The sequence below is a fragment of the Anomalospiza imberbis genome, chromosome 17 (genome assembly GCF_031753505.1).
Source record: "Anomalospiza imberbis isolate Cuckoo-Finch-1a 21T00152 chromosome 17, ASM3175350v1, whole genome shotgun sequence".
NCBI classification, from domain to species: domain Eukaryota; kingdom Metazoa; phylum Chordata; class Aves; order Passeriformes; family Viduidae; genus Anomalospiza; species Anomalospiza imberbis.
The window spans coordinates 16288856-16354200 of NC_089697.1; the positions used below are offsets into that span (position 1 = coordinate 16288856).

The 65345-nt window shown below is 54.1% G+C and overlaps 2 protein-coding genes and 1 long non-coding RNA gene across 3 annotated transcripts; all 3 read right to left on the reverse strand.

The window, feature by feature from the left end:
- Nucleotides 1–810: 810 nt before the first annotated feature.
- LOC137484434 (centrosome-associated protein CEP250-like) lies at nt 811–31617 on the reverse strand. The gene is made up of 6 exons (XM_068208302.1): nt 31435–31617; nt 30556–30859; nt 29775–29929; nt 28490–28831; nt 2288–2478; nt 811–982 (listed from the first exon to the last, which is right to left on the reverse strand). Exons 1-6 carry the CDS (start codon nt 31615–31617, stop codon nt 811–813), a joined length of 1347 nt encoding a protein of 448 aa, XP_068064403.1.
- A 3493-nt stretch (nt 31618–35110) lies between these two features.
- LOC137484435 (centrosome-associated protein CEP250-like) lies at nt 35111–40436 on the reverse strand. The gene is made up of 7 exons (XM_068208303.1): nt 40422–40436; nt 39427–39474; nt 39049–39277; nt 38450–38640; nt 36945–37135; nt 35512–35639; nt 35111–35334 (listed from the first exon to the last, which is right to left on the reverse strand). Exons 1-7 carry the CDS (start codon nt 40434–40436, stop codon nt 35111–35113), a joined length of 1026 nt encoding a protein of 341 aa, XP_068064404.1.
- Nucleotides 40437–62616: 22180 nt separating this feature from the next.
- On the reverse strand, nt 62617–65279 carry LOC137484470 (uncharacterized). Its single transcript, XR_011004888.1, has 3 exons — nt 65226–65279; nt 64444–64598; nt 62617–62742 (listed from the first exon to the last, which is right to left on the reverse strand). It is a non-coding gene; the product is annotated as an uncharacterized lncRNA (long non-coding RNA).
- Between the last annotated feature and the right edge of the window lie 66 nt (nt 65280–65345).

Below are 65345 nucleotides of genomic sequence, written 5' to 3' on the forward strand. Positions count from 1 at the left end.
GTGTCACCTTCCCTTCCCTGACACCCCAGTCACAAGGACTGAAGGACCAGGGACAAGGGGCCTGTTCCCTTTGCTTCCAGCCCAAAGCTAATCCCTCTGTCCACCATGGAAGCACAGCAAGAAAGGAACCGAGTTCCCACGCCTGCAGCCAGCAGCACTGTTGGCATCTGCTCCATGCCGGCAAGTGCTCCACGCTGGCATCTGCTCCGTGGCAGGTGGGACTCAGGGACAATCCTGCCCTGGGCTGCCACGCTTTGGGTGGGCACTGCCCAACCTGCTCTGGAACTCCTCTTACGCCCTCACTGAAGCTGTGGCTGCATTTACTGTCCCAGCACCATCCTGGGGGCTCTCAGGCACCTCCAAGTCCAAGCTGCTGCCTCTGCTGCCCGGCCCAGCAGCGGGAGGCCTTGGCAGAGGATTGCTGCCCTTTCACACCCTCAGGCTCTGCTTGTGCTAAACCAACCCACAGGGCTGGCTTGGACACTCCAGAAGTGTACTGTCCCCTACCAGGTCTTGCAGGAGCTTCTTTATTTCCAGTTGCTGAGCAGTTCCCTGAAGCCTGAGGCTTTTGTGATGCTGCTGCTCTGCCTGCAGGAGCTGTTGAGCTGTGTCTTCCCGTTCCTGCCTCCTGAGAGATCTCTCTGCTTCCAGCTCATCTTGGAGGCACTTCACTTCTCCTACAAACACGACCAACAGCAAGAGTCAGAGTCTTTACTGACTTTACTGACCTCAGGCCCTTTCAGTGCCACCAGCCCCACCACTTCTCAGAAGCTCTGTGGACAGAGGCAGCTTTACAGGGTGCTTAGTTCTCTAGGCAGGGGCAGCACCACAAACAAAGCACACGAGGTTCTCACCTTCTATCACCTCCTTGGCCTGTGTGACTGTGAGCACTTGAGCCTCCAGATGGTTCCTGGTGGTCTCCAGCTGAGATATCTGCTGCTGAGCAGCACTCAGCCTGGATTCCAGGCTCTCCTTTGCTGACCTATGAGTTGCACATACGGAGAGACATGAGTTGTTTGCTCCAGACACCCACAGCCGGTTATTCCAGGATGACGTGGCTCAAGATCCCCACACCTGAGTATGGGAAATGGGCCACGTGGAAACTCGCCCAGGCAAGGCACATTTGTGCCATCTCAACAGCAGAGCAGGGCCCTCTGAGGGACTGCCCAGGCCTTCCCTATGGCCTGGCAGAGCACAGACAGCCCAGCCCAACTTGGCCTCAACAGCCAAACCTTCAGTTGCTGATCCTGACCTATGACACTGGCTAGCTGTGTCCAAACAGGCTGGGGCGACGAGCAAAAGCCCAGCCTCTGCTCACAGCCCTTCTCTCATCAGCACTTCCAAGCTTCTCTGCAGGGGGACACAACAGACTCTTGTCCTTGCTGACTGCTGACTTTTTAATGCTCTTGATAATGGACATAAAGGTCCATCATCTTCCAGACACCCTGTATTTATGTGGCTTCAGAACTACTTTGCGTGACACAGTAAAATCTCATGGTCATCTCATAGCAGCACTTGTAAAAAATCAGGCCACCCTTTTGTCTGAACAACAACTACCTGAATGCAGAGACTGCAGTTTAAACTCTTGCAAGGTCATGGAGTAGACTTGCCACCTTTATTTTAGTGTTGCGGGCCAAGCAGGCAGTAGCCCGAGGCACTTGTCCTTCTTTACAGAGTGAGAGGGACCATCCAAAGGGAGGTTGGCAGGTTTTGCAGCCGGGTGCCCATCAACAATCAGCAAGAATCCCCAGAGGCTGTTGAGAATTCCAAAGAGCTTTCCCTGCTGCTCTCCAGCCAGCTCTAGGGCCTGTCCCACACTTCTCAAGAGTGTGCTTGGAAGCAGAAAGCCCTCAAGATTTTCAGCAGGAGCCTCTGGCTTCCCCCTGAATGGCAGTGTGCTACCCCCAACGTGCCAAGGTCGGAGCCTGGAATGCTGAAGACGAAGCTTCAGTTCTGAAGATCAGGATCATGTCAAGCTACTTGCTAAGGAATGAGGGACGTTCAATGCCCAGAAGAAGAAACCAAAGCCAAGAGAAACCTGAGGTTTCACTCAGCATCTGCATGGTTTATCTACTACTCAGTTCAGGGCTGGGTGGATTGCTTTGGACTTCCCACAGGAGTGTGCTCGGCAACACAAACAGGAGCCCAGGGCTCACGAGAGCTTTGCTGGCTTTAGGTGTCAGAAAAAGAACCTTCACATTGGGGCATATTTTTGTTCTTGGGACTCTTCCATATTCTGTCCATGGAATGTAAATAGATCTGAAAAGGTTCTGCTCCCTGCCTTTACCTGGTCTCCTCCAGCTGCCTGGAAAGGTCTTGTTGGAGCCACTCCATGGCTGCCAGTCGGCCCTCAAGGTCAGCCTTCTGGCCCAGCAGCTCCTGCTCTCGGCACACCTGGGCCAGTGCGTGCCCTTGGCCAGAGGATTCCGGGCCCAGCTGCTCCAGAGAGCAGCTCGATGAATCTTGCTCCTGGGAAACCTGGAAGTGGGACAAGGTACAGCTCGAGCCCTTCCTCGGGAGGCCTGTGCAGAGCCAGCCAGTGGCACCTCGCAGGCAGCCAGAGGACAAGGAGCACCTGTGCTCTGGGCTCAAAGTTTCACAGCATCTGCCCAATGCAGCTCTGATAGCCGGGGCTGCCAAAAGCCTCTGGCACTGTTACCTTGGAAGTGCTGTGTCAGGCCCTGCTGGCTTGCCTGGGACCAGACAGCTCCTTCCCAACAAACATCCCCACTCCAAACTCCGTGTTGTCACCCAAAAATACTGCATCTTCTGCAACTGCCACTTGGGAAACACAATTATTATCTGGATATATTTCATTGCTGGACATTTTCAGGAAGATTTGTGAAAACAAATTTGCTTGCTGAATCAAGGGGAAATATACAGGATTTCCCCCTGCCACATCAAAACTCTCGTCTAAGTTTCTCCTCCTCACATATTCTACGCAGCTCTCTGCAAGGAGAGGATGCCTCGCCGGGAAATGGCTCTTGTGCTGAGCAGACATTTTGTGACTTGTGGACGCCTGCCTGATGTGGCCAAATCAGAACGTCTGCTGTGCATTTGCCCAACCTATCACATTCCCCAGAACTGAGACTGTCTGACAGAGACCATCAGAAACAAAGCCTTCTCTTGCAGCTATCCTGTAACACCCAATCTAAACCTCCTCTGGCACAGCTTGGGGCTGTTTCCTCTTGTCCTGTCCCTTGTTCCCTGGGAGCAGAGCCTGACCCTCACCTGGCTGCAGCTTCCTGTCACAGAGAGCTGTAGAAGGCAAGAAGGTGCCCCCTGAGCCTCCTTTTCTCCAGGCTGAGCCCCCCCAGCTCCCTCAGCTGCTCCTGGTCACACCTGTGCTCCAGACCCTTCCCCAGCTCCGATCCCCATTTTAGAGGCTCTGTGGCTGCCCAAAGCAACACATTTTGCAGAAGCATGCAACACTTTGCTGATGAACACGCATATCCCTGGCTCATAAACGCATGTGCCGTCTTGAGCCAGGTGTGCACAGCAGTGTGCCCGTCTTCTCCTGCCAGCAACAGCATCTGGGCTGATCTGGCTGCCACAACTCCCCCTCCCACAGGTGCTGCCGAGCAATAAGGTGTTCAGAGCCGTGCTAACATCATCCCTCTCCTGCTGCAGCAGATCCCTCTGAAGCTGCAATTCCTCCAATGACTGCCTCTTGACTTCCAGCTCGCTCTGCAACAATGGGTCTTCTCCCTCGAGTGCAGCCAAGTCCTCCAGTGTAGAAGAAGGGGCAAGACGAGTTTTCAAGGGAAAACCAGTCTCATTTCCAAAACCAACCTCCATCCTGTCCTGCTGCTCTGCCTGTTCGGCCTGGGCTGATGCTTCCTTCCGCTGCTTGGTGTTCTTCAGATGCAGACACAAGGCTCCTGTCTCCGGGATTCCAGTGCATTGCAGCAGCATTTCCCTGGACTTCTCAAGGTTTGCACAGTCACTGCAGAGACAAGGCTCAGTCAGAAGAATCAAGAGGCCTGAAGAGTCAGCAATGCCATTTTCAGCTCTCCAGGATGGAGCTGGGGGCAGTGGGCTAAGGAAGACCTTGCTCTTTCCCTCCCAGGAAAATCCTCCAGAGGCTGCCTTCTTTCAGTGAGAAGCTATGGCTGGGCAGGGGCACTTAAAGAACAGAATTCAGGGAAGCAGCACGGCGAGGAGAAGGAATCTCCTATTCCAACATGGCTCTGCAGCTCCCAGACAGCCTTGGGAGTCACAGAAGAGCATGGAAAAACCAGACAGGACGATGCTCGAGGGCCACACTGAGGACTACACATGGTAGGCAGGTGACTTCTTCACCAGGGACTCCTCTGAACTCCCCGGCCTGGAAGCAGATTGTTTCTGGAATGCAGGAGGAGGAGGAGGAGGAGGAGGAGGAGGAAAGACTCACCTACTGATTTCTTCTAGCAGAGAGTCTATCAGCTGGCAGCGGCTTCTGATCCTCTGAGTTCTCTCCTCCATTTGATCAAAATGCCGCTGCATGCGCCCCCAGTTCTCTGTAGCTTCCCGAACCCATTCAAAAGGATGCTGTTCATCAGTGGATGTCAGAGTTGAGAGGATGTTCCCAGGATTGTCGGTGCAGATGATGGAATTGGCCATGCTGTCACTGTCGTCTACCGGCGCCTGAAAGCCCACATCCAGCTGTTAGTCAGGTGTTCTGTTCCCATTCCAAAGCAGCACTGAGATACCTCTTTTCTGATCCCACAAGAACCAGCGTCCATTCATGGAGAACCAGTTTCAAAATGCCAGCCAGCTCAGCACACTTTACTCACCTCAGGGGCTCCGGAGGAACGTCCCTGCTGAGAAAGCCCTCGAGCTCCCTGCAAGAGCACGGGGAAGAGCACACTCAGACTGCATGGCTGCCCCTGAGGCAGTCGCCTCTGAGTGCCTCCCAGCCTGTCCCAGAGCACAGCAATTCCAGCTGAGCTCTTCCTCCCCTCCTTGGGAATATTTTCAGCCCAGTAGTTTGACAGCAGCAGAAATGAACATGCTGGAAGGTGTTTCATCACTTCTAAGAGCACCAGAAGGGGAGTTGCCCAGAGCCCCAGCCAGTCTGGCCTTGAACACTCCCAGGGATCCAGGGGCAGCCACAGCTTCTCTGGGAAACCTCAAGCCTGGGTGCCAGGGCCTCAGCACCCTCAGAGGGCAGAACTCCCTCCCAATATCCCATCCATCCCTGCCCTGTCTTGGTGGGAAGCTTTTGTCATTTGTCCTGTCCCTGCAGGCCTCTGGCTTAAGTCCATCTCCAGCTCTCATGCAGCCCTTTCATGCATTGGAAGGGGCTCTAAGGTCACCCTGGAACCTTCTCCAGGCTGGACAACCCCAACTCTTGCATCCTTTTCCCTTGCCACTGGTGCTCCAGCCCTTGGAGCATCTTCCTATCATGCTTGTGACCTCCTCTGGGCCACTAGGGATCATTTCAGAGATGTCTGGGAGAAACTCATTCTGGACTCTGGGAAGCACTGAGGCTGTGCTGTAATTTGGGTGAGGGGAAGGCAATGAAAAGCTGCTCCCTTGTTTGTGCCCACAGCCTCCAGTGGGACAAGGATGGAGGAGGAGATGTGGCTGTGCTCTGGGATGGCTAGGAGCCACCCATTCCCTCCCACACCTGTCCCCACAGCGAGCACCAAAGCTGCTGCCAGCTCCGGAACAGCCAACTGTTAATCCCTTGCTATTGCCAAAGGGAACTGTTCCCCGAGGCCCAGCCCAGGCCCTCCCAGGTCCCTGCTGGGCTTGGCACAAGGAGAGCAGTGGCTTTCTCACTCACCCGCCGGGTCTCCATCCTCCCCTTGGCACGAGCAGAGAGTAAACAGCAATGCCCAAAGGCCCTTGGCCCTAGCAGGGTGTAAACCCCAATATCCAAAGGCCCTTGGCCTTAGCAGGGTCTAAACCCCAATATGCAAAGGCTCTTGGCCTTTGCAGGCTCTAAACCCCAATATCCAAAGGTTCTTGGCCTTTGCAGGGTCAATAGCACACAATCCACGTGCCCTTGGCCTTTGCAAAGTCCAAGCCCCAAAGCTCATGAGCTGTTGACAGCTCCAGGGTCCAAACCCCAATAGCCAGGAGCTGTTGGTTGTCGCCAGGGTCTAAGCCCCAACATTCCATGGCCTTTGTGACAGTTCTCGGGCTCCAACCCCCAACATTCCATGGCCTTTGTGACAGTTGTCAGGCTCCAACTCCCAACATTCCATGGCCTTTGTGACAGTTGTCAGGCTCCAACTCCCAACTTTCCACAGCTTTTGCGATGGTTACCAGGGTCCATAGCCCAGCATTCCAGGGGCTCTTGGAGAGGCCCTCCCTGGCTCTCCCCCCATCCCAGCTTCCTGCCGGTCCTGGTGTTAAAAGCAGGCGAACTGGAGCCAAGACATTTTAAAAGGCCTGGGCCTGTTTATTAAAAACAAAGACAACTGAAGACGAGGCCCCAGGATAAGCCCAGGGCCTCAGGGGCAAGTCAGAGATCCAAGTAACTCTGTGCTACACAGGGAGTTTCTGTGGATACTGATTCTGCAGAAAGACCCGGGTGCTCGGCACCCAGGGGTTTTTAAAGTCTCTGAAAGGTGCAAGACTGGTGCACTTTTGATCCACTTGTTGATTGGTCCACCTCCTGGTAGCTGGTTGCTCCATAAGACAGCGCATTCCTGGCCAATCATCCTGGAATTCTGAGGCACTATTGGCTGGTTAGTCCCCCAGTCATAGGTTGAGTTGCTGACATCGCTCCATGATGTAACCCGTCTAGAAGATTCTTGCCTTGACACCTTTTCCGACCCCTCTTTTCCGTGATTGACAGCTATGCACGCACACTTGACCGACAATACCTTTAACTTTGTAACTTACTACATCAATTCCAACAATTAATTATATTAATTAGCAATTCATTACAACTCATTAAAACGATGAACTATTATTAAGCCGGCCTATTAAAACAAATTTATTTATACCACTGGCACGGGCCCTGCCTCCCCCGTGTCCCCAGAGCCCTGTTGGGCAGCTGGGCAGGGACCTGGCTCATAACATGAGTTCAAAGTTGCTGGTGCAGACAGTGTCAGTTTTAAGGCTCAGCGTTCTCAAGACCTGCAGGCTCTTTAGGGATGCGCTTGGTTCCTGAGTTACAGGAATTCTTCTGTCTTTCCTGACAAAGGAGAGATGGAAGAAAAAGCCTGCAAAGGTTCTTGCTGCTGACAAATATTCATGAAAGTAAAGCTTTGCCTTTAGAACAGCCGCATGAGGAGGAAGAATGGTGTTTCAGGGGCTTTTCAAATTCCTACAGAGAAATGCCAAGAGCTGCAGTGTTTAAGGCTCATAAAAGTGATTAAGAATGCTGAGACAACCACAAGTGCATTTTTTTTCTCTGCTCTCTGTTTGGCAATATATCACTAGGTTTTCTAGGCAGAAGAAAAGTCTTGCTGCTTACATCAGAGATTCCTCTCTAGGAACAGACCTTCAAGAACTAAATGAGCCTGCTTGTAAAAGCTTTGGCAGGTATTTTTTGCCCTCATCTTCGATAGCGTTCATCTGTGACCTAGGGAGGAATTTTGTTCCCCAGTTGACAGGAATTGGCTTCTGAGCAGGGCACAAATCCTGCGTGGAAGAGAAGAGCTGCACCTGCCTTCTGCAGGGCCTGTCTCTCCAGAGACGGACAGCCCCTGGATGTCACTGCCAAGTTAAGGTTCAGAGACCGATGCAGCTTCAAGTGTCTGCTTCCACAAGAGCAGCTTTGGGCTCCTTGAGCAGAGCTGCAAAGGAGCAGGACAGCTCCTGCTGAAGGTCTGACAGCTCCTGCCTGGTCCTTGCACAGCTCTCAGTGTAGTTCTGCCGGTGGTCCTGTCGGTCTTGGGCCAGCTGTGACTGCAGCAGGGACACCTGAAAGAGGCACAAGGCCCGGCTCAGACAAGCCCACGCTGGCAGGAGCACCTGCAGCCCCACGGTACCGGCTCTCGGGGCAGACACAGCCTCCAACTCCAGCCCTCACCAACTCTCTGCCCTGGGGCAAGGGGAAGGGAACAGGCTCCCACACAGAGCAGAGCTCAGATGATCAACAGGTCCAGTTCAAGGCTGGCAAAGCCTTCCCACGGACATCCCTCAGCCACCACAGGTCTGTTAGAGAGAGTTCCGAGGGGATTTAGGAACCCAACTCTGATTTCCAAAGCACACATTTGGGCCACCGAGCCCTTTTTCCACAGGCTGTGCCTCAGCACGAGGGCTGCTGCTCCCTTCAGTTCCTGGAGGACTCTTCTACTTGAGCTGCTCAACAGCCAGCCCAAGCATGAGGGGAATGTGGTGCTTGGGGTTTCCTGGTACTTTCTTGAGGCATTTGAGCACCCCAAGCCCCATATTACACGTCCCCCTTTTATACTGATATGTTAATTATGGCTTTAACCGATTTATATTTATTGATATTTATTATGCCTCTACTCAATTTTACTTAATTTTCAGGGATTCTTAAAGGGCCTTTGGGGTTTTTCTTGGTCTTGCCATGTTTCAGTGCACAGTCTGCCTTTCCCACACTCCATTGTCTAAATGGAACTAAAATATAGCCTGAAATATTTCCTACTTATTCAAATTTATTCCATTTTGGTCAGTTTTGTGTAAATTTCGAGGAGGTTTTGAGGCTTTTTGGGGTCATTTTGCGTACCCTCCCAGCCAATCCCTGAGGGCACTTTTCCCCGTTGTCACTCACTGAGGGGGGTCGGGCTGAGGCCGGAACTCCTCCCCGCCCTCCCCTTGCCCATCACTGCCGCCGCTCCCCTGCCTCGCTGCCAGTGGCCCCTTGTGACTCTGAACTTTGCCCAGCTGCCCCAGTCTGGACTGGTTTATGCTGGTTTATTCTCCCCCCTGCCCAGGTAGTGGAGTTCCAGCACCCCCCACCGCCCAGAGCGTCAAATTCACGTGGCTCGAGGGTCGTGTCCACAAAGGAGACAGAGGAGTCCTGTAAAAGTCCCTTGGCTGGAACAAAGGGAGGGAGTCCATCAGGGTCTCTCTCAATTAGCTGGAGCAAGCAGCCTTCTTTTCTCCTTTCCCGGCTGCATTTTCTCCTCAGTCCCTTTCCCCTTTGGCTGAGCTACTTGGGAGGTACTCGGGACTTCCTGATCCGCCTATCCGTGTCCCCCTTAGTATGTGCCCTCTGTAAGACACACAAGCCATGATCATTGCAATCAGCTGAATCCATTAATTTATTTTAGAAAGCTTTACTAATTGCCATGGACTTCTTCTCAGGGAAGAAGAATAAAGACTTAATAGGGTTTTGAATATTAACTTTGTGAGAAATTATGCTCACTTTTAAAATTCCAAAGGTTCATTAAACCTGAACAAAATTGCAGCAAAAGTCTGTGTAAAATGACTACATAATATTGGCTTTCACCTTTATGTATTAGCTTTTGCATGTGGTCAGTGATTATAAGTATTTAGAAATAGTACCAACTGTAACTCTTTTTAGCTGCTTGTGAATATAATAGAATCTATCAGCTTAAGTGTGCACTGTATTGCTCATAGAAATAGTGTAATGAATATAATATCTGTGTAGCAGTTATGGAAATAAGAGTGTGATGAACGTATTGTAGAATAGAAAAGGCTTTTGTGTAACTAAGAAGAACAATGTAAGGCCGTCCACTGACCGACCCGTCCAAGTGATAAGATAACCGTCACACAAACCAGAGCACCGGAGGACAATTAGAGAATGCCATGTTCCATTTAAGGAGGACACACTAAATCCTTAACAGAGGATGTAAAACAGCAGGATGGAGACACAAGAAGAAATAAAATATATTGACCTGATACCCAGGATGTTATGCAGACAAGCCGGAGTGTGAAGAAATCAAACAAAGGAGTTCCCGAAACCTCAGAAAGTTCAAAAGAATGTTTGACTAATGTACAAAACACACGAATATGCATGTATCTCGGTGATGTAACTGTATAAAGGTGATGAAGGTGATGTCACCTTCTCCAGACCCCCAAAACCTCCCCAGAGACCCCCCAACCCTTGCTGCACTGGTGGATGAATGGCTCTATGTGTTTGGAGGTGGGGAGGGGGCTCGGGGGTCCTGGGTGAATCCTAGGGGGATTTGGGGCAGCTACAAGACAAGGGGGCCTGGGGAGTTTGGGGGAGTCAGGGAAAATTCAGAATGGGGGCAAGGTGGTGGCGTCTGGGGGGCTGGGGTTGGCAGCTCTACATGACTGGAGGTCAGGAGGAGCCCTGAGGGGCATTCTAGGGGGGTTTAGGGAAGGTTTTGGGGTTCTACAGGATGGAGGGGGGGCTGGAGGGGTTGGAGGTGCTGGAGGAATTTGGGGACGGGTGGTTGGGGGCTTTTGAAGGGCTGGGAGACAACTGGGTCTCCTTGTTTGGAGATGGGGAGGAGCTTCAGGGAGTCTGAGGGGAGCTCTGGGGAACTTTGGGCAGGGCTAAATGGGCTGGGAGAGCTTCAGGGGATCTGGGGGGGCTGGAGGACATTTGGAATAGGGGAGATATGGGAGGGCTGGGGTGGCTGGTGGGCGACTTGCTCTATATCTTCGGAGGTGTGGAGGGGGCTGGGGAGGCTGATTTTGGGGCCCCTCCTGATTTTTGGGCGGGGACCACACAGCTCAGGCCATTTTCTCCTCTCATCTGGGTGGGGGCTTTAGGGGTCCCAACTTCTTAGGGTCCAGGGTCCCTTCCTGATTTTGGGGGTCCCCTCCCCAGGCTGCACATCTGAGGATGTTTTCTCCTCAGAGCTGTTCCAGTTCCCGCTGTGAGGGGGGGCCCTTGGGAGTGGTTGGGGCTTGGGGGAAGGGGAAGCCCTCCACCTGCCCACCACCAGCTACTCCATGGTCTTCCACCCCCCTCCCACACCCTCATCCTCGGTGGGTGGCACTCCACTGCCGGGGGGGATCTGGGGAGGATCCTGGGGGCTCTGTGGGGGAAGATATGGGGGACACTGGCTCTCCACCATCAGGTACAAGCCATCCTGGGGCAGTCCTAGGGCAGGGCTCGGGGGATCTCTGGCTATCTGGAGGGGGCTGAGAGGGTCCTTCAGGGGTCTGGTAGGGGAAACAGGGGGAGATATGGGGGGAATATGAGGGAATACAGGAAGCTATGGGGTCCCGAGTGGGGATATGGCTGGAGAAATGGGGGGGGATACAGGGGGTACAGGGTCCTGGGGGCCTCATGGAAGGGAGACATAGGAGAGATATGAGAGGCACAGGGAGCTGAGGACTCCTTGAGGGGATTCAGGCAGTCCTGGATGGGCTGGGAAGAGATATATGGGAGGCAGATGGGTAGTACAGAGTCCTGGGTGGGAGATATAGGAGGGGAGATGGTCGGGTCCTGGGTGGCTCTGGGGAGGTCCTGGGAGATCCTGGGGGCTTCTGGGCAGGTTGTGGGAGCAGACTGCGGGGGAGAGATGGGGGAACAGGGAAAATGCGTGGATGCAGTTTGGCCTGGTTTGGAGGAAGCACAAGCAAGGCCTTATGGATAAACTCTTTATTGATGGAACAAGGGTGTGAAGTTTGCTGTCTAGAGGCCCTTCAGCTCTCCTGCCACACGCCTTGCTCGCCTCAGACGAGCTTTGAGTGCACTGATCTGTGCCGTGCTCTGTCCTGGGCAGGGGGCGTTGGACCCTCCGGAGGGATGGGCTGTGGGGAAAACTGTGGGTCCAAGGAGGGGAGAGTGTCCTCAGCAGCACAGCTCTCCTCTCTGCCTTGGCACGTGGCTGGGTTTGGGACAGGCCATTGGAAATTCTGCCTGCAGGTTGGTGCAGGCCTATGCCGAACAACCCACCCTAATACAGACTGAACGATCCAATTTGCCATGGTCCTTATGTCCCAAGTGTTGCCTGAGATTGCTGGATTCCTTTCTCTCACCAAGTCCCCCTTCACCATTGCTGGATACTCGGGCTCCATGGTTTTGGCATAGCCTGTCCCTTTTGCATGGAGCTGTGTTCCTAAGGCAGGCAGCTTTACTCCCGTGCTTTCTTCCTGGCTCTGTTTTTCAGATGCTCCAGGGAATCCTGGTGGCATCTGTCCTCTGGAGACCTTACCCTTGGGAAGCTTCAGGATTTTGGTGTAGTCACAGCTGGAGTCTCCTCCAAACTGAGAAGCTACCATGGATTTCTAGAGGCAGGGAATATTCTTGACAACTTGGATGGTGAGATAGTCAAGGCAAGCGTGTAAACGTCCTCTGTCTGTTTCAGCTTCCTTGGGTGTGTCTGCTTGGGTGGCTCCTCCATCAACAAGCTGCTCCTTCTGCCTGGCTGCCCTCCCTGACTCAGAAGCTTTGGACTCCAGATGGTCCCCCAAGATCTCCAACACCATCGCTGGAAGCTCCTTGGCCACCAGTTCTATTTCCTGTTGGCGGTCTAGTGGTGGCTCTGCAGGCTCTGTTCTCACAGAGCTGCCAAAAACTCTTCCTCTGATCCCCTGAGCAGTGTTTCTTAAGACACTGACACGCTGGTCCCAAGGAACCTTCCGCCTCGCAAACACTTTGTACACAATGGTCTCAACCAGCTCTTGGAGCTTCTGGCCTTCTGCTGTGGTCAGCTGCTCAAAGACAGCTTTAAAGAGGCCATCGGCAGTGTTGTCCGGCTTCCTCTGGGAGCCAGCGGCTCTGCTGGCATCTTTCTGAGCCAGCTCAGCTGTGGAGTGGGTTTGGCCCTTGTCTAAAGGTGCTTTCACTCTTCTGAATCTCCCTGATTTCAGGGGGGTCTCTTTGCTCTTCTGTGGAGGTGGGCAGGAAGGTTTCTGAGGCTGCAGCTGCCGCTGTGCCCTGCAGGAAGTGTCAGTGGTTCCTGACAGTTTGGGACCATCCTTTAATTTGGCCAAAAGTGGCAGAAGCCCTTCCAGAAAGGTGACACCAGGTTGTGGGTCATGGCGCCTGGACAAGCACTCAGCCCCTGCGTGCTGAGGATTCCTGCGGGCCCAGGCCGGCACTCTGCTTCAGCCAGGCCACGAGGGCAGGAGAGAAGGGCTTCCCTCAGCACGGGGTGTGCCTGCACATGGCCCTGCTGCCCGTGCCCAGCTCAGCGCCCTGCGCTGGCTCAGCTCCCAGCCGTGGAGTCCTTTCCACACCACAGCACCCAGCCCAGCAGCACAGCCCTGCACAGTCCCATGGCCCTGAACACAACGCTTTGCCTACCTCTTGCCGCCCCAAGATCTGCTCCGACTGCAGCTTGGTCCTGGTCAGGCACTGCCTGCACTCGTTGAACTCCTTCACAGTGCAAATCACCTGTGGAGGGACGAGGACAGAATCCCCCAGAAACTGTCAAGCCATGCTGTCAGCCTTCCCCAAAACAGCCTGACCTCAGTGGGAGAGGAGCTGCCCCCAAGCCCTCCCCCCATACCCTGGTGTTGGGGCCACTGATGTCCCCCCAGCCAGGGCTGAAGAGGCAGCGTGGGGCAGGCTGAGAAGGGCAGGACTGGGGCTTGCCAGGGCGATGTTGGCGCTGCTTCTGCTCCCAGAGACACCAGCGCACGGCTCTGTCCTCTGGCAGCAGCAGGCGGCTGCAGCAGGGGCTGTGGGAGCCCTGCTTGAAGAGGGCTGTTCTTGATCAGCCTGATGTCCAAACCTACCTTGTTGTCACTGGTGCTGCAGCCCTGTTTCTTCAGCATCCGCAGGATGTCCTTGCGCTTGTGGTAGTCCTGAAGGTGGGGGTCATGCAGGCAGTTGTATTGCAGGTTCAGGTGGTGCATGTAGGGGTCGTCCAGACTGAAAGAAGGACATTGCCAGTGAAGCTGTAAGAGACATTTCCCAGAGTATGAAGGAGGCCGGAGAGCTGTAAAGAGGTGCCATGCGGTACCTGTGGAAAGAGCAAGGTACTTTGAAGACCAACACTTTGAAGACCATCCTTCTGAAGACACAGAGACCCTCACAGAAAGACTGCGGGGCCGTGCTGGGCCAGGCTGGGCTGTGATGGGATGGGCTGAGGGAGAGAAAACAAACCCCAGCAGCAAATAGACACCTTAGGCCACCAGGAAGAACTGCTGACCCACCCACAAATGAACCTTCCAGCTGAAAAGGTCAGGCCCAGTGCTTCAAATGCAGACAGTGGAGAGGGGATGAAACCAGTCTCCTCGGGTTAGGCAGGCTCAAGGGCTGTGTCAGCCTGGAGCTTCCCTCTGCTGCCCAGCCCTGCCTGACTGTAGGGCTGCAGCTCCTGCTGTAGAGGAGGTGGCCACAAGAACTTCTGTGCATGATGAGGACCCCATGAAAGAGGAGAGCTTTTCTGCGCTCTTTTATTTCCTTACCTTTTCCCCCAGCTTTCCCTTGCAGAAGACAGAGTTGGACTTGGGCTTCACCTAGATCTTGACTCCGAGTGGGAGGTCCAGCAGGTCAGAATCCATCAGCCCGGTGGCTCAGTCTCCCAGGTGTGGCGTTCCGGGGCCAATCTGTGAAGACACAGACACTTGGGCAGTAGCTCAAGAAGCCTCCTGCACAGCAGGTGCAGGAGAAGGAGCTGAGGCTCTTGAGGGTCCTTAGGCCTAGAGCAGACCCGCATGCCCCAGGCTCAGCGGCTGAGCTCTCTCTATCAGCCCACTGCTTTCCTCCCCGTCATTCCCAGTGCACTCAGCAGTGCCTCTGCCTTTTGGCAGGACACCAGCAGTGAGATGGAGCTCCACAGCTCCTTCCAAGAGCTCTTGTGGTGCTCCTGTCCACAGGCCCCTTCCCCCCTCCCCTGTTGTGTCATTCTGTCAGGCAAAGCTTCCTCACCAACAGGAAGGAATGGGAGGAATTGCCACGCCAAAGATGCCCAGTTTGGGGGCTGCTTTTCCTCCTTTCCCTTTTTAGGGCTTCTTCCCTGTCATGGCCAAGCAGCAACGGCTGGGGAAATTGCAGAAAACTGGATATTTGGCCCATCCCTGGCAACGTGAGATTCCTTGGTCATGTTTTGAGAAAGAGAAGAGAAGCACGGGCTGAGGGAAAGCCTTCTCCTCCCCTTTCCTCAGGATCCCCTTCAGCCCAGACACCTCTCTGCCACCTTCCCAGTCTCCCCTGCTCTGGCTTCTGCTGTTCCTGTCTGCTCTTGTGATGAATGCTTTGATCAAATAATCAGATCATATAAAAGGGTTACTATGATTATAAGTAGACAGTTGTGAAGTATAAGGTATAGAAATGTCAGGAGCGCTGTGTTTGGAATGTAACTGGTGAAACCTCCCCAGGAAGTTACTGGACCCTTCTGTTGCAGTCACGCTCACCAGTAACACTGCTTGGAAACCCACTATCCTTCCCATCTTGATTTTAAGATTAAGGATTCCAGTCAGTAGACCTCAGGAGAGATGAGCAATGATTGGTTTAGAATATTGGCGAAGTTATTAACTCTTAGAACCAATCAATGTAAAGGTTAAATTTAAGAGTGGGCATAGTATGCGCAGTATGTAAAAGAAGGCACATAATGATGATTCAGCAGAAAAAGTAAATAAAATGGATGGGTTTTGTTTGTTAAGTGGAACACACTTCCAGAGGAGTTATCCCTGTGTTCCCAGCACCTGAATAAAGAAGTGTCTGCTTATTCACATCAAATTGGTATTGGATAAGTTCCCTTTTTCCTGTTTGGTGACACTCTCTGTTCCTACCCCTTCTTGGCTGGATGTGGCGAGGTCTCTGGCGCCCGTTCCTCCAGCCTGTCTGGTTCCTTGGGGCAGCTTTCACCCTACAGAGCCCTGCCAGCCTCGCTCTTTGCACAAAGGCAAGAGACAGGCAGAGCAATCTGTTGGAGGTGCAGTGATTGATCACCACGGGGCTCTTGGGAAACAGCGAGGGGCGCAGCCCAGGGACGCTGTTCCTCTGCTCCCAAAGCAGTTCCTGGCACACGCTCCAGCTGCAGCTCTTCTCCAGCTTGGCCAGGGGAGGAGCAGCATTGGCTGTGCCCCAGCTTCCCTGGGCCACGTGGACTGCTCAGCCACGAGGGCCGTGAGCCCCGCAGTGCGTTCACGCACACCCGCAGCTGGGGCAGTGCTCAGGCAGCTCCAGCAGCTCCAGCGTGCGGTCCCGGAGGCCGAGTGGGCGGTCCTGTGTGCAGTTCCTCGGCAGCTGCAAAGCACAGGTGCTGAGGAATACACCTGGTGCAGGTAGCTCGGGGTGCAGCTGCAGTGCCAGCTCCAGGCTGAGCTCTGGCTGGCAGGAGCCCAAGGGAAGAGCCCGTGACCTGCTGACCCTTGGCATGACAAAGAGCCCAAGGACCTGTGGCACAGCCAGAGACAGTGGCCGCTCAGAGACAGGGCAGATGCCAAGCCTCGGGAGGAAGAGCTGAGACTTTGATGTGCTCTGACCGTGAAGGCGTAACAGCCCAGGGGTTCGAGGTCCCTCCCTGGAGGCACCGGCTCGGGCTATTTCTGTGTTCCTGTGCTGCAAATAAATTGTTTTTTGGAATGAGACACGTGAGACTCTGCTGTGGGAAACCTGGCCTGACTGTGTGAGAGTGGGGGGAGTGCAGAGAGTCAATGGGGGCACCCTTTGGCTCACCTGAGCCACCCACTGCAAAGGGGATTTGGTCCCTGCAGGAACAGTCTGGTGATGGGAGTGTGAATGCCAGAGTGCCTCGGGGATGCTCAGACAGGGAAGTTTCCTTAACAACAGGGCTGCCTGAGAGCTGGAGCAGAGCCCAGGCCGTGCATCCGCTGGGCTCTGCCCGTAAGAAACCGGGCAAGGTGCAGCAGGGTTCCCTGGTGTGGCAGGGCATCTCCCCTGCCACGAGAGCTTATCTATTGCTTGTTCTTGCCAATTGGTGGGATAAGTCTCTCAAGACCCCTTGGCTCGTCTTAAGTAGTCCATTGTGCTGTTTCTCTTTCTGTCCTAGGGTGATGTTATGATGCTTGTATCCCCAGTCGTCTGTTCTGTTTATGCTGGATATTGTATTCAGTGCCTTCAAGACTGGTTCTGAGAGCAAAGGAGGGGAGAAGACGAAGCACGGAGTTTGTTACCAGATCGCACTCCTCCACATTCTGCTTGACTGTGTTGTCTGGGCACAAATGGAGCAGAACAGAGCGCTCCTTTGCTTTTTAGTTAGTTTAGCTAGCTGAGGCAGTGAAGTTTTCCCTGGACTGTCTTTCTTTCTTTCCCTTTTCCTGGAACCATTCGAACCTGCTCTGGACCAGGACCCGGGGAGCACCGAGAGCTCGCACTTTGTGGCCTACTCTGGGCAGCAGCCTTTCCCAGTGCCGGAGGGACTGATAACAGAGCGAGCAGCCACAGGAGAGACTTTCTGAATTTGTCATCTCTTCAGAGCAGCAAATGAGTTTTGTCATCTGGTATTGTTCATTTTTTTGCACGGGACAGTGCTTTGCCTGTTAAATAAACAGGTTTTCTCCACTTCTCTCTGAGGAAATTTTTCCCAAACCGGTTGCGGGAAGGGGGCTGTGGGGGTTTTCTTTCTGGGGGGGGGGGGGGGGGCAGAGGGGGGGAGGCTTTTGGCCAACCCCCTCCCAGTTTCTGTACTGGGCAGGAGGTTCTGTGGTCCAGAATATCCCTCTGGCCAGTTGGGGTCAGGTCTCCTGGCCATGCTGCCCCTTGCTGGCAGAGCGTGGGACACTGAAAAGTCCTTGACTGGGCTGCAACTCAAACATCAGTGTGCAACCAACACTGTTCTCATGCTAAATCCTGAATGTAGCCCTGGACACACTTCTGGGAAGAAAATTAACTCTATCCCAGCCAAAACCAGTGCACTGGAGCATCCCAGGAAGAGATAGGCGTTTGGGGAAGTGTATTCCTGAATGGATGCCACCTTGCTTTGTGAAGGAGCTTGACCTCCCAGAGGCCACACCACTCATCCAGGAGGTATTGGGTCAGCTGGAGTGGACCACAGAGGGAGAAAGGTGGCTCGAGGGGCTGTGGACCTTCTTTGACAGGATGGTCCCCTCCAGGACTTCAGATGTGGACATGAAGTCGTTCATGAATCATCTCCAGAATACGGCAGTGCTGCCTATTCAGGGGAGTAAGACAGACTCAAAGCACCTACTGCCACTATCCTCCCTCTCCAAGGTTCTTTTTGAGTGTCATTCTAAAGTAGAAAAGGTGCTGCACAAACTGGGCATCCCTGTGCTCCAGCAGTCCCTGCTGCCCTGGAGTTTTGCCTACTGTTGCCTGAAGCCAAGGGCACTGCAGGTCACAGATGCCAGGGCTGTAGTGGCCCATCTGGCAGACACAAGAGCTGATCTCTGCTGGGGGGATTTAGGGGAGCAGGACGTGTCAGCCCTGCTAAGGTTTGTCCAGGAGGGAAAGCTGGATTCACGTGCACTGGAGCAGCTCCTCCATGGAGAAGCATGCTGCTTCTCACACTAAGCCAGGACCCCAAATGGCTGGCCAAGCGTTTGAAGGGGGAGTTCACCGATGACCAAGAGCTCTTCATGACTGTGGTACTTCCCCGGCTGTCCCAGCTCACACAGCAAGACCTCATGGAAGCTGTACGCTCGTTCTTTGTCCTGCGACCCATCTGTTCCACTCAGAGCGTGGATGCCATTGTGGCAGCATTTCGGAAGGCGGCCTTTATACCAGATGCCCACAGAACACTGCGCCTGGCCTCCTACTTCTACCATGACATGCGGCTCCAAAACCGCTTTGCGCCTAAATCTTTCTTTAAGAAGCTACCTTCGAACTGCATAGTAATTGTGGATTTCTTCCTTAAGGCAGGTGTCCGCACCAGCCTCTCTGTAGAGGACTTTGTGGCGCTGGCTGAGGAGATAGAGCGTGAAGCCACTCAGGCTACATGCCATGCTGCAGAACTGCTGGAGCGACAGCAGGAGATGCTCAAGCAACTTGCAATCCTGTTGGAAAATCCTGAGGAAAATTTCCTGAGAAAAATTGCCTCAATCCAATTCCTGCCTCCACTGGATATCCCCCCAAACTTGATGAACCTCCACCCTCCTTTTACAGACTGCACTAAGGCCGTGGCTCTGAAAGGCAGCGTTTCCTACTGCAAAAATGTGGCTGAGCTCCTGTGGACATCAGCCACCATCCTGCCAGAATCCCTTGAACTTGAGGAGCGGTCCCTGGAGGCCATGGAAGTCTTTGCAGAGATACCCACTGCCCTGGTGGTGGCCAACCTGGAGCATGTGTGCAGGGCAGCCTGCTCGACAGAACTGCAGGTAAGCACACGGGCCAGGGTGCTCCATAGCATGTACAGCTTCCTGCAGACCCGTCTGAAGGAGGTGGACGCAGAGCACCTCTCTGAGCTGCCCGTGGTGCAGGCCAAGTCATGGGACATGGCCAGGCCACGGCAGGTGGTGACATCACTCCCGGACGAGGCTGACTTTTACCCCTACCTCCTCACGCCTCACCCCCACGTGGCTGCCTTTGGAGATCTCCTGCAACACCTTGGTGTCGTCCTGGTCCCCACACTGACTCACTACAGCCGTGTCCTGGCCCAAATCTACCAGGAGAGCCATGGCAGTGGAACCCTTTCCAGTAGCCAGGAGAAGACAGTCCTGCTGGCCACACGGCATTTCTTCCAGCTGCTGCGGGAGGAACCGGAGCCCCCCGATTGCTCTGCTGTGGCTGAGCTGTACCTGCTGAGCACTGCTGACTGCCTGGAGCCATCCCACAGACTGTGCTTCAATGACTGTGTGCCCTCAGAGACCGCTGGGGCCCTAGAGAAGACCTTTGTGCTCATGGCTGCGCTGCCAGTGTCTGGGTGTAATGTCAGGTGGCTGCTGCAAAGGCTGCCACCGCACCTGCGGCCGCGGGCACTCTCAGAGGTGACAGAGAAGCAGCTGGAGGAGGGTGGTCCGCAGCCATGTCATTACGGCTCTCAGTGCGCTGCGCAGAGGCGTCTCCAGACCCTGCTGGTATCCCCGTGGTTTAGGCTGGGGCTGGAGTCCCTGCTGCAGTGGCAGACCCCCAAGGCTACGATGGGAATGGAGGGGGATGGTGGCTTTGCAGTGGAGCAGGTGAAAGTGCAGTGCTGCAAGGACATCTGCACTGTGCTGGTGCACAGTGGGGCAAAGGTGGAGGGCAGCTCCCAGTCACAAGTTATCTATGTGCGCCCGTCTGGTGGTGCCCAGCGGCTCCTCTACATCCGGCATGCAGAGATGGTGCTGAACTGGCAGCAGCTGAGGGTCGTGGAGACACTGGCACAGGAGATCAATAACATCCTGGGTGGGCAGCTGGAGGCACAGGCTTTGTCCGTGCTGCGTGAAATGCTGGTCTGCCAGGAGCCACAGGACGTGGCCTTGGTTCTGGAGGCGAACAACGTGGACCTGGTGGGTGCTGCACCAGAGCCAGAGAAAAGGCTGCAGGAGGAGGCTGAAGCTGATCCATGGAAGGATCCCAGCCTGCCAGCCTTGAGGCCTCTGCATGGTGTCAGGGGGCCAAAGGTGTGGGTCCAATACAAACCTGTGAGTGCTGCCCAGCACCACAGACAGGGAGGCTGTGGCTCCTGGCTGAGCAGTGAGGAGCTCATGGCCCTGACTCCATCCGTCCCCGAGGCCCTGCGTTGGCTGTGTCAGGCCACGAGTGACCTGCAGGCAGCCCGCAATGACATCCGGCACTGCTGCCCCAACTGGGTGCTCTTCAAAGTGCACCAGGCCCTGGAGAAGGCACTGGTGGCGGCCGTGCTTTGCCGTGGTGAAGCTTTTGCGGGCCACAGGGGGCCGATGGGTACGGCCCAAAGGCTGGAGGCGGAGGAGCCGGAGCTGAGGGGCCTTGTCCTGGACGTGCAGTGGTTGTGTGACCGTGGCACGGACGGCAAGGCCACACAGTACCCGAGTTACCATCCCTTTCCCATGACCCCCAGTGAGGCCTTCCCCAGCGTGGATGAGGAGGAGGTCCTGAAGCGGGCACAAAAAGTGCTGGTAACACTGAAGGACCACGTGGGCAGAAAGTGACAGCTCCCCACCAAGGCGCACGGCACCTGGGCCAAAGGACCATCAGGCGCCCATCAGAGACCCACCATGGACCTGTTGTGGACTTGCCGTGGGCGTGCCACAGACCTGCCACAGCCAATTCCAGACTGTCCAGCCCTGGCAGGGGAGTTCTGGTGGCAGACGCGGGCCCAGAGCACTGGACATCACAGAGTTGCCTGTGCCATTGGCATGTCTGGAGTGTGCAGTAAATAAAGTGCAAAATAAATGCTGCAATGCTGGAAGACCCTTCACTGACAGTGGAGTCAGGGACATGAAGAAGTCATGGGCAATGGGTGTTGAAGGTGGAGGTGGTGATGAAGGAGTTTGGAGAACTGTGGTTGGTCAATTTTGGCTAGCCAGGTGCTCACTGAGCCACTCCATTACTTCCCCTCTTTGACTGAAAAGGAGAAGAAAATGTGATAAAAATCCCACGGGTCAGGGAGATCACTCACCAATTACTGCCACAGTCAAAGCAGACTCACCTCGGGGAAATTAATTTATTTTATAACCACTTAAACAGAGTAGGAAAATGAGAACTAAGAATAAACCTAAAACCACCTCCCCCTACCCTCCCTTCTTCCCAGACTCAGCTTTACTCCCAACTCTTTTACCTCCTCCCCTTGAGCAGTGCGCAAGATGGGGAACGTGGATTGCTGTCAGCTCATAACACTTGTCTCTGCTGCTCCTTTCTCCTCATAGATTCCCCTCTCCATGGGAGACAGTCCTGCACCAACTTTCCCAATGTGGGTCCTTCCCACGGGCTGCAGTTCTCTAAGAACTGCTCCAGCAAGGTGCCTTTCCCTGGGGTCCAGTCCTTCAGGAACAGCCTGCTCCAGTGTTCTGCCAGCTCCTGCATGGACTCCTCTCCACAGAGCATAGCCCCTGCCAGGAGCCCGCTTGTGGCAAGCACATTTCTCTCTCTCTCAGGATTTTTCTTAGAGGTGCACAGAGAGAGAGAAGGAGAAAACAGTTTCTATTTCTGCTCCTTGTTTTTCCTTGTGGAATGTGTTTGGAGAGTTGTTTACCTGGGGTGATTGCTGGATTGGATTCTGGTCAGAATTGTTTGGGCCTGATGCCAATCGGATCCACCTGTGTCTGGACTCTGGAGAACAGGGTCACAAGCTGTTGGTTAGTTAGATTTAGTAGTGTTAGAGAAAGTAGCATGTAGTTTTAGTATCCTCCTTTATATAGTCAATTAATGTATTATAGCATAGTTATAATAAAGAAATCGTTCAGCCTTCTGAACTGAGTCAGACATCATCATTCTTCCCACTGGGTTCGCCTGCCTTTACAATACCTGCTGGAGCGTGGGCTCCTTCCAGGCTGCAGATCCCTTCAGGGCATCCCCACCCGCTGTGCTGTGGGCTCCTCACATGGGCTGCACTGGGGATCTGTTCCTCTGCTCACCTACACGGGCTATGGGTCAAAATCCACTGTTGCTCTCCCATCTTCTTCCTCCCTGCCAGCTGCTGTTGCACAGCAGTGTTTAGCCCTTTTTTAGTACCTAATCCCAGAGGCCCTCCCAGCATCACTGGTTGGCTCAGCCTTAGCCAGTGGCAGGTCCCTCCTGGAGCCCTCTGGAGCCGGCTCTGCCCAACACGGGAGCAGCTTCTGGTGTCTTCTCATAGAGGGTCACCCTGCGGGCCCCTGCTACCCGGATGTGACCACGCAAACCTGCGACAAGGATGATGAGGCAGTACCAAAGGGAGCATGGGGTTCTCAAGAAAAGCATGAGGTAGGGGAAGCAGCAAGAGGAGCTTAAAAGTTTCAAGGAGCTGGAGTCATTGCCATAGGCCCAGAGACCATCACCAAAGTCCCAGTGTGACTCTGCTGGTATGAGGCCAAGGACATGGCCTGCCCCTGGGCCAGGGCAATCCCAAGCACAGACTCAGGCTGGGCAGGGCAGGGGTTGAGAGCAGCTCTGAGCAGAAGGACTGGGGCATGTTGGTGGACAGAAGTCCCAGTGTGCCCCAACCCCTTGCGCTGTCACCCAGAAAGCCCCATGTCCTGGGCTGGCCCCACAGAGTGGGCAGCAGGGGACAAGGGGGATTCTGCACCTCTGCCCTGCTCAGGTGAGACCCCACCTGCAGAGCTGCCTCCAGCCCTCGGGTCCAGCATCAGAAGGATGTGGAGCTGCTGGAGTGAGTCCAGAGAGGCCAAAGAGATGCTCCAAGGTCTGGAGCCCCTCTGCTCTGAGCCGAGCTGGGAGAGCTGGGAGTGTTCAGCCTGGAGAAGAGAAGGCTTCAGGGAGACCTTAGAGACATTTCCAATGCCTAAAGGGACTCTAAGAGAGCTGAGGGCTGACCTTGGACAAGGGCTTGGAACGCCAGGACAAGGGGAATGGCTTTCCACTGGCAGAGGGCAGGGTTAGAAGAAACTCTTCCCTGTGGGGATGGTAAGACACTGGCACAGGTTGCCCAGAGCAGCTGTGGCTGTCCCGTCCCTGCACGTGTCCGAGGCCAGGTTGGAGGCGGCTTGGAGCAACCTGGTCTGGTGGCAGGTGTCCCTGCCCATGGCGGGGGGTGGAATAGGATGAGCTTTGAGGTCTCTCCAGCCCAAGCCAGTCGGGGATTCTATGCTGAGGTGAAACATCACCATAGTTGATGCCAAATCCAGGGGTTGCCAAGCTGCCATGGCATCATGTCCATTGAGTGGTCCCTGGCAAGGTCAAAGGGCAGCTCCTGAGGAGACAGGGTCATCTGACTGGGCCAAAGCTGCAGAAGTGGGATGCCATCACTCAGTGCTGAAGGCTCACTGTCAGGTGCCCTGACCCTTGACCGGTAGAAGCTGGAGGCTCTTGTGCCTTCAAGGCGGGGCAGCCTGAGCACATGGCTTCTGCCTCTCCTGCCTGTGGTTCTCCCCTGTCTGGGCAAGGGATGCGAGCTGAGCTGAGGCTGGACATGACATCAGTGCGTGGCATGTCTGTCAGCCGCAGGGACCACAGAAATGGGGGTGGCTCCAGCCAGGAAGACGCATTGCTGCCACTCACCGTGACAGAAAACGTGGAAAACAGAAAGTGTTGGTTGCAAAATACAGCTTAAAGACTAACTAGCAAATGAGATAAAAGAATGTAAAAGTAGACAGACGGGATGTTGAACAGAGCTGGAAGCAGTGGAAAAACAGATTATAAGGCACCCAAGTGGGTTTTGTGGCAAAGTTATGTAACAAGAAACAACAGTGCATGCCCTAAGAGAAGTTCAAGGCAAGGGCACTTCCAGTTTTGAGGGCTCACTGTGAATATGACCACCAGAGACCTCTTTAGATGACCCTCCAAGACCATAAAGGGACTTCCAGCAAGAGGCAGAGGTGGGTAAAATAGTTCTATGAAAAGTAATGTTTATGTATGAGCTAGGAACTACCTTGTGATATGTATGATCATGGTGGAATAAACCCCCTGTTGTAAAGTTTCTTCGATTAGAGGAGACATTCTCTGCATATAAATATTAGTCATTAATCAACAGTAATGCTGGCTCCAGGGATGATCTGGAGTGGGTGGTGTCACCACAGCCTGGCCACTTCATACATCTGATCCAGCAGCACTGAGCCCGCTGGTTTGGGCGGTTTTCCCTTGGCCATTCACTCAGTCCATATCTCACCAGTCGGGCTGTAAGGGGACTGCGTGGCTGCTGAATGTTTTGCAATGTCGGGCAACACCATGCCTGGTCTCCCGTAATTTGCAGAGTTGCTCAGGTTGGCCAGGCACCATGTCCCTGTGCTAAATCTGTGCTGGCTGTTCCCAATGCCCTTCTCTCTCAGTTGCTTGAAAGGGTGTCCAGGAGGATTTGCTCCATCACTTTCCCAGGGATTCCAAAGCAGCTGATTAGCCTGTAGGTCTTCAGACCCTCCTTTGTGCCCATCTTTAAGACTGCTGTAGTTCTCAGGAAGTTCTCAGGAACCACCTGCACTGGCCAGGCTCTTCTGAAGACAATGGACAGCTGACGTAGCTTCCTCCAGTCCTTAGACCTGGTGTATGCCTGGCTTAAGATTCTAACTATTCTCCCTAACTATTCTCCCCCTTCCCTACTGCTGTGGCATATGAATGTGAGAGACACAAGCTAGAAGCAAGTGAATTGGGTTTATTGCAAAGTTAAGACATTATTTATACATTTTATTGTGAGAAACTGTGCTCAGCAGTTTGCTCAAAAGCGGTTGCAGGCCTGTAATAAATCCGTCCTTTTGACGGCTTGTTCTTCTTCTCACAAGGTTTACAGGCTTGACAATCAGGACGCCTTTCCAGTTTTCAGATCGTGTGTAATCAGCTTTCTTCCCCATTTCTCAGCATTCTTGCTCACATGATGCAGGGCAGGCTTCCTCTTAACTCCATAACTGCTTCCACAGCAATGTCTGTACACGCCCCCTGGATAACTTGATTCTTCTTCCACATCGCTCCTTTCTGAGATGAGGTTGGTCAGAAGTTTCCGGTTCACTTGATCTCCTATCACCCAGGGTTGTGATTCTGCTTTTCACTTTGCTAAGTTATTTTAAATTATGCCCTCAACCCTTGACCTTGTATGTCACACCAGTCTGGCACAGTTCCTCTGCAGGTGACATCCACTGTCACCAACAACAGGACCTCTTTTCCTTTAGCCACTGCCAGTGAGAGGGAGCATGGATCATTACATTTTTTCCCACTTAAGATATGGAGCAGAAATCCCTGTTGTAAATCCTGCCAATTCTTTCTGAATTTGTACATACAAGCAAAGACGCCTTGCACAGAATCTACCTTCTTGGAACCCTGGAGGTCAGTGGCACAAAGTCTAGCGGTGGAGCCTGGAGGACAATGCTGAGTCCAGTCCTTGCTGACACCTTTGTCAGTAAACTGGGTGATGGGGCCAGGGGGTGCCCTCCCACAAACCGGGAGCGGTGGCTGCTCTGCCAGAGAGAAGTGCTGCCATCCCGAGGGACAGTTCAACAAGGGTGACAGTTCTATGACAGGTGCTGAGTCCTGTCCTTGGGAAGGAACAACCACAGGCACCGGTATCTGCTGGGGGCCACCCGGTTGAAAAACTAAAGTTTGGCAGGGTCCTGCTGGACACCAGGATGCCCACGGGCCAGCAATGTGCTCCTGCAGCAATGCAGAACAGCGTCCTGGGCTGCACCGGGAGCTGCGACACAGCTGCTGGAGGGAGGGGATCCTTTCCCTCTGCTCCACAACAGTGAGGCCAGCCCTGGAGTGCTGGGCCCAGAGCTGGGCTGCCCAGTACAGGAGACAGGGACAGACTGGACAGAGTCCAGCACAGGGCCATGAAGGTGACGGAGGGACTGGAGCATCTCTGCCGTGAGGAGAGGCTGAGAGAGCTGGCACTGCCCAGCCTGGAGCAGAGCAGGCTCAGAGCATCTCATCCCTGGGGATAAATACCCGGGGGGAGGCTGCAGAGGGGACAGAGCCAGGGACATTCCAGGGGCCTCGGGCACCAAGTGACACACAGGAGGGGCTCTCTGAGCTCAGGAGGCACTTCTGCACTGGGAGGGTGGCCGAGCACTGGTGCAGGTGCCCAGGGAGGTGGTGGAGTCTCCATCCCTGGAGAGACTCAAAAGCCACCTGGACACATCCTGGGCAGCTGGCTCTGGGTGGCCCTGATGGAGCAGGGGCTGGGCAAGGTGACCTGCAGAGGTGCTTCCAGCCTCCCCTGGCCTGAGATTCTGGGACTCTGAGAATAATCAGGCTGCAGTTTCCTAAGGACAAATGACAAAGCTCCACACATGGCAGGTTTCTCCTGCTCTCACCAAAGTGGTTCATGTCACATGTCTCCCTTCTGCAGATTCCACCCTGGAGTGAGGATGCTTCTCAAGGTCATGCCTTGAGGCTGAGAGAAATGTTTGCCCGTGGTCCTTGCTTTGGGTGAGTAGCATCAATCTTCAAGAATTGGTTTTGCTGGCTTGACTAGAATTGCTACAATGTTGCTTCAAAACATAATGCACTATACTGGAAGTTATAGGTCTCTGTACTGGGTAGTAAATAACCCTGATAAAGATCTATTAGTTTAATCATGATCATCATAAACTCTTTATTTTTCTATAAATATATCTTTCATCCTATGGAACACAGTTGTGTAAAGGTTCAATTTCACCTATACTGTCCTTTAAACATAAACTACTGACTAAGTCTAAGACTGCATCCAGCTGCACCCTGGCTGCTCTCTGAGTCGTTCAGGAAGCAAGGAGGTCCCTTCTGCACCTTGTGTCTCCTGCCTGCTCCCTGCATAGCTCTCCAGGTGGTCCTGTCGGTCTTGGGCCAGCTGTGACTGCAGCAGGGACACCTGAAAGAGGCACAAGGCCCGGCTCAGACAAGCCCACGCTGGCAGGAGCACCTGCAGCCCCACGGTACCGGCTCTCGGGGCAGACACAGCCTCCAACTCCAGCCCTCACCAACTCTCTGCCCTGGGGCAAGGGGAAGGGAAAAGGCTCCCACACAGAGCAGAGCTCAGATGATCAACAGGTCCAGTTCAAGGCTGGCAAAGCCTTCCCACGGACATCCCCCAGCCACCACAGGTCTGTTAGAGAGAGTTCCCACGGGATTTAGGAACCCAACTCTGATTTCCAAATTTGGGCCACTGACCCCTTTCTCCACAGGCTGTGCATCAGCAGGAGGGCTGCTGCTTCCCTGAGCTACTGGAGGAGTCTTCTGTTGTAGAAGTCGACGATTTTGATAGGCAGGCTTGTGGACAGGAAACGTAAAGCAACTGGGGGGAACACTCTCCTAAAAGTTCTGGTTCTTCTCCTTTCAGGTTCCACCTGCACGTTGGATGGGAGAGAGGGTCACAGAAACCTGTCAGCAAACACGGAGCAAAAAGACCTGTGGACATCATGGCAAGGAGATCTCTGCTCTGAGACCCTGAATTGCACTAGACAACACTGGGGGCAAAAAGCTCTCGCTGGGGGCTGTGCAAGAGAGGCCAGTGTGTGTGCGGGGACACAGGGCCAGGGAGGGAGGCAGCGGAGTGAAGGTGCCCTTGTGAAAGCCATGGGCTGCCCCAAGAGAGAGGACAAACAAAAGGGTGTGCCCACAGCAGGGACAGGGAGAGGCAAGGAAACAAGCAGAGGTCTCCAAAGCACTGCCTGGGCTAACGTGCCAAGTTCCAGAGGAGCCTGAGGCTCGGCAGAGGCAGTGAAAGCCCAATTTACCCGCTCGCCACTTCTGGGCTCAGTGGTTAATTCAGGCCTCTCTCTCTTCTCCTCTTCTAGTGATGCAATTGGTTGCTTGGATTCCAGGATGGTCCCTGAGCCACGTAACAGCTGTTCCACTTGTGCTCCAACAGCCTGCAGGGTATTTAGAGAGGAGATGATGCCCATATTTCAAACACCACAGAAGCTGTCCCTCAGGAATCTCCATCTCAGGAAGCATCCTCGAAGCACCAGCAGTGCAGCTGCTCTTCAGCCCTCTCAGTACAAAACTCAGCTGGGTTTAGTGCATCCCTCTGCTCACCTGCTCCATTACTTCCCACACCAAATCCAAACCCCCATGTGTTGCATGGGCACAGGAAAAGCAGCTCCCCATGCCTAGCTTTTGGCCTGGAGCAGACTGGAACAGTAAGCTCCAGAGCTGGAGCAGTCTTTCTGGGCGAGCCAGGAAACAATCTGGCAGTCAATGGTCTCTGGCTGGAGCCAGGCAGACAGACAAGGCTGCCTGCTGCAGCCCGGGCTGCTTTACCCAAGCAGGCCTGGACTGACAGGGATAGAGACCCACCTCCTCATGGGAAACAGCACTGGAATAATTCAGGGACCCTGGAGTGGACTTAAGGTCAATGCCAGTGCCTGCCTGGATACCAGACTTTCCCTTCAGGATGTACAAGTGTTTCATCAGAGTCCCTTTGGCAATTTCACTTTTCTTCAGTGCAGCACTCAGTACTTGGGTGTTCTCTCTCCATTTCTTCAAAGAAGCAGCCCCATGCTCCAACTCTTCCTGCTCGCCTTCTCTCTCCACTTCCCATTCTTGAGTATTTTCCTTATGATATCTTAACTCAGCTGCATGTATTTCATTCTTCTCTTCCACATCTCTCATGTGCTGCTGGTTCAATTCCTGTCCATGCTGCCAAAACAGGGAGAAAAAGGGTCACTCATTCGCCCCCTTGGTTTGCTTTTCAGACCAGATCTGGACTCCTGCTGCAGGGGCAGGCACTGGCTGCCCCTCTCTCTCTGCCCCTCGGGATGCTGCAGACCTTTGCTGGTCTTCCCCCCTTGATACCGCTCCTTCCCTCAGCCTGTCCCAGCTTCCTTTCTGCCCTTCCCCAAGCTCTTGCAGCCCCACTCCAGTGCTCCTCTGGGGAGGAGCTGCCAGAACTGCAGCCAGGATTTCAAGTCCATGCTAAGCAGGATTTAGGCAGTGCCACGAGGATGTGCTCTCCATCAGGGAGGAAGGGAAGAGCAAACACCGCCAGCATTTCCTTCCCTGGGCTTGGGCTGACAGCAGTGGTTTTCCAGCTCTGCTGTGTAGAGTTTCCATGGCTCCATCCCCGAGAGCCCCACTGCCCTCTCTTGGAGCAGCAATGGCCAGATCCCTCTGTCATCCTCTGCTGCCACTCAGGACGAGTTCTCCCCTTGCAGGCACACGTCCTGGTGTGGATCAGCACTTGGCTTTCCTCTCTTCTCTCCCCACTGGCTGCTCTCAGATGGCCAAGGCCAAACACCTTTCTATTCACAGCAAACTTGGTCTTCTCACCCCTCCTTCCAGATCCAGATATTTAGGAATCTGGACATGGGTTTGGACACGAGGAATTCCCCAAAGCATGCAATGTCCATAGAGGCAGTGTGGACATTGAGGACTAAAGCTTCTAGGGCACAGAAGCCCAGCATGGAGGAAAATCAGCAGGCTCAGCATTAACTGGCTTTGACATGACTACAACATCTTCTCCTCCTTATTCAGAAGAACGCAGTTGGAGAAGTTTAACTGGAAAAAGGTGCTCCTTAGAACTATTAACTGAATGTGCAAACACAGCTAGGAAATGGCCCTTTGTGGCATCTGCCAATCTCACCAGCACATCCATCCTTTCCTTCTGCAGGCTCTCCAATTTCCTCTGCAGAGATGCCACCTCCTGACGAAGAGTCACAGCCTCTTCCTGCCTTTCACAGGCCTCTTTCTCCAGGGCAGTTTCTCGAGAGGTGTGCTTGACTGCTGCCTCCCACAAATCTGCAGCAGGGAGGGGGAAGGAACAGGAGAAAGGAGAAGGGGAAAAGCAAAGCAAAGGCAAACTGATGTGCATCCTGCAGAGACAACAGCAGTGTCTTCTCTGCCTGCCTGAGTTTGCCAGGCCCTGAGCCCACAAGGGCTCCAAAGCTGACAGAAATGAAGGAAATTTGCAGGCAGAGAAAAAAGCAGGAATGAAAGGGGCAAGGTTCAGAGGGACAGGAAAGGGTGTTTGCTCTTGGCCTTGTGCAGAGTGAGCAATCCAAGAGAGACAAAGGAGAGGGGATGCCTGTGCAGCCCTGCTCCAGAGAGGCCAGTAGCCTGGAGGCTCTGGCAGGGCCTGGAGTTTGGGGGAATCGAGCTGAGGCATCCTCCTAAAGCTCCTTAGCACAGACACGGCACCTGGAAGGCTCCAGCTGTGCACGGGATCAGCCATGGCACAGCTGGATGGCACTGGCAGCCACAGCATCTTTCTCAAGAAAAAGCTTTCACTGGCACTTGGATGGATAAATCTCCTGCTGGTTGTTTTTCCCTCTGCCATCTCTGGGCACTTTTCCTCTGCGAGCCATCAGCGAGATCGCCGCAGGTGAGGCAGGATGGGGCAGTGAGTGGGAGAGGAGAAGCTGTACCTTGCTCACTTTGCTCCAGCTGTTTCAGCAGCTCCTGATTGTGGGCTCTGAGATGGTCCCTCTGAGCCTGTGTCTTCCTCAGCTCCAGCTCCACGTCCTTACACTGTATGGCCATGGCCTCTGCTCTTTCCTCAGAGCTCTGGAGCCTCACACGCAGCTCAGACACCTCAGTTTCCAGCACGTCCACAGAGTCCCTCAAAGCCCATTCTCCTGCTCGAGACTCCTCAAACGTCTGCAGCAGCTGCTTCTTTCGAGTTGTTTGGGAAGCCTCCATCTGCAGCACTGTGTCCTGCAGGGCCTGGATCTGGAAGATGGATGCACAGAGCCTCAGGGACAGGGCTGCTCCTGAGGCTGCAGAGTGGGCCGCAGGGAGAGCAGCAAAGAAGAAATGATTTCAGGCAAAAACCATGCCAAACCAAAAGGCAGAAAAGCAAGGATCCCAAAGGAGACCAATGTAGAGAAAAGAGGGAAAGGGAGGCAATGGGCATCCTTGAGGCTGCAGCTCTGAACAGCAGCTGAGATGGCTGCGCTGGAAGTGCCCTGCCCAGCCTGCCATAGCCACCTCTGTGTCCCCACATTGCTCAGTGCCCGGCACAGGCACCAACTCTGTCTGGGACAACACTGCTAACTGAGGGACACAGAGGCTCCAGAGGAGTCTGCTGCTGCTCCCCTCCCAGATTTCCTGCTGGGAGCCGGGAGAGAACGGTGCAAAACTTGGGCAGCAGACAGCAGATCCAGCCTCGGCCTCAGGGTGCAGCAGCAGCCCCGGGCAGAAGACGGCAGCTGTGCGTGCTGCTGGGAGGGGAAAGAGGTTGGGGCCTCCAAGGCAAAGGTGCTGTTGTGTGTCCCTGGAGAAGAGGATGCCACTGCACAGCTTACCTGGGTGTTGAGCTCCTGCAGTTGTCCAGCGCGGTGAGAAGAGAGCTGCTCTGCCTGCTGAAGAGCAGAGTGATACTGAGACACCTGATAGTTCAGCAGCAGGTTCTGTTTTTCCAGAGTTCTGAGGCGCTGGTTCTTCTCCTCCAGAGACACTATCAGCCTAGAAGGGAATATGCAACTCATTGCTACACGGTATCAGATTTTATAAACTCTCAGGACTTGCAGCACCTCAGGGAAAAACTCCTCTGTCTGATGAGGTCTGTCTAAACAACTTGGCTGTTTGTTCTCCCTGCAGTCAAAGCCCAGCATGTGCCTACTCTGCTTTTGGCCCTAAAAGAACAGGGAGTTCCTGCCTACATGCCCTACCTTCTTTTTGAGGTGGGAATGTGAATACAAACCTAACAAAGTCTTGCAATGAAGACGCCCTCCAGGCACCGGGGCCCATTTTATGAGGAACCATGCAACAGAGCCGCTCTTGTTGCTGGGCTGCCTCCGAGGGCAATCTGGCCTAGATCAGCAATCAGGGCCTTCAGATGGTTCTGCCCAGAAAAAGCATCAGAGGCCAGGCTGATCCACATCCCAGAGGCTTCAAGTTACAGGACCCAAGGTGGAGCTGATGGATGTATCCAGCTCCTTACAATGCAGCTCGGGCAGTGTCAACACACCCACCTAAAAACACAATACCCCCTAGAGGGAAAGAGCTACCCCCAAATCCTTTCTCTGCAGAAAACCTCTGTTTGAAGTCTTAAAAGTAAAGAAAATGAAAGACAACATCCAGACAAGGAGAAGTGTCTGCACGGAGAGTTCAGAATCTGCCACTTAGGAAATGCTGCCAGAGCCCCTGGCAGGTGCAAAGAGGGCAAAGAGGGAATCCATTCACCACAATGCAGAGTCCCACAGGCTTTCATTTACCTGGCTTTTTCACTCTCTAGGACATCCACCGAAGCCTGCAATTCTGAATTTTGCTGAGCCACTTCTTCCCAGCGATTCCTTTCCCTCTTCAAGGACTCCACATGCACTTGCAGCTCCTTGTTCAGATTTTCTGCCTCCTCCAGGATCTTCTGGACGTGTTCAACCTCCGACAGCTTCTGCCTGGACTCTTCCTGGGCCTCCCTCACCTCTTGCTGGGCTCTCTGGACAGTTGTTTCCCGGGACTCTCGGGAGGCTGCCAGCTGAGATGTCAACTCTCCCACCTCCAGTCAAAGGGAACAAAGCAGTCAGGGGCTGCAGCCACAGCTTGTCACTGTCAGCCACAGCACAGGCTGAGAGGAAAGGCAAAGGACAACTTTCCATTTCTCCCTGTCCTGAGAGCACCAGATTCACACTGGATATGGACAACTTGTTTCAGTCTCTAAGTGGCCCACCACCAAGGGCACCTGAAAAAGCACCTCCCAAACCAAGGCTGGCAAGGAGAGGCCAGCAGGAATCCATGCTGATGGTTGCTGGCCAACAGCCCAGAGGACTAGCCCAGCTGTCCAGAGCAGCAGCTGAGATTCAGCAGAGCACTGTGTGTCCTACAGAGCAGCTGCCATGGAGCCCCCAGAGCCCGAGACAGCCCCAGGGATCACTCCACCAGCTGCTGCAAGAAGGCCACAGACCCCTCGCTGCATGGCTGCCATGCCAGTGCTGTTTCACTCACCTGCTTTTGTAGAGCCTCCCTCTGCTCAAGGAGCAGATTCATTTCCTCTTTGAGGCCGTGTAGCTCTTCCTTGTGCCTCCTCTGCACTGCCTGGACTTCACTGCGAGCTTCCTGCAGCTCAGCTTGCAGATTTGCCTTGATGGTCTGGCAACAAAATGCAGAGCAACTTCCTGGGACCTGCCCTCAGGCTCAGCTTGTTCCACGTGCTGCCTCAAAATCCCATTCCTTCAGCTGCTTCTTTTGGCTTCTCTAGCCAGCTCTGCTTCCACTGCAAGCCTTCCTTCCTGGGGCTGAGCTCTGGAGCTTACCAGGCTCTGTGCTCCCAGGGCCTGAAGCAGCCCTTGCCTCCTCAGTCCCAGGAGCTGCCTTTTGTGCCCTTGTCCTTGCCCTGCCCTCTGTTGCCTGCCTACTCACACTTACCTGCCCCTTCTCTTGCAGCTCTTTCACCTCCTGCCTGAGCTGCTGGACCTGCTGGTGGGCTCGGCTGAGCTCTCCCTGAGTCTGGAGCAGTGCCTCTGATAAAGCACTCTTCTCCTTCTGCTCTTCCAGCAGCACCTGCACCGAAGGAAAGAGCAGAGGGCTTCACACTTCTCCTGCAGCATCCATGTGGCAGAGGCAAAGACTGATGGGCTCACGTGCTCTCACAGCACTCGGCTGCTGCTCCCCTGGGCCACTGCCTGCCCCGGGGCCAACACAGCTTCCCAGGAAGTGACTTAAAACACAGCCCAGAAGACATCTCTGAGTTACTGTTCAGAAATACTCCAGGCAAGTCTTTAAAAAGATTTTTCTCTTGTCAATGTTGCTGCTGCACCCCCCTCCCCCCCCGTTTCCACATAAGAAAAGAGCTACAAACTCACTTTGGCTGTGAACACCTACCAGTACACACCAAAAGGGGAGCGGAAAGAGAACAGCGAAGGTACCCTGAGGTACATCTTAGAACAACAGAGCACAAGAGCAGCACAAAGATCTCAGCTGATAGCTGATGTTTCTGCCTGGCTTCCTATGAGAGGGCTCATTGCTGGTCCCAAAGACAGCCCCGTTCAGCTTTCACCTCCCCCAGTTCAATGTAGAAGACACGGAGGGCATGCTCCACACAGCCCCATGTCCTGCCATCTCCCACAGCTCCAGCCTTGCAAAAAATCACACCAGTTCTCCTCTCTCAGTCATTACCTGTCGCTTGGCATTTTCAAATCTCCTTAGTTCTTCTTGTTGGGCCAGCAGGGTGGCATCTTTCTGCCTCATCTCAAACAGCACCTTCTTGTGCTCCTGCTCTCTCTCTGCCTTCTCTTTTTCCCATTGCTCCAGCGTCTCCTGCATCTCTGCACGGTGCCTTTCGCGCTCACTTGCCTGAGGAGGGGAGGAGAAATTTGCAAGATGAAGTCCCAGGCAAGCTCCCTGCTGAAAAAGGTGAAGCTTCATCCCTCCCACAACCCCCAACTGGAAAAGACAACAGCACTCCAGAAACCGTGTCCTGTCATGGAATTCAAAAGGAGGCTCAGCAGGTGCAAGAATCACAGACTCGTGGAATCTCTTCTGTTGGCAAAGACCTTCCCAAGCGTTGAGTCCAAGTGCTCAGAAAAGGAGGTGTCACCTTCCCTTCCCTGACACCCCAGTCACAAGGACTGAAGGACCAGGGACAAGGGGCCTGTTCCCTTTGCTTCCAGCCCAAAGCTAATCCCTCTGTCCACCATGGAAGCACAGCAAGAAAGGAACCGAGTTCCCACGCCTGCAGCCAGCAGCACTGTTGGCATCTGCTCCATGCCGGCAAGTGCTCCACGCTGGCATCTGCTCCGTGGCAGGTGGGACTCAGGGACAATCCTGCCCTGGGCTGCCACGCTTTGGGTGGGCACTGCCCAACCTGCTCTGGAACTCCTCTTACGCCCTCACTGAAGCTGTGGCTGCATTTACTGTCCCAGCACCATCCTGGGGGCTCTCAGGCACCTCCAAGTCCAAGCTGCTGCCTCTGCTGCCCGGCCCAGCAGCGGGAGGCCTTGGCAGAGGATTGCTGCCCTTTCACACCCTCAGGCTCTGCTTGTGCTAAACCAACCCACAGGGCTGGCTTGGACACTCCAGAAGTGTACTGTCCCCTACCAGGTCTTGCAGGAGCTTCTTTATTTCCAGTTGCTGAGCAGTTCCCTGAAGCCTGAGGCTTTTGTGATGCTGCTGCTCTGCCTGCAGGAGCTGTTGAGCTGTGTCTTCCCGTTCCTGCCTCCTGAGAGATCTCTCTGCTTCCAGCTCATCTTGCAGGCACTTCACTTCTCCTACAAACACGACCAACAGCAAGAGTCAGAGTCTTTACTGACTTTACTGACCTCAGGCCCTTTCAGTGCCACCAGCCCCACCACTTCTCAGAAGCTCTGTGGACAGAGGCAGCTTTACAGGGTGCTTAGTTCTCTAGGCAGGGGCAGCACCACAAACAAAGCACACGAGGTTCTCACCTTCTATCACCTCCTTGGCCTGTGTGACTGTGAGCACTTGAGCCTCCAGATGGTTCCTGGTGGTCTCCAGCTGAGATATCTGCTGCTGAGCAGCACTCAGCCTGGATTCCAGGCTCTCCTTTGCTGACCTATGAGTTGCACATACGGAGAGACATGAGTTGTTTGCTCCAGACACCCACAGCCGGTTATTCCAGGATGACGTGGCTCAAGATCCCCACACCTGAGTATGGGAAATGGGCCACGTGGAAATTCGCCCAGGCAAGGCACATTTGTGCCATCTCAACAGCAGAGCAGGGCCCTCTGAGGGACTGCCCAGGCCTTCCCTATGGCCTGGCAGAGCACAGACAGCCCAGCCCAACTTGGCCTCAACAGCCAAACCTTCAGTTGCTGATCCTGACCTATGACACTGGCTAGCTGTGTCCAAACAGGCTGGGGCGACGAGCAAAAGCCCAGCCTCTGCTCACAGCCCTTCTCTCATCAGCACTTCCAAGCTTCTCTGCAGGGGGACACAACAGACTCTTGTCCTTGCTGACTGCTGACTTTTTAATGCTCTTGATAATGGACATAAAGGTCCATCATCTTCCAGACACCCTGTATTTATGTGGCTTCAGAACTACTTTGCGTGACACAGTAAAATCTCATGGTCATCTCATAGCAGCACTTGTAAAAAATCAGGACGCCCTTTTGTCTGAAGAACAACTACCTGAATGCAGAGACTGCAGTTTAAACTCTTGCAAGGTCATGGAGTAGACTTGCCACCTTTATTTTAGTGTTGCGGGGCAAGCAGGCAGTAGCCCGAGGCACTTGTCCTTCTTTACAGAGAGAGAGGGACCATCCAAAGGGAGGTTGGCAGGTTTGGCAGCTGGGTGCCCATCAACAATCAGCAAGAATCCCCAGAGGCTGTTGAGAATTCCAAAGAGCTTTCCCTGCTGTTCTCCAGCCAGCTCTAGGGCCTGTCCCACACTTCTCAAGAGTGTGCTTGGAAGCAGAAAGCCCTCAAGATTTTCAGCAGGAGCCTCTGGCTTCCCCCTGAATGGCAGTGTGCTACCCCCAACGTGCCAAGGTCGGAGCCTGGAATGCTGAAGACGAAGCTTCAGTTCTGAAGATCAGGATCATGTCAAGCTACTTGCTAAGGAATGAGGGACGTTCAATGCCCAGAAGAAGAAACCAAAGCCAAGAGAAACCTGAGGTTTCACTCAGCATCTGCATGGTTTACCTACTACTCAGTTCAGGGCTGGGTGGATTGCTTTGGACTTCCCACAGGAGTGTGCTCGGCAGCACAAACAGGAGCCCAGGGCTCACGAGAGCTTTGCTGGCTTTAGGTGTCAGAAAAAGAACCTTCACATTGTGGCATATTTTTGTTCTTGGGACTCTTCCATATTCTGTCCATGGAATGTAAATAGATCTGAAAAGGTTCTGCTCCCTGCCTTTACCTGGTCTCCTCCAGCTGCCTGGAAAGGTCTTGTTGGAGCCACTCCATGGCTGCCAGTCGGCCCTCAAGGTCAGCCTTCTGGCCCAGCAGCTCCTGCTCTCGGCACACCTGGGCCAGTGCGTGCCCTTGGCCAGAGGATTCCGGGCCCAGCTGCTCCAGAGAGCAGCTCGATGAATCTTGCTCCTGGGAAACCTGGAAGTGGGACAAGGTACAGCTCGAGCCCTTCCTCGGGAGGCCTGTGCAGAGCCAGCCAGTGGCACCTCGCAGGCAGCCAGAGGACAAGGAGCACCTGTGCTCTGGGCTCAAAGTTTCACAGCATCTGCCCTATGCAGCTCTGATAGCCGGGGCTGCCAAAAGCCTCTGGCACTGTTACCTTGGAAGTGCTGTGTCAGGCCCTGCTGGCTTGCCTGGGACCAGACAGCTCCTTCCCAACAAACATCCCCACTCCAAACTCCGTGTTGTCACCCAAAAATACTGCATCTTCTGCAACTGCCACTTGGGAAACACAATTATTATCTGGATATATTTCATTGCTGGACATTTTCAGGAAGATTTGTGAAAACAAATTTGCTTGCTGAATCAAGGGGAAATATACAGGATTTCCCCCTGCCACATCAAAACTCTCGTCTAAGTTTCTCCTCCTCACATATTCTACGCAGCTCTCTGCAAGGAGAGGATGCCTCGCCGGGAAATGGCTCTTGTGCTGAGCAGACATTTTGTGACTTGTGGACACCTGCCTGATGTGGCCAAATCAGAACGTCTGCTGTGCATTTGCCCAACCTATCACATTCCCCAGAACTGAGACTGTCTGACAGAGACCATCAGAAACAAAGCCTTCTCTTGCAGCTATCCTGTAACACCCAATCTAAACCTCCTCTGGCACAGCTTGGGGCTGTTTCCTCTTGTCCTGTCCCTTGTTCCCTGGGAGCAGAGCCTGACCCTCACCTGGCTGCAGCTTCCTGTCACAGAGAGCTGTAGAAGGCAAGAAGGTGCCCCCTGAGCCTCCTTTTCTCCAGGCTGAGCCCCCCCAGCTCCCTCAGCTGCTCCTGGTCACACCTGTGCTCCAGACCCTTCCCCAGCTCCGATCCCTGTTTTAGAGGCTCTGTGGCTGCCCAAAGCAACACATTTTGCAGAAGCATGCAACACTTTGCTGATGAACACGCATATCCCTGGCTCATAAACGCATGTGCCGTCTTGAGCCAGGTGTGCACAGCAGTGTGCCCGTCTTCTCCTGCCAGCAACAGCATCTGGGCTGATCTGGCTGCCACAACTCCCCCTCCCACAGGTGCTGCCGAGCAATAAGGTGTTCAGAGCCGTGCTAACATCATCCCTCTCCTGCTGCAGCAGATCCCTCTGAAGCTGCAATTCCTCCAATGACTGCCTCTTGACTTCCAGCTCGCTCTGCAACAATGGGTCTTCTCCCTCAAGTGCAGCCAAGTCCTCCAGTGTAGAAGAAGGGGCAAGACGAGTTTTCAAGGGAAAACCAGTCTCATTTCCAAAACCAACCTCCATCCTGTCCTGCTGCTCTGCCTGTTCGGCCTGGGCTGATGCTTCCTTCCGCTGCTTGGTGTTCTTCAGATGCAGACACAAGGCTCCTGTCTCCGGGATTCCAGTGCATTGCAGCAGCATTTCCCTGGACTTCTCAAGGTTTGCACAGTCACTGCAGAGACAAGGCTCAGTCAGAAGAATCAAGAGGCCTGAAGAGTCAGCAATGCCATTTTCAGCTCTCCAGGATGGAGCTGGGGGCAGTGGGCTAAGGAAGACCTTGCTCTTTCCCTCCCAGGAAAATCCTCCAGAGGCTGCCTTCTTTCAGTGAGAAGCTATGGCTGGGCAGGGGCACTTAAAGAACAGAATTCAGGGAAGCAGCACGGCGAGAAGGAGTCTCCTATTCCAACATGGCTCTGCAGCTCCCAGACAGCCTTGGGAGTCACAGAAGAGCATGGAAAAACCAGACAGGACGATGCTCGAGGGCCACACTGAGGACTACACATGGTAGGCAGGTGACTTCTTCACCAGGGACTCCTCTGAACTCCCCGGCCTGGAAGCAGATTGTTTCTGGAATGCAGGAGGAGGAGGAGGAGGAGGAGGAGGAAAGACTCACCTACTGATTTCTTCTAGCAGAGAGTCTATCAGCTGGCAGCGGCTTCTGATCCTCTGAGTTCTCTCCTCCATTTGATCAAAATGCCGCTGCATGCGCCCCCAGTTCTCTGTAGCTTCCCGAACCAATTCAAAAGGATGCTGTTCATCAGTGGATGTCAGAGTTGAGAGGATGTTCCCAGGATTGTCGGTGCAGATGATGGAATTGGCCATGCTGTCACTGTCGCCTACCAGCGCCTGAAAGCCCACATCCAGCTGTTAGTCAGGTGTTCTGTTCCCATTCCAAAGCAGCACTGAGATACCTCTTTTCTGATCCCACAAGAACCAGCATCCATTCATGGAGAACCAGTTTCAAAATGCCAGCCAGCTCAGCACACTTTACTCACCTCAGGGGCTCCGGAGGAACGTCCCTGCTGAGAAAGCCCTCGAGCTCCCTGCAAGAGCACGGGGAAGAGCACACTCAGACTGCATGGCTGCCCCTGAGGCAGTCGCCTCTGAGTGCCTCCCAGCCTGTCCCAGAGCACAGCAATTCCAGCTGAGCTCTTCCTCCCCTCCTTGGGAATATTTTCAGCCCAGTAGTTTGACAGCAGCAGAAATGAACATGCTGGAAGGTGTTTCATCACTTCTAAGAGCACCAGAAGGGGAGTTGCCCAGAGCCCCAGCAGGTCTGGCCTTGAACACTCCCAGGGATCCAGGGGCAGCCACAGCTTCTCTGGGAAACCTCAAGCCTGGGTGCCAGGGCCTCAGCACCCTCAGAGGGCAGAACTCCCTCCCAATATCCCATCCATCCCTGCCCTGTCTTGGTGGGAAGCTTTTGTCATTTGTCCTGTCCCTGCAGGCCACTGGCTTAAGTCCATCTCCAGCTCTCATGCAGCCCTTTCATGCATTGGAAGGGGCTCTAAGGTCACCCTGGAACCTTCTCCAGGCTGGACAACCCCAACTCTTGCATCCTTTTCCCTTGCCACTGGTGCTCCAGCCCTTGGAGCATCTTCCTATCATGCTTGTGACCTCCTCTGGGCCACTAGGGATCATTTCAGAGATGTCTGGGAGAAACTCATTCTGGACTCTGGGAAGCACTGAGGCTGTGCTGTAATTTGGGTGAGGGGAAGGCAATGAAAAGCTGCTCCCTTGTTTGTGCCCACAGCCTCCAGTGGGACAAGGATGGAGGAGGAGATGTGGCTGTGCTCTGGGATGGCCAGGAGCCACCCATTCCCTCCCACACCTGTCCCCACAGCGAGCACCAAAGCTGCTGCCAGCTCCGGAACAGCCAACTGTTAATCCCTTGCTATTGCCAAAGGGAACTGTTCCCCGAGGCCCAGCCCAGGCCCTCCCAGGTCCCTGCTGGGCTTGGCACAAGGAGAGCAGTGGCTTTCTCACTCACCCGCCGGGTCTCCATCCTCCCCTTGGCACGAGCAGAGAGTAAACAGCAATGCCCAAAGGCCCTTGGCCCTAGCAGGGTGTAAACCCCAATATCCAAAGGCCCTTGGCCTTAGCAGGGTGTAAACCCCAATATCCAAAGGCCCTTGGCCTTTGCAGGGTCTAAACCCCAATATCCAAAGGCTCTTGGCCTTTGCAGGGTCTAAACCCCAATATCCAAAGGTTCTTGGCCTTTGCAGGGTCAATAGCACACAATCCACGTGCCCTTGGCCTTTGCAAAGTCCAAGCCCCAAAGCTCATGAGCTGTTGACAGCTCCAGGGTCCAAACCCCAATAGCCAGGAGCTGTTGGTTGTCGCCAGGGTCTAAGCCCCAACATTCCATGGCCTTTGTGACAGTTGTCAGGCTCCAACCCCCAACATTCCATGGCCTTTGTGACAGTTGTCAGGCTCCAACTCCCAACATTCCATGGCCTTTGTGACAGTTGTCAGGCTCCAACTCCCAACTTTCCACAGCTTTTGCGATGGTTACCAGGGTCCATAGCCCAGCATTCCAGGGGCTCTTGGAGAGGCCCTCCCTGGCTCTCCCCCCATCCCAGCTTCCTGCTGGTCCTGGTGTTAAAAGCAGGCGAACTGGAGCCAAGACATTTTAAAAGGCCTGGGCCTGTTTATTAAAAACAAAGACAACTGAAGACGAGGCCCCAGGATAAGCCCAGGGCCTCAGGGGCAAGTCAGAGATCCAAGTAACTCTGTGCTACACAGGGAGTTTCTGTGGATACTGATTCTGCAGAAAGACCCGGGTGCTCGGCACCCAGGGGTTTTTAAAGTCTCTGAAAGGTGCAAGACTGGTGCACTTTTGATCCACTTGTTGATTGGTCCACCTCCTGGTAGCTGGTTGCTCCATAAGACAGCGCATTCCTGGCCAATCATCCTGGAATTCTGAGGCACTATTGGCTGGTTAGTCCCCCAGTCATAGGTTGAGTTGCTGACATCGCTCCATGATGTAACCCGTCTAGAAGATTCTTGCCTTGACACCTTTTCCGACCCCTCTTTTCCGTGATTGACAGCTATGCACGCACACTTGACTGACAATACCTTTAACTTTGTAACTTACTACATCAATTCCAACAATTAATTATATTAATTAGCAATTCATTACAACTCATTAAAACGATGAACTATTATTAAGCCGGCCTATTAAAACAAATTTATTTATACCACTGGCACGGGCCCTGCCTCCCCCGTGTCCCCAGAGCCCTGTTGGGCAGCTGGGCAGGGACCTGGCTCATAACATGAGTTCAAAGTTGCTGGTGCAGACAGTGTCAGTTTTAAGGCTCAGCGTTCTCAAGACCTGCAGGCTCTTTAGGGATGCGCTTGGTTCCTGAGTTACAGGAATTCTTCTGTCTTTCCTGACAAAGGAGAGGTGGAAGAAAAAGCCTGCAAAGGTTCTTGCTGCTGACAAATATTCATGAAAGTAAAGCTTTGCCTTTAGAACAGCCGCATGAGGAGGAAGAATGGTGTTTCAGGGGCTTTTCAAATTCCTACAGAGAAATGCCAAGAGCTGCAGTGTTTAAGGCTCATAAAAGTGATTAAGAATGCTGAGACAACCACAAGTGCATTTTTTTTCTCTGCTCTCTGTTTGGCAATATATCACTAGGTTTTCTAGGCAGAAGAAAAGTCTTGCTGCTTACATCAGAGATTCCTCTCTAGGAACAGACCTTCAAGAACTAAATGAGCCTGCTTGTAAAAGCTTTGGCAGGTATTTTTTGCCCTCATCTTCGATAGCGTTCATCTGTGACCTAGGGAGGAATTTTGTTCCCCAGTTGACAGGAATTGGCTTCTGAGCAGGGCACAAATCCTGCGTGGAAGAGAAGAGCTGCACCTGCCTTCTGCAGGGCCTGTCTCTCCAGAGACGGACAGCCCCTGGATGTCACTGCCAAGTTAAGGTTCAGAGACCGATGCAGCTTCAAGTGTCTGCTTCCACAAGAGCAGCTTTGGGCTCCTTGAGCAGAGCTGCAAAGGAGCAGGACAGCTCCTGCTGAAGGTCTGACAGCTCCTGCCTGGTCCTTGCACAGCTCTCAGTGTAGTTCTGCCGGTGGTCCTGTCGGTCTTGGGCCAGCTGTGACTGCAGCAGGGACACCTGAAAGAGGCACAAGGCCCGGCTCAGACAAGCCCACGCTGGCAGGAGCACCTGCAGCCCCACGGTACCGGCTCTCGGGGCAGACACAGCCTCCAACTCCAGCCCTCACCAACTCTCTGCCCTGGGGCAAGGGGAAGGGAACAGGCTCCCACACAGAGCAGAGCTCAGATGATCAACAGGTCCAGTTCAAGGCTGGCAAAGCCTTCCCACGGACATCCCTCAGCCACCACAGGTCTGTTAGAGAGAGTTCCGAGGGGATTTAGGAACCCAACTCTGATTTCCAAAGCACACATTTGGGCCACCGAGCCCTTTTTCCACAGGCTGTGCCTCAGCACGAGGGCTGCTGCTCCCTTCAGTTCCTGGAGGACTCTTCTACTTGAGCTGCTCAACAGCCAGCCCAAGCATGAGGGGAATGTGGTGCTTGGGGTTTCCTGGTACTTTCTTGAGGCATTTGAGCACCCCAAGCCCCATATTACACGTCCCCCTTTTATACTGATATGTTAATTATGGCTTTAACCGATTTATATTTATTGATATTTATTATGCCTCTACTCAATTTTACTTAATTTTCAGGGATTCTTAAAGGGCCTTTGGGGTTTTTCTTGGTCTTGCCATGTTTCAGTGCACAGTCTGCCTTTCCCACACTCCATTGTCTAAATGGAACTAAAATATAGCCTGAAATATTTCCTACTTATTCAAATTTATTCCATTTTGGTCAGTTTTGTGTAAATTTCGAGGAGGTTTTGAGGCTTTTTGGGGTCATTTTGCGTACCCTCCCAGCCAATCCCTGAGGGCACTTTTCCCCGTTGTCACTCACTGAGGGGGGTCGGGCTGAGGCCGGAACTCCTCCCCGCCCTCCCCTTGCCCATCACTGCCGCCGCTCCCCTGCCTCGCTGCCAGTGGCCCCTTGTGACTCTGAACTTTGCCCAGCTGCCCCAGTCTGGACTGGTTTATGCTGGTTTATTCTCCCCCCTGCCCAGGTAGTGGAGTTCCAGCACCCCCCACCGCCCAGAGCGTCAAATTCACGTGGCTCGAGGGTCGTGTCCAGAAAGGAGACAGAGGAGTCCTGTAAAAGTCCCTTGGCTGGAACAAAGGGAGGGAGTCCATCAGGGTCTCTCTCAATTAGCTGGAGCAAGCAGCCTTCTTTTCTCCTTTCCCGGCTGCATTTTCTCCTCAGTCCCTTTCCCCTTTGGCTGAGCTACTTGGGAGGTACTCGGGACTTCCTGATCCGCCTATCCGTGTCCCCCTTAGTATGTGCCCTCTGTAAGACACACAAGCCATGATCATTGCAATCAGCTGAATCCATTAATTTATTTTAGAAAGCTTTACTAATTGCCATGGACTTCTTCTCAGGGAAGAAGAATAAAGACTTAATAGGGTTTTGAATATTAACTTTGTGAGAAATTATGCTCACTTTTAAAATTCCAAAGGTTCATTAAACCTGAACAAAATTGCAGCAAAAGTCTGTGTAAAATGACTACATAATATTGGCTTTCACCTTTACGTATTAGCTTTTGCATGTGGTCAGTGATTATAAGTATTTAGAAATAGTACCAACTGTAACTCTTTTTAGCTGCTTGTGAATATAATAGAATCTATCAGCTTAAGTGTGCACTGTATTGCTCATAGAAATAGTGTAATGAATATAATATCTGTGTAGCAGTTATGGAAATAAGAGTGTGATGAACGTATTGTAGAATAGAAAAGGCTTTTGTGTAACTAAGAAGAACAATGTAAGGCCGTCCACTGACCGACCCGTCCAAGTGATAAGATAACCGTCACACAAACCAGAGCACCGGAGGACAATTAGAGAATGCCATGTTCCATTTAAGGAGGACACACTAAATCCTTAACAGAGGATGTAAAACAGCAGGATGGAGACACAAGAAAAAATAAAATATATTGACCTGATACCCAGGATGTTATGCAGACAAGCCGGAGTGTGAAGAAATCAAACAAAGGAGTTCCCGAAACCTCAGAAAGTTCAAAAGAATGTTTGACTAATGTACAAAACACACGAATATGCATGTATCTCGGTGATGTAACTGTATAAAGGTGATGAAGGTGATGTCACCTTCTCCAGACCCCCAAAACCTCCCCAGAGACCCCCCAACCCTTGCTGCACTGGTGGATGAATGGCTCTATGTGTTTGGAGGTGGGGAGGGGGCTCGGGGGTCCTGGGTGAATCCTAGGGGGATTTGGGGCAGCTACAAGACAAGGGGGCCTGGGGAGTTTGGGGGAGTCAGGGAAAATTCAGAATGGGGGCAAGGTGGTGGCGTCTGGGGGGCTGGGGTTGGCAGCTCTACATGACTGGAGGTCAGGAGGAGCCCTGAGGGGCGTTCTAGGGGGGTTTAGGGAAGGTTTTGGGGTTCTACAGGATGGAGGGGGGGCTGGAGGGGTTGGAGGTGCTGGAGGAATTTGGGGACGGGTGGTTGGGGGCTTTTGAAGGGCTGGGAGACAACTGGGTCTCCTTGTTTGGAGATGGGGAGGAGCTTCAGGGAGTCTGAGGGGAGCTCTGGGGAACTTTGGGCAGGGCTAAATGGGCTGGGAGAGCTTCAGGGGATCTGGGGGGGCTGGAGGACATTTGGAATAGGGGAGATATGGGAGGGCTGGGGTGGCTGGTGGGCGACTTGCTCTATATCTTCGGAGGTGTGGAGGGGGCTGGGGAGGCTGATTTTGGGGCCCCTCCTGATTTTTGGGCGGGGACCACACAGCTCAGGCCATTTTCTCCTCTCATCTGGGTGGGGGCTTTAGGGGTCCCAACTTCTTAGGGTCCAGGGTCCCTTCCTGATTTTGGGGTCCCCTCCCCAGGCTGCACATCTGAGGATGTTTTCTCCTCAGAGCTGTTCCAGTTCCCGCTGTGAGGGGGGGCCCTTGGGAGTGGTTGGGGCTTGGGGGAAGGGGAAGCCCTCCACCTGCCCACCACCAGCTACTCCATGGTCTTCCACCCCCCTCCCACACCCTCATCCTCGGTGGGTGGCACTCCACTGCCGGGGGGGATCTGGGGAGGATCCTGGGGGCTCTGTGGGGGAAGATATGGGGGACACTGGCTCTCCACCATCAGGTACAAGCCATCCTGGGGCAGTCCTAGGGCAGGGCTCAGGGGATCTCTGGCTATCTGGAGGGGGCTGAGAGGGTCCTTCAGGGGTCTGGTAGGGGAAACAGGGGGAGATATGGGGGGAATATGAGGGAATACAGGAAGCTATGGGGTCCCGAGTGGGGATATGGCTGGAGAAATGGGGGGGGATACAGGGGGTACAGCGTCCTGGGGGCCTCATGGAAGGAGACATAGGAGAGATATGAGAGGCACAGGGAGCTGAGGACTCCTTGAGGGGATTCAGGCAGTCCTGGATGGGCTGGGAAGAGATATATGGGAGGCAGATGGGTAGTACAGAGTCCTGGGTGGGAGATATAGGAGGGGAGATGGTCGGGTCCTGGGTGGCTCTGGGGAGGTCCTGGGAGATCCTGGGGGCTTCTGGGCAGGTTGTGGGAGCAGACTGCGGGGGAGAGATGGGGGAACAGGGAAAATGCGTGGATGCAGTTTGGCCTGGTTTGGAGGAAGCACAAGCAAGGCCTTATGGATAAACTCTTTATTGATGGAACAAGGGTGTGAAGTTTGCTGTCTAGAGGCCCTTCAGCTCTCCTGCCACACGCCTTGCTCGCCTCAGACGAGCTTTGAGTGCACTGATCTGTGCCGTGCTCTGTCCTGGGCAGGGGGCGTTGGACCCTCCGGAGGGATGGGCTGTGGGGAAAACTGTGGGTCCAAGGAGGGGAGAGTGTCCTCAGCAGCACAGCTCTCCTCTCTGCCTTGGCACGTGGCTGGGTTTGGGACAGGCCATTGGAAATTCTGCCTGCAGGTTGGTGCAGGCCTATGCCGAACAACCCACCCTAATACAGACTGAACGATCCAATTTGCCATGGTCCTTATGTCCCAAGTGTTGCCTGAGATTGCTGGATTCCTTTCTCTCACCAAGTCCCCCTTCACCATTGCTGGATACTCGGGCTCCATGGTTTTGGCATAGCCTGTCCCTTTTGCATGGAGCTGTGTTCCTAAGGCAGGCAGCTTTACTCCCGTGCTTTCTTCCTGGCTCTGTTTTTCAGATGCTCCAGGGAATCCTGGTGGCATCTGTCCTCTGGAGACCTTACCCTTGGGAAGCTTCAGGATTTTGGTGTAGTCACAGCTGGAGTCTCCTCCAAACTGAGAAGCTACCATGGATTTCTAGAGGCAGGGAATATTCTTGACAACTTGGATGGTGAGATAGTCAAGGCAAGCGTGTAAACGTCCTCTGTCTGTTTCAGCTTCCTTGGGTGTGTCTGCTTGGGTGGCTCCTCCATCAACAAGCTGCTCCTTCTGCCTGGCTGCCCTCCCTGACTCAGAAGCTTTGGACTCCAGATGGTCCCCCAAGATCTCCAACACCATCGCTGGAAGCTCCTTGGCCACCAGTTCTATTTCCTGTTGGCGGTCTAGTGGTGGCTCTGCAGGCTCTGTTCTCACAGAGCTGCCAAAAACTCTTCCTCTGATCCCCTGAGCAGTGTTTCTTAAGACACTGACACGCTGGTCCCAAGGAACCTTCTGCCTCGCAAACACTTTGTACACAATGGTCTCAACCAGCTCTTGGAGCTTCTGGCCTTCTGCTGTGGTCAGCTGCTCAAAGACAGCTTTAAAGAGGCCATCGGCAGTGTTGTCCGGCTTCCTCTGGGAGCCAGCGGCTCTGCTGGCATCTTTCTGAGCCAGCTCAGCTGTGGAGTGGGTTTGGCCCTTGTCTAAAGGTGCTTTCACTCTTCTGAATCTCCCTGATTTCAGGGGGGTCTCTTTGCTCTTCTGTGGAGGTGGGCAGGAAGGTTTCTGAGGCTGCAGCTGCCGCTGTGCCCTGCAGGAAGTGTCAGTGGTTCCTGACAGTTTGGGACCATCCTTTAATTTGGCCAAAAGTGGCAGAAGCCCTTCCAGAAAGGTGACACCAGGTTGTGGGTCATGGCGCCTGGACAAGCACTCAGCCCCTGCGTGCTGAGGATTCCTGCGGGCCCAGGCCGGCACTCTGCTTCAGCCAGGCCACGAGGGCAGGAGAGAAGGGCTTCCCTCAGCACGGGGTGTGCCTGCACATGGCCCTGCTGCCCGTGCCCAGCTCAGCGCCCTGCGCTGGCTCAGCTCCCAGCCGTGGAGTCCTTTCCACACCACAGCACCCAGCCCAGCAGCACAGCCCTGCACAGTCCCATGGCCCTGAACACAATGCTTTGCCTACCTCTTGCCGCCCCAAGATCTGCTCCGACTGCAGCTTGGTCCTGGTCAGGCACTGCCTGCACTCGTTGAACTCCTTCACAGTGCAAATCACCTGTGGAGGGATGAGGACAGAATCCCCCAGAAACTGTCAAGCCATGCTGTCAGCCTTCCCCAAAACAGCCTGACCTCAGTGGGAGAGGAGCTGCCCCCAAGCCCTCCCCCCATACCCTGGTGTTGGGGCCAGTGATGTCCCCCCAGCCAGGGCTGAAGAGGCAGCGTGGGGCAGGCTGAGAAGGGCAGGACTGGGGCTTGCCAGGGCGATGTTGGCGCTGCTTCTGCTCCCAGAGACACCAGCGCATGGCTCTGTCCTCTGGCAGCAGCAGGCGGCTGCAGCAGGGGCTGTGGGAGCCCTGCTTGAAGAGGGCTGTTCTTGATCAGCCTGATGTCCAAACCTACCTTGTTGTCACTGGTGCTGCAGCCCTGTTTCTTCAGCATCCGCAGGATGTCCTTGCGCTTGTGGTAGTCCTGAAGGTGGGGGTCATGCAGGCAGTTGTATTGCAGGTTCAGGTGGTGCATGTAGGGGTCGTCCAGACTGAAAGAAGGACATTGCCAGTGAAGCTGTAAGAGACATTTCCCAGAGTATGAAGGAGGCCGGAGAGCTGTAAAGAGGTGCCATGCGGTACCTGTGGAAAGAGCAAGGTACTTTGAAGACCAACACTTTGAAGACCATCCTTCTGAAGACACAGAGACCCTCACAGAAAGACTGCGGGGCCGTGCTGGGCCAGGCTGGGCTGTGATGGGATGGGCTGAGGGAGAGAAAACAAACCCCAGCAGCAAATAGACACCTTAGGCCACCAGGAAGAACTGCTGACCCACCCACAAATGAACCTTCCAGCTGAAAAGGTCAGGCCCAGTGCTTCAAATGCAGACAGTGGAGAGGGGATGAAACCAGTCTCCTCGGGTTAGGCAGGCTCAAGGGCTGTGTCAGCCTGGAGCTTCCCTCTGCTGCCCAGCCCTGCCTGACTGTAGGGCTGCAGCTCCTGCTGTAGAGGAGGTGGCCACAAGAACTTCTGTGCATGATGAGGACCCCATGAAAGAGGAGAGCTTTTCTGCGCTCTTTTATTTCCTTACCTTTTCCCCCAGCTTTCCCTTGCAGAAGACAGAGTTGGACTTGGGCTTCACCTAGATCTTGACTCCGAGTGGGAGGTCCAGCAGGTCAGAATCCATCAGCCCGGTGGCTCAGTCTCCCAGGTGTGGCGTTCCGGGGCCAATCTGTGAAGACACAGACACTTGGGCAGTAGCTCAAGAAGCCTCCTGCACAGCAGGTGCAGGAGAAGGAGCTGAGGCTCTTGAGGGTCCTTAGGCCTAGAGCAGACCCGCATGCCCCAGGCTCAGCGGCTGAGCTCTCTCTATCAGCCCACTGCTTTCCTCCCCGTCATTCCCAGTGCACTCAGCAGTGCCTCTGCCTTTTGGCAGGACACCAGCAGTGAGATGGAGCTCCACAGCTCCTTCCAAGAGCTCTTGTGGTGCTCCTGTCCACAGGCCCCTTCCCCCCTCCCCTGTTGTGTCATTCTGCCAGGCAAAGCTTCCTCACCAACAGGAAGGAATGGGAGGAATTGCCACGCCAAAGATGCCCAGTTTGGGGGCTGCTTTTCCTCCTTTCCCTTTTTAGGGCTTCTTCCCTGTCATGGCCAAGCAGCAACGGCTGGGGAAATTGCAGAAAACTGGATATTTGGCCCATCCCTGGCAACGTGAGATTCCTTGGTCATGTTTTGAGAAAGAGAAGAGAAGCACGGGCTGAGGGAAAGCCTTCTCCTCCCCTTTCCTCAGGATCCCCTTCAGCCCAGACACCTCTCTGCCACCTTCCCAGTCTCCCCTGCTCTGGCTTCTGCTGTTCCTGTCTGCTCTTGTGATGAATGCTTTGATCAAATAATCAGATCATATAAAAGGGTTACTATGATTATAAGTAGACAGTTGTGAAGTATAAGGTATAGAAATGTCAGGAGCGCTGTGTTTGGAATGTAACTGGTGAAACCTCCCCAGGAAGTTACTGGACCCTTCTGTTGCAGTCACGCTCACCAGTAACACTGCTTGGAAACCCACTATCCTTCCCATCTTGATTTTAAGATTAAGGATTCCAGTCAGTAGACCTCAGGAGAGATGAGCAATGATTGGTTTAGAATATTGGCGAAGTTATTAACTCTTAGAACCAATCAATGTAAAGGTTAAATTTAAGAGTGGGCATAGTATGCGCAGTATGTAAAAGAAGGCACATAATGATGATTCAGCAGAAAAAGTAAATAAAATGGATGGGTTTTGTTTGTTAAGTGGAACACACTTCCAGAGGAGTTATCCCTGTGTTCCCAGCACCTGAATAAAGAAGTGTCTGCTTATTCACATCAAATTGGTATTGGATAAGTTCCCTTTTTCCTGTTTGGTGACACTCTCTGTTCCTACCCCTTCTTGGCTGGATGTGGCGAGGTCTCTGGCGCCCGTTCCTCCAGCCTGTCTGGTTCCTTGGGGCAGCTTTCACCCTACAGAGCCCTGCCAGCCTCGCTCTTTGCACAAAGGCAAGAGACAGGCAGAGCAATCTGTTGGAGGTGCAGTGATTGATCACCACGGGGCTCTTGGGAAACAGCGAGGGGCGCAGCCCAGGGACGCTGTTCCTCTGCTCCCAAAGCAGTTCCTGGCACACGCTCCAGCTGCAGCTCTTCTCCAGCTTGGCCAGGGGAGGAGCAGCATTGGCTGTGCCCCACCTTCCCTGGGACACGTGGACTGCTCAGCCACGAGGGCCGTGAGCCCCGCAGCGCGTTCACGCACACCCGCAGCTGGGGCAGTGCTCAGGCAGCTCCAGCAGCTCCAGCGTGCGGTCCCGGAGGCCGAGTGGGCGGTCCTGTGTGCAGTTCCTCAGCAGCTGCAAAGCACAGGTGCTGAGGAATACACCTGGTGCAGGTAGCTCGGGGTGCAGCTGCAGTGCCAGCTCCAGGCTGAGCTCTGGCTGGCAGGAGCCCAAGGGAAGAGCCCGTGACCTGCTGACCCTTGGCATGACAAAGAGCCCAAGGACCTGTGGCACAGCCAGAGACAGTGGCCGCTCAGAGACAGGGCAGATGCCAAGCCTCGGGAGGAAGAGCTGAGACTTTGATGTGCTCTGACCGTGAAGGCGTAACAGCCCAGGGGTTCGAGGTCCCTCCCTGGAGGCACCGGCTCGGGCTATTTCTGTGTTCCTGTGCTGCAAATAAATTGTTTTTTGGAATGAGACACGTGAGACTCTGCTGTGGGAAACCTGGCCTGACTGTGTGAGAGTGGGGGGAGTGCAGGGAGTCAATGGGGGCACCCTTTGGCTCACCTGAGCCACCCACTGCAAAGGGGATTTGGTCCCTGCAGGAACAGTCTGGTGATGGGAGTGTGAATGCCAGAGTGCCTCGGGGATGCTCAGACAGGGAAGTTTCCTTAACAACAGGGCTGCCTGAGAGCTGGAGCAGAGCCCAGGCCGTGCATCCGCTGGGCTCTGCCCGTAAGAAACCGGGCAAGGTGCAGCAGGGTTCCCTGGTGTGGCAGGGCATCTCCCCTGCCACGAGAGCTTATCTATTGCTTGTTCTTGCCAATTGGTGGGATAACTCTCTCAAGACCCCTTGTCTCGTCTTAAGTAGTCCATTGTGCTGTTTCTCTTTCTGTCCTAGGGTGATGTTATGATGCTTGTATCCCCAGTCGTCTGTTCTGTTTATGCTGGATATTGTATTCAGTGCCTTCAAGACTGGTTCTGAGAGCAAAGGAGGGGAGAAGACGAAGCACGGAGTTTGTTACCAGATCGCACTCCTCCACATTCTGCTTGACTGTGTTGTCTGGGCACAAATGGAGCAGAACAGAGCGCTCCTTTGCTTTTTAGTTAGTTTAGCTAGCTGAGGCAGTGAAGTTTTCCCTGGACTGTCTTTCTTTCTTTCCCTTTTCCTGGAACCATTCGAACCTGCTCTGGACCAGGACCCGGGGAGCACCGAGAGCTCGCACTTTGTGGCCTACTCTGGGCAGCAGCCTTTCCCAGTGCCGGAGGGACTGATAACAGAGCGAGCAGCCACAGGAGAGACTTTCTGAATTTGTCATCTCTTCAGAGCAGCAAATGAGTTTTGTCATCTGGTATTGTTCATTTTTTTGCACGGGACAGTGCTTTGCCTGTTAAATAAACGGTTTTCTCCACTTCTCTCTGAGGAAATTTTTCCCAAACCGGTTGCGGGAAGGGGGCTGTGGGGGTTTTCTTTCTGGGGGGCAGAGGGGGGGAGGCTTTTGGCCAACCCCCTCCCAGTTTCTGTACTGGGCAGGAGGTTCTGTGGTCCAGAATATCCCTCTGGCCAGTTGGGGTCAGGTCTCCTGGCCATGCTGCCCCTTGCTGGCAGAGCGTGGGACACTGAAAAGTCCTTGACTGGGCTGCAACTCAAACATCAGTGTGCAACCAACACTGTTCTCATGCTAAATCCTGAATGTAGCCCTGGACACACTTCTGGGAAGAAAATTAACTCTATCCCAGCCAAAACCAGTGCACTGGAGCATCCCAGGAAGAGATAGGCGTTTGGGGAAGTGTATTCCTGAATGGATGCCACCTTGCTTTGTGAAGGAGCTTGACCTCCCAGAGGCCACACCACTCATCCAGGAGGTATTGGGTCAGCTGGAGTGGACCACAGAGGGAGAAAGGTGGCTCGAGGGGCTGTGGACCTTCTTTGACAGGATGGTCCCCTCCAGGACTTCAGATGTGGACATGAAGTCGTTCATGAATCATCTCCAGAATACGGCAGTGCTGCCTATTCAGGGGAGTAAGACAGACTCAAAGCACCTACTGCCACTATCCTCCCTCTCCAAGGTTCTTTTTGAGTGTCACTCTAAAGTAGAAAAGGTGCTGCACAAACTGGGCATCCCTGTGCTCCAGCAGTCCCTGCTGCCCTGGAGTTTTGCCTACTGTTGCCTGAAGCCAAGGGCACTGCAGGTCACAGATGCCAGGGCTGTAGTGGCCCATCTGGCAGACACAAGAGCTGATCTCTGCTGGGGGGATTTAGGGGAGCAGGACGTGTCAGCCCTGCTAAGGTTTGTCCAGGAGGGAAAGCTGGATTCACGTGCACTGGAGCAGCTCCTCCATGGAGAAGCATGCTGCTTCTCACACTAAGCCAGGACCCCAAATGGCTGGCCAAGCGTTTGAAGGGGGAGTTCACCGATGACCAAGAGCTCTTCATGACTGTGGTACTTCCCCGGCTGTCCCAGCTCACACAGCAAGGCCTCATGGAAGCTGTACGCTCGTTCTTTGTCCTGCGACCCATCTGTTCCACTCAGAGCGTGGACGCCATTGTGGCAGCATTTCGGAAGGCGGCCTTTATACCAGATGCCCACAGAACACTGCGCCTGGCCTCCTACTTCTGCCATGACATGCGGCTCCAAAACCGCTTTGCGCCTAAATCTTTCTTTAAGAAGCTGCCTTCGAACTGCATAGTAATTGTGGATTTCTTCCTTAAGGCAGGTGTCCGCACCAGCCTCTCTGTAGAGGACTTTGTGGCGCTGGCTGAGGAGATAGAGCGTGAAGCCACTCAGGCTACATGCCATGCTGCAGAACTGCTGGAGCGACAGCAGGAGATGCTCAAGCAACTTGCAATCCTGTTGGAAAATCCTGAGGAAAATTTCCTGAGGAAAATTGCCTCAATCCAATTCCTGCCTCCACTGGATATCCCCCCAAACTTGATGAACCTCCACCCTCCTTTTACAGACTGCACTAAGGCCGTGGCTCTGAAAGGCAGCGTTTCCTACTGCAAAAATGTGGCTGAGCTCCTGTGGACATCAGCCACCATCCTGCCAGAATCCCTTGAACTTGGGGAGCAGTCCCTGGAGGCCATGGAAGTCTTTGCAGAGATACCCACTGCCCTGGTGGTGGCCAACCTGGAGCATGTGTGCAGGGCAGCCTGCTCGACAGAACTGCAGGTAAGCACACGGGCCAGGGTGCTCCATAGCATGTACAGCTTCCTGCAGACCCGTCTGAAGGAGGTGGACGCAGAGCACCTCTCTGAGCTGCCCGTGGTGCTGGCCAAGTCATGGGACATGGCCAGGCCACGGCAGGTGGTGACATCACTCCCGGACGAGGCTGACTTTTACCCCTACCTCCTCACGCCTCACCCCCACGTGGCTGCCTTTGGAGATCTCCTGCAACACCTTGGTGTCGTCCTGGTCCCCACACTGACTCACTACAGCCGTGTCCTGGCCCAAATCTACCAGGAGAGCCATGGCAGTGGAACCCTTTCCAGTAGCCAGGAGAAGACAGTCCTGCTGGCCACACGGCATTTCTTCCAGCTGCTGCGGGAGGAACCGGAGCCCCCCGATTGCTCTGCTGTGGCTGAGCTGTACCTGCTGAGCACTGCTGACTGCCTGGAGCCATCCCACAGACTGTGCTTCAATGACTGTGTGCCCTCAGAGACCGCTGGGGCCCTAGAGAAGACCTTTGTGCTCATGGCTGCGCTGCCAGTGTCTGGGTGTAATGTCAGGTGGCTGCTGCAAAGGCTGCCACCGCACCTGCGGCCGCGGGCACTCTCAGAGGTGACAGAGAAGCAGCTGGAGGAGGGTGGTCCGCAGCCATGTCATTACGGCTCTCAGTGCGCTGCGCAGAGGCGTCTCCAGACCCTGCTGGTATCCCCGTGGTTTAGGCTGGGGCTGGAGTCCCTGCTGCAGTGGCAGACCCCCAAGGCTACGATGGGAATGGAGGGGGATGGTGGCTTTGCAGTGGAGCAGGTGAAAGTGCAGTGCTGCAAGGACATCTGCACTGTGCTGGTGCACAGTGGGGCAAAGGTGGAGGGCAGCTCCCAGTCACAAGTTATCTATGTGCGCCCGTCTGGTGGTGCCCAGCGGCTCCTCTACATCCGGCATGCAGAGATGGTGCTGAACTGGCAGCAGCTGAGGGTCGTGGAGACACTGGCACAGGAGATCAATAACATCCTGGGTGGGCAGCTGGAGGCACAGGCTTTGTCCGTGCTGCGTGAAATGCTGGTCTGCCAGGAGCCACAGGACGTGGCCTTGGTTCTGGAGGCGAACAACGTGGACCTGGTGGGTGCTGCACCAGAGCCAGAGAAAAGGCTGCAGGAGGAGGCTGAAGCTGATCCATGGAAGGATCCCAGCCTGCCAGCCTTGAGGCCTCTGCATGGTGTCAGGGGGCCAAAGGTGTGGGTCCAATACAAACCTGTGAGTGCTGCCCAGCACCACAGACAGGGAGGCTGTGGCTCCTGGCTGAGCAGTGAGGAGCTCATGGCCCTGACTCCATCCGTCCCCGAGGCCCTGCGTTGGCTGTGTCAGGCCACGAGTGACCTGCAGGCAGCCCGCAATGACATCCGGCACTGCTGCCCCAACTGGGTGCTCTTCAAAGTGCACCAGGCCCTGGAGAAGGCACTGGTGGCGGCCGTGCTTTGCCGTGGTGAAGCTTTTGCGGGCCACAGGGGGCCGATGGGTACGGCCCAAAGGCTGGAGGCGGAGGAGCCGGAGCTGAGGGGCCTTGTCCTGGACGTGCAGTGGTTGTGTGACCGTGGCACGGACGGCAAGGCCACACAGTACCCGAGTTACCATCCCTTTCCCATGACCCCCAGTGAGGCCTTCCCCAGCGTGGATGAGGAGGAGGTCCTGAAGCGGGCACAAAAAGTGCTGGTAACACTGAAGGACCACGTGGGCAGAAAGTGACAGCTCCCCACCAAGGCGCACGGCACCTGGGCCAAAGGACCATCAGGCGCCCATCAGAGACCCACCATGGACCTGTTGTGGACTTGCCGTGGGCGTGCCACAGACCTGCCACAGCCAATTCCAGACTGTCCAGCCCTGGCAGGGGAGTTCTGGTGGCAGACGCGGGCCCAGAGCACTGGACATCACAGAGTTGCCTGTGCCATTGGCATGTCTGGAGTGTGCAGTAAATAAAGTGCAAAATAAATGCTGCAATGCTGGAAGACCCTTCACTGACAGTGGAGTCAGGGACATGAAGAAGTCATGGGCAATGGGTGTTGAAGGTGGAGGTGGTGATGAAGGAGTTTGGAGAACTGTGGTTGGTCAATTTTGGCTAGCCAGGTGCTCACTGAGCCACTCCATTACTTCCCCTCTTTGACTGAAAAGGAGAAGAAAATGTGATAAAAATCCCACGGGTCAGGGAGATCACTCACCAATTACTGCCACAGTCAAAGCAGACTCACCTCGGGGAAATTAATTTATTTTATAACCACTTAAACAGAGTAGGAAAATGAGAACTAAGAATAAACCTAAAACCACCTCCCCCTACCCTCCCTTCTTCCCAGACTCAGCTTTACTCCCAACTCTTTTACCTCCTCCCCTTGAGCAGTGCGCAAGATGGGGAACGTGGATTGCTGTCAGCTCATAACACTTGTCTCTGCTGCTCCTTTCTCCTCATAGATTCCCCTCTCCATGGGAGACAGTCCTGCACCAACTTTTCCAATGTGGGTCCTTCCCACGGGCTGCAGTTCTCTAAGAACTGCTCCAGCAAGGTGCCTTTCCCTGGGGTCCAGTCCTTCAGGAACAGCCTGCTCCAGTGTTCTGCCAGCTCCTGCATGGACTCCTCTCCACAGAGCATAGCCCCTGCCAGGAGCCCGCTTGTGGCAAGCACATTTCTCTCTCTCTCAGGATTTTTCTTAGAGGTGCACAGAGAGAGAGAAGGAGAAAACAGTTTCTATTTCTGCTCCTTGTTTTTCCTTGTGGAATGTGTTTGGAGAGTTGTTTACCTGGGGTGATTGCTGGATTGGATTCTGGTCAGAATTGTTTGGGCCTGATGCCAATCGGATCCACCTGTGTCTGGACTCTGGAGAACAGGGTCACAAGCTGTTGGTTAGTTAGATTTAGTAGTGTTAGAGAAAGTAGCATGTAGTTTTAGTATCCTCCTTTATATAGTCAATTAATGTATTATAGCATAGTTATAATAAAGAAATCGTTCAGCCTTCTGAACTGAGTCAGACATCATCATTCTTCCCACTGGGTTCGCCTGCCTTTACAATACCTGCTGGAGCGTGGGCTCCTTCCAGGCTGCAGATCCCTTCAGGGCATCCCCACCCGCTGTGCTGTGGGCTCCTCACATGGGCTGCACTGGGGATCTGTTCCTCTGCTCACCTACACGGGCTATGGGTCAAAATCCACTGTTGCTCTCCCATCTTCTTCCTCCCTGCCAGCTGCTGTTGCACAGCAGTGTTTAGCCCTTTTTTAGTACCTAATCCCAGAGGCCCTCCCAGCATCACTGGTTGGCTCAGCCTTAGCCAGTGGCAGGTCCCTCCTGGAGCCCTCTGGAGCCGGCTCTGCCCAACACGGGAGCAGCTTCTGGTGTCTTCTCATAGAGGGTCACCCTGCGGGCCCCTGCTACCCGGATGTGACCACGCAAACCTGCGACAAGGATGATGAGGCAGTACCAAAGGGAGCATGGGGTTCTCAAGAAAAGCATGAGGTAGGGGAAGCAGCAAGAGGAGCTTAAAAGTTTCAAGGAGCTGGAGTCATTGCCATAGGCCCAGAGACCATCACCAAAGTCCCAGTGTGACTCTGCTGGTATGAGGCCAAGGACATTGCCTGCCCCTGGGCCAGGGCAATCCCAAGCACAGACTCAGGCTGGGCAGGGCAGGGGTTGAGAGCAGCTCTGAGCAGAAGGACTGGGGCATGTTGGTGGACAGAAGTCCCAGTGTGCCCCAACCCCTTGCGCTGTCACCCAGAAAGCCCCATGTCCTGGGCTGGCCCCACAGAGTGGGCAGCAGGGGACAAGGGGGATTCTGCACCTCTGCCCTGCTCAGGTGAGACCCCACCTGCAGAGCTGCCTCCAGCCCTCGGGTCCAGCATCAGAAGGATGTGGAGCTGCTGGAGTGAGTCCAGAGAGGCCAAAGAGATGCTCCAAGGTCTGGAGCCCCTCTGCTCTGAGCCGAGCTGGGAGAGCTGGGAGTGTTCAGCCTGGAGAAGAGAAGGCTTCAGGGAGACCTTAGAGACATTTCCAATGCCTAAAGGGACTCTAAGAGAGCTGAGGGCTGACCTTGGACAAGGGCTTGGAACGCCAGGACAAGGGGAATGGCTTTCCACTGGCAGAGGGCAGGGTTAGAAGACACTCTTCCCTGTGGGGATGGTAAGACACTGGCACAGGTTGCCCAGAGCAGCTGTGGCTGTCCCGTCCCTGCACGTGTCCGAGGCCAGGTTGGAGGCGGCTTGGAGCAACCTGGTCTGGTGGCAGGTGTCCCTGCCCATGGCGGGGGGTGGAATAGGATGAGCTTTGAGGTCTCTCCAGCCCAAACCAGTCGGGGATTCTATGCTGAGGTGAAACATCACCATAGTTGATGCCAAATCCAGGGGTTGCCAAGCTGCCATGGCATCATGTCCATTGAGTGGTCCCTGGCAAGGTCAAAGGGCAGCTCCTGAGGAGACAGGGTCATCTGACTGGGCCAAAGCTGCAGAAGTGGGATGCCATCACTCAGTGCTGAAGGCTCACTGTCAGGTGCCCTGACCCTTGACCGGTAGAAGCTGGAGGCTCTTGTGCCTTCAAGGCGGGGCAGCCTGAGCACATGGCTTCTGCCTCTCCTGCCTGTGGTTCTCCCCTGTCTGGGCAAGGGATGCGAGCTGAGCTGAGGCTGGACATGACATCAGTGCGTGGCATGTCTGTCAGCCGCAGGGACCACAGAAATGGGGGTGGCTCCAGCCAGGAAGACGCATTGCTGCCACTCACCGTGACAGAAAACGTGGAAAACAGAAAGTGTTGGTTGCAAAATACAGCTTAAAGACTAACTAGCAAATGAGATAAAAGAATGTAAAAGTAGACAGACGGGATGTTGAACAGAGCTGGAAGCAGTGGAAAAACAGATTATAAGGCACCCAAGTGGGTTTTGTGGCAAAGTTATGTAACAAGAAACAACAGTGCATGCCCTAAGAGAAGTTCAAGGCAAGGGCACTTCCAGTTTTGAGGGCTCACTGTGAATATGACCACCAGAGACCTCTTTAGATGACCCTCCAAGACCATAAAGGGACTTCCAGCAAGAGGCAGAGGTGGGTAAAATAGTTCTATGAAAAGTAATGTTTATGTATGAGCTAGGAACTACCTTGTGATATGCATGATCATGGTGGAATAAACCCCCTGTTGTAAAGTTTCTTCGATTAGAGGAGACATTCTCTGCATATAAATATTAGTCATTAATCAACAGTAATGCTGGCTCCAGGGATGATCTGGAGTGGGTGGTGTCACCACAGCCTGGCCACTTCATACATCTGATCCAGCAGCACTGAGCCCGCTGGTTTGGGCGGTTTTCCCTTGGCCATTCACTCAGTCCATATCTCACCAGTCGGGCTGTAAGGGGACTGCGTGGCTGCTGAATGTTTTGCAATGTCGGGCAACACCATGCCTGGTCTCCCGTAATTTGCAGAGTCGCTCAGGTTGGCCAGGCACCATGTCCCTGTGCTAAATCTGTGCTGGCTGTTCCCAATGCCCTTCTCTCTCAGTTGCTTGAAAGGGTGTCCAGGAGGATTTGCTCCATCACTTTCCCAGGGATTCCAAAGCAGCTGATTAGCCTGTAGGTCTTCAGACCCTCCTTTGTGCCCATCTTTAAGACTGCTGTAGTTCTCAGGAAGTTCTCAGGAACCACCTGCACTGGCCAGGCTCTTCTGAAGACAATGGACAGCTGACGTAGCTTCCTCCAGTCCTTAGACCTCGTGTATGCCTGGCTTAAGATTCTAACTATTCTCCCTAACTATTCTCCCCCTTCCCTACTGCTGTGGCATATGAATGTGAGAGACACAAGCTAGAAGCAAGTGAATTGGGTTTATTGCAAAGTTAAGACATTATTTATACATTTTATTGTGAGAAACTGTGCTCAGCAGTTTGCTCAAAAGCGGTTGCAGGCCTGTAATAAATCCATCCTTTTGACGGCTTGTTCTTCTTCTCACAAGGTTTACAGGCTTGACAATCAGGACGCCTTTCCAGTTTTCAGATCGTGTGTAATCAGCTTTCTTCCCCATTTCTCAGCATTCTTGCTCACATGATGCAGGGCAGGCTTCCTCTTAACTCCATAACTGCTTCCACAGCAATGTCTGTACACGCCCCCTGGATAACTTGATTCTTCTTCCACATCCCTCCTTTCTGAGATGAGGTTGGTCAGAAGTTTCCGGTTCACTTGATCTCCTATCACCCAGGGTTGTGATTCTGCTTTTCACTTTGCTAAGTTATTTTAAATTATGCCCTCAACCCTTGACCTTGTATGTCACACCAGTCTGGCACAGTTCCTCTGCAGGTGACATCCACTGTCACCAACAACAGGACCTCTTTTCCTTTAGCCACTGCCAGTGAGAGGGAGCATGGATCATTACATTTTTTCCCACTTAAGATATGGAGCAGAAATCCCTGTTGTAAATCCTGCCAATTCTTTCTGAATTTGTACATACAAGCAAAGACGCCTTGCACAGAATCTACCTTCTTGGAACCCTGGAGGTCAGTGGCACAAAGTCTAGCGGTGGAGCCTGGAGGACAATGCTGAGTCCAGTCCTTGCTGACACCTTTGTCAGTAAACTGGGTGATGGGGCCAGGGGGTGCCCTCCCACAAACCGGGAGTGGTGGCTGCTCTGCCAGAGAGAAGTGCTGCCATCCCGAGGGACAGTTCAACAGGGGTGACAGTTCTATGACAGGTGCTGAGTCCTGTCCTTGGGAAGGAACAACCACAGGCACCGGTATCTGCTGGGGGCCACCCGGTTGAAAAACGAAAGTTTGGCAGGGTCCTGCTGGACACCAGGATGCCCACGGGCCAGCAATGTGCTCGTGCAGCAATGCAGAACAGCGTCCTGGGCTGCACCGGGAGGATGCGACACAGCTGCTGGAGGGAGGGGATCCTTTCCCTCTGCTCCACAGCAGTGAGGCCAGCCCTGGAGTGCTGGGCCCAGAGCTGGGCTGCCCAGTACAGGAGACAGGGACAGACTGGACAGAGTCCAGCACAGGGCCATGAAGGTGACGGAGGGACTGGAGCATCTCTGCCGTGAGGAGAGGCTGAGAGAGCTGGCACTGCCCAGCCTGGAGCAGAGCAGGCTCAGAGCATCTCATCCCTGGGGATAAATACCCGGGGGGAGGCTGCAGAGGGGACAGAGCCAGGGACATTCCAGGGGCCTCGGGCACCAAGTGACACACAGGAGGGGCTCTCTGAGCTCAGGAGGCACTTCTGCACTGGGAGGGTGGCCGAGCACTGGTGCAGGTGCCCAGGGAGGTGGTGGAGTCTCCATCCCTGGAGAGACTCAAAAGCCACCTGGACACATCCTGGGCAGCTGGCTCTGGGTGGCCCTGATGGAGCAGGGGCTGGGCAAGGTGACCTGCAGAGGTGCCTCCAGCCTCACCCAGCCTGAGATTCTGGGACTCTGAGAATAATCAGGCTGCAGTTTCCTAAGGACAAATGACAAAGCTCCACACATGGCAGGTTTCTCCTGCTCTCACCAAAGTGGTTCATGTCACATGTCTCCCTTCTGCAGATTCCACCCTGGAGTGAGGATGCTTCTCAAGGTCACGCCTTGAGGCTGAGAGAAATGTTTGCCCGTGGTCCTTGCTTTGGGTGAGTAGCATCAATCTTCAAGAATTGGTTTTGCTGGCTTGACTAGAATTGCTACAATGTTGCTTCAAAACATAATGCACTATACTGGAAGTTATAGGTCTCTGTACTGGGTAGTAAATAACCCTGATAAAGATCTATTAGTTTAATCATGATCATCATAAACTCTTTATTTTTCTATAAATATATCTTTCATCCTATGGAACACAGTTGTGTAAAGGTTCAATTTCACCTATACTATCCTTTAAACATAAACTACTGACTAAGTCTAAGACTGCATCCAGCTGCACCCTGGCTGCTCTCTGAGTCGTTCAGGAAGCAAGGAGGTCCCTTCTGCACCTTGTGTCTCCTGCCTGCTCCCTGCACAGCTCTCCAGGTGGTCCTGTCGGTCTTGGGCCAGCTGTGACTGCAGCAGGGACACCTGAAAGAGGCACAAGGCCCGGCTCAGACAAGCCCACGCTGGCAGGAGCACCTGCAGCCCCACGGTACCGGCTCTCGGGGCAGACACAGCCTCCAACTCCAGCCCTCACCAACTCTCTGCCCTGGGGCAAGGGGAAGGGAACAGGCTCCCACACAGAGCAGAGCTCAGATGATCAACAGGTCCAGTTCAAGGCTGGCAAAGCCCTCCCACGGACATCCCCCAGCCACCACAGGTCTGTTAGAGAGAGTTCTCATGGAATTTAGGAACCCAACTCTGATTTCCAAATTTGGGCCACTGACCCCTTTCTCCACAGGCTGTGCATCAGCAGGAGGGCTGCTGCTTCCCTGAGCTACTGGAGGAGTCTTCTGTTGTAGAAGTCGACCGATTTCGATAGGCAGGCTTGTGGACAGGAAACGTAAAGCAATCTGGGGGGAACACTCTCCTAAAAGTTCTGTTTCTTCTCCTTTCAGGTTCCACCTGCACGTTGGATGGGAGAGAGGGTCACAGAAACCTGTCAGCAAACACGGAGCAAAAAGACCTGTGGACATCATGGCAAGGAGATCTCTGCTCTGAGACCCTGAATTGCACTAGACAACACTGGGGGCAAAAAGCTCTCGCTGGGGGCTGTGCAAGAGAGGCCAGTGTGTGTGCGGGGACACAGGGCCAGGGAGGGAGGCAGCGGAGTGAAGGTGCCCTTGTGAAAGCCATGGGCTGCCCCAAGAGAGAGGACAAACAAAAGGGTGTGCCCACAGCAGGGACAGGGAGAGGCAAGGAAACAAGCAGAGGTCTCCAAAGCACTGCCTGGGCTAACGTGTCAAGTTCCAGAGGAGCCTGAGGCTCGGCAGAGGCAGTGAAAGCCCAATTTACCCGCTCGCCACTTCTGGGCTCAGTGGTTAATTCAGGCCTCTCTCTCTTCTCCTCTTCTAGTGATGCAATTGATTGCTTGGGTTCCAGGCTGGTCCCTGAGCCACGTAACAGCTGTTCCACTTGTGCTCCAACAGCCTGCAGGGTATTTAGAGATGATGATGCCCATATTTCAAACACCACAAAAGCTGTCCCTCAGGAATCTCCATCTCAGGAAGCATCCTCGAAGCACCAGCAGAGCAGCTGCTCTTCAGCCCTCTCAGTACAAAACTCAGCTGGGTTTAGTGCATCCCTCTGCTCACCTGCTCCATTACTTCCCACACCAAATCCAAACCCCCATGTGTTGCATGGGCACAGGAAAAGCAGCTCCCCATGCCCAGCTTTTGGCCTGGAGCAGACTGGAACAGTAAGCTCCAGAGCTGGAGCAGTCTTTCTGGGCGAGCCAGGAAACAATCTGGCAGTCAATGGTCTCTGGCTGGAGCCAGGCAGACAGACAAGGCTGCCTGCTGCAGCCCGGGCTGCTTTACCCAAGCAGGCCTGGACTGACAGGGATAGAGACCCACCTCTTCATGGGAAACAGCACTGGAATAATTCAGGGACCCCTGAGTGGCCTGGGGCTCAATGTCAGTGCCTGCCTGGAGACACATCTTTCCCTTCAGGAAGGTGAAGTGTTTCTGCAGAGACCCTTTGGCAATTTTACACTTGGTCAGTGCAGCATGCACAGCGCTCCCTCTTTCCTTCAAAGTAGCAGTCCCATGCTGCAACTCTTCCTGCTTGGTTTCCTTTTGAGTCTCCAATTGTTGTGCTCTTTCCTGGTGACTTTGCATCACAGGTGCATGCATTTCATTCTTCTCTTCCACATCTCCCATGTGCTGCTGGTTCAATTCCAGTCCATGCTGCCAAAACAGGGAGAAAAAGGGTCACTCATTCGCCCCCTCGGTTTGCTTTTCAGACCAGATCTGGACTCCTGCTGCAGGGGCAGGCACTGGCTGCCCCTCTCTCTCTGCCCCTCGGGATGCTGCAGACCTTTGCTGGTCTTCCCCCCTTGATTCTGCTCCTTCCCTCAGCCTGTCCCAGCTTCCTTTCCGCCCTTCCCCAAGCTCTTGCAGCCCCACTCCAGTGCTCCTCTGGGGAGGAGCTGCCAGAACTGCAGCCAGGATTTCAAGTCCATGCTAAGCAGGATTTAGGCAGTGCCACGAGGATGTGCTCTCCATCAGGGAGGAAGGGAAGAGCAAACACCGCCAGCATTTCCTTCCCTGGGCTTGGGCTGACAGCAGTGGTTTTCCAGCTCTGCTGTGTAGAGTTTCCATGGCTCCATCCCCGAGAGCCCCACTGCCCTCTCTTGGAGCAGCAATGGCCAGATCTCTCTGTCATCCTCTGCTGCCACTCAGGACGAGTTCTCCACTTGCAGGCACACGTCCTGGTGTGGATCAGCACTTGGCTTTCCTCTCTTCTCTCCCCACTGGCTGCTCTCAGATGGCCAAGGCCAAACACCTTTCTATTCACAGCAAACTTGGTCTTCTCACCCCTCCTTCCAGATCCAGATATTTAGGAATCTGGACGTGGGTTTGGACACGAGGAATTCCCCAAAGCATGCAATGTCCATAGAGGCAGTGTGGACATTGAGGACTAAAGCTTCTAGGGCACAGAAGCCCAGCATGGAGGAAAATCAGCAGGCTCAGCATTAACTGGCTTTGACATGACTACAACATCTTCTCCTCCTTATTCAGAAGAATGCAGTTGGAGAAGTTTAACTGGAAAAAGGTGCTCCTTAGAACTATTAACTGAATGTGCAAACACAGCTAGGAAATGGCCCTTTGTGGCATCCACCAATCTCACCAGCACATCCATCCTTTCCTTCTGCAGGCTCTCCAATTTCCTCTACAGAGATGCCACCTCCTGACGAAGAGTCACAGCCTCTTCCTGCCTTTCACAGGCCTCTTTCTCCAGGGCAGTTTCTCGAGAGGTGTGCTTGACTGCTGCCTCCCACAAATCTGCAGCAGGGAGGGGGAAGGAACAGGAGAAAGGAGAAGGGGAAAAGCAAAGCAAAGGCAAACTGATGTGCATCCTGCAGAGACAACAGCAGTGTCTTCTCTGCCTGCCTGAGTTTGCCAGGCCCTGAGCCCACAAGGGCTCCAAAGCTGACAGAAATGAAGGAAATTTGCAGGCAGAGAAAAAAGCAGGAATGAAAGGGGCAAGGTTCAGAGGGACAGGAAAGTGTGTTTGCTCTAGGCCTTGTGCAGAGTGAGCCATCCAAGAGAGACAAAGGAGAGGGGATGCCTGTGCAGCTCTGCTCCAGAGAGGCCAGTAGCCTGGAGGCTCTGGCAAGGCCTGGAGTTTGGGGGAATCGAGCTGAGGCATCCAGCTACAGCTCCTCAGCACAGACACGGCACCTGGAAGGCTCCAGCTGTGCACGGGATCAGCCATGGCACAGCCGGATGGCACTGCCAGCCACAGCATCTTTCTCAAGAAAAAGCTTTCACTGGCACTTGGATGGATAAATCTCCTGCTGGTTGTTTTTCCCCTCTGCCATCTCTGGGCACTTTTCCTCTGCGAGCCATCAGCGAGATCCCCGCAGGTGAGGCAGGATGGGGCAGTGGGTGGGAGAGGAGGAGCTGTACCTTGCTCACTTTGCTCCAGCTGTTTCAGCAGCTCCTGATTGTGGGCTCTGAGATGGTCCCTCTGAGCCTGTGTGTTCCTCAGCTCCAGCTCCATGTCCTTACACTGTATGGCCATGGCCT

What these genes read in the sequence shown, in the direction of transcription:
- LOC137484434 (XM_068208302.1), bottom strand. Translation starts at nt 31,617, where the DNA reads ATGAGTTGCATATTCCCTTCTAGGCTGATAGTGTCTCTGGAGGAGAAG. An exon ending in TGCAGGAGCTCAACACCCAG is followed by an intron (nt 30,860 to 31,434) that starts GTAAGCTGTGCA and finishes TCCATCTTCCAG; the next exon opens with ATCCAGGCCCTGCAGGACAC. An exon ending in AGGAAAGGATGGATGTGCTG is followed by an intron (nt 28,832 to 29,774) that starts GTGAGATTGGCA and finishes CTGTTTTGGCAG; the next exon opens with CATGGACAGGAATTGAACCA.
- LOC137484435 (XM_068208303.1), bottom strand. An exon ending in GTTCCTCCGGAGCCCCTGAG is followed by an intron (nt 39,278 to 39,426) that starts GTGAGTAAAGTG and finishes GTGGGCTTTCAG; the next exon opens with GCGCTGGTAGGCGACAGTGA. An exon ending in AGGCAGCTGGAGGAGACCAG is followed by an intron (nt 35,640 to 36,944) that starts GTAAAGGCAGGG and finishes TGCAACTCATAG; the next exon opens with GTCAGCAAAGGAGAGCCTGG.